General features: G+C 40.3%; 1 protein-coding gene across 5 annotated transcripts; it reads right to left on the reverse strand.

The window, feature by feature from the left end:
- Positions 1-6,541: 6,541 nt before the first annotated feature.
- On the reverse strand, positions 6,542-54,931 carry LOC143028357 (solute carrier family 35 member F5). 5 transcript variants are annotated; one of them, XM_076190311.1, is made up of 15 exons: positions 54,406-54,931; positions 41,668-41,828; positions 41,351-41,514; positions 40,884-40,983; positions 40,630-40,773; positions 40,335-40,382; positions 36,014-36,286; positions 34,730-34,837; positions 30,931-31,083; positions 30,008-30,190; positions 29,737-29,893; positions 29,209-29,368; positions 28,061-28,306; positions 18,726-18,861; positions 6,542-7,373 (listed from the first exon to the last, which is right to left on the reverse strand). In XM_076190311.1, exons 4-14 carry the CDS (start codon positions 40,968-40,970, stop codon positions 18,741-18,743), a joined length of 1,680 nt encoding a protein of 559 aa, XP_076046426.1. In that variant the 5' UTR covers positions 40,971-40,983; positions 41,351-41,514; positions 41,668-41,828; positions 54,406-54,931; the 3' UTR covers positions 6,542-7,373; positions 18,726-18,740. The 5 variants fall into 5 exon arrangements, with proteins under 5 accessions (XP_076046426.1, XP_076046425.1, XP_076046423.1 ...); XM_076190310.1 differs by lacking the exons at positions 41,351-41,514; positions 41,668-41,828 and having other exon boundaries at positions 54,417-54,930; XM_076190308.1 differs by lacking the exons at positions 41,351-41,514; positions 41,668-41,828 and having other exon boundaries at positions 54,406-54,930.
- Between the last annotated feature and the right edge of the window lie 13,474 nt (positions 54,932-68,405).

Genomic DNA, 68,405 nt, shown 5'->3' on the forward strand with positions numbered 1-68,405 from the left:
CTGCCGAGATGTCGCCGGTCTTCTTGTTAAACTCGGCGCTCCTCAATATGATCCGAGAGATTGGCGACTCTTCATAGACAGTAGCAAGCGCTCTTTGAAGAGTGTGCTCATCCACAACGGGAACGAGTTCGCCTCAATTTCTCTTGCGCACTCCACAACTCTCAAAGAGAAATATGAAGCAGTCAAGTACGTGCTCGACAAAATCCAATATGAGCAGCACCAATGGCTCATCTGCGTCGACCTTAAGATGGTGAACTTTCTACTTGGTCAGCAGTCCGGGTACACAAAGTGCCCATGCTTTATATGTAAGTGGGACAGTCGAGACAGAGCCCAGCACTATGTGAAGAAAGAGTGGCCGGCGCGAGAGCAGTTAGTACCTGGGGCGAGCAACATCATAAACGAACCTCTTGTTGACCGGGAAAAGATTTTGTTCCCACCGCTTCACATCAAGCTTGGGTTAATGAAACAGTTCACGCGCGCTCTGGACAAGGATGGGAGGTGCTTCAACTACCTGTGGCGAGCCTTCCCTGGAGTGACCATTGAGAAGCTGAAGGCCGGCATTTTCGATGGCCCACAGATACGGCAGCTCATCAAGGACACAGAGTTCGAAAACTCCATGAACACGCTAGAGTGCGCCACCTGGAGGTCGTTTGTGCAGGTGGTGAACAACTTCCTGGGGAACAAGAAGGCAGCAAACCACGCCACACTCATCAACAGCATGATAAAGAACTTCCAAAACCTCGGGTGTTTGATGAGTATAAAGATGCATTTCCTGTTCTCACACATGGAGAAGTTTCCTGAAAACCTTGGTGCGGTCAGCGACGAGCGAGAAAGGTTCCATCAGGACATGCATCAAATGGAGGAGAGGTACCAGGGGAGGTGGGACGCAGTCATGCTCGCGGACTACTGCTGGTCGCTGAAGAGAGACAACCCAGCAGCTGCTCACACACGGAATTCGAGGAAACGGCGATTTACGCCGTGAACTCCGAACTTTTGTGTCACGTAACGCTCATGTACATGTATTAAGCTTATCAAATGTAATCGAGTATATAAAAAAATGAATGAATTTGGATACGTTGACTTTTATTTCCCCAGGAAAACGGAAAAACCGAATTTTTATGATCCGCAGAAATTGGGTTTTTGGATGAAAAATCGTTTTTTTCTTAAATGTCTGTAGCGAACAATCCTGACCTGATTGAGAAAAACCAAGGGCATTTTCGGACTCAGAGCATCACAATTAGTTTAATTCCGCTGGAAAACCCTGGACGATTTTTCAAAAAACAAATTTTTGTTACCCAGTGTTATAGGTCTATTTTTTTTCTTTCTTTAGAGTATAGTTCCATTCTATGCACTTCTATTTCCATCTCTTGCCCCTCCTTTTGTATCTTTTTCAGAATTTCTTTGGCTATTTCTCTCTCCTCTTTTTCTCTTAAGTTATATAGCTACATTGTGTTTTTCATTTATACACTTTTTTTTATCAACTGTGTCCCTGATCCAGTTTTCTTTCTCTTTAATTACTTTAATAACTGTTTCCTCTGCATTTTCTTCCACTTGTACAATTTCTTTATAAGCTATTTTTTTGTTTTCCTGATATACTTTCCATCGATTTCTTGAAGATCTGTCTCTTTTATGGTATCTCCAACTTTCTCAGTCACTGCTTGTATTTGTTCTTTTACTCTCTTTTTAAAGCCTCATTTTTGTTCCTTTTCATCCTCTCATTTTCATTTTTAACTAACTTTAATTCTTTTTTTAGGTCATTAAGCTCTCTGTTGGTCTCAGCATTCTATTCAACTCATTCATTTCTCTATACATTGCCCTGTATTCTGCTTTTAAATCTATTTCTTTTATTAGTTCTGTAATCTCTTGATTTCGTAGAATATTTTTATACCTTATCTCCCTTTCTAAATCTATACCTTTACCTAGTATTCTACCTTCTCTTGCAAACCCAGAAAAAGCAATATTCTCATCATACCTTTGGTTACATTGAGGCATTTCCATATTACAATTTTTTTTTGGGGTGACACCTAACAGCAATTCAACCCTACTCACATTTAGTGTTCTTTTAGTTGGTTCACCATATTTTTGTCTGGCTTCACCATCCTCCATTTTAAATTATTTTTCATTCAGTGGATTTACTCTAATAAATCATTTTGGTCACTCGATAAGCAAAGCTTCCCCTTTCCCATACAATACCAGACTAAGTGTTTCCTCCAACTTAGCGAAAAAGCACTGTACTCCAGATCTCATTCTAGACGTCTGTTGCAGATGGTGGTTCGTCAGTGTGTGACTTATCTTCACTACACTATAGAGTGGACTACCATAAAGCATCACTACAAAATACAGAATCATTTAATTTATTGAAAGAGATGAAGGGAAGGAAGGAATGATGGCAAGAGGGTGAGTTAGAGAATGTGGGTAATAGGGAGAAAGGGAAGGAGAGAGAAAAGAATCAGTTTATTTACTGAAAGAGTGGGAGGGACAGAAGCAGTGAGGATAAGGTGGAGAAAGGGAGGGAGGGGAGAGAGAAAGACAGAGGAGTGGGAGATAGAGAGGAATACTAGAAAAAAAAAAGAGTAAAAAGCATATGAATATATCACATTCATATTAAATATACATCTACACATGACTATCATAGATGTGTACATTTTTTGCATTCAATTCATTCAAAAAATGTTTTATGGAATAGTATTCAATTATTGAAAGGTTTGTGGAGAAAATATATATACATTCTTCTGGCCCTATCCATATGGGTTCTCCTTGACCCTGAATAAGATTCTAAAAATTTCAGCATCCAAATATAATCACAAAGAAGATGAAGAATGACCCCGATTATGATCTGTCAAATTACAAAATTTCCACGACCACAGCTCTTCTCAATCTCAACTGTACTATGAAATTATGTCACTTCTAAATGAAGATATAAAACTATAGTTCACTTCAGCTTCCATCAAAGACTTTTAGTTCAATGTTTTAATAACGTCATCCAAATACTGCCATATCAAACATTACATATTCATTACAAAGAGGTTTGTCTATTTCACATCCAATAGATGCAGAGGTTAGTTATAATAAAGGGAATATAAATGATGGAATGAAAAGTGTTATAGTATGTGGGATGAATCCAAGAAGAAGGTTGTATGACGAAGCGATTGTACCCAAGAGGCTGGATAACCGCATCAAAGATAACTGCCCAGGATGTAACACTTCACCACATACTATACAACACATTATGGAAGACTGCATTGTACACAATCATGCATGCCAACAACACAATATACACCCTATAAGGGGTTTATAGGAAAACCCCGTTCCATATGTGGCGGGACTGCTTGACCAGACAGTCTAGGAAACAATAACTCAGCAAAGACTCAGAATACAAATGAAGCAGAAAGGAAGAGAACAATTCTTTGTCCCAGGACTCTTGCAGAAGACCTATAGCTCCTGGGTAACCAGATTGGCCTAGAGGTCATTCAAGGAGGAAATATTGTTTATCTTCTGTCTGGTGATTTCACGTGGCAATTCAATTCTGTGGCCAGGCCTACTCTATGTTAGTTCTGGGTAGTAGCTTGAATACACTCATGGCAGTGTGGTTCTTACTTATTTTGGGGAGTGATTTTTTTTTGTGGTTGTTGTTCCATAGACTCTCTGGCCAAGCAGTTCCATCTCCCAGAGGAATGGAATGGCTGGAATGGGTTTTCCCACAAATTCCTTATAGAGTATATATTGTGTTGTTAGTGTGTGGTCTTCCACAATGTGCTGTATAGTGTGGGGTGAAGTGTTGCATCATAGACATATATATGTGATGCAGTCATCCAGCCTCTTCTGGTAGCTTAGAAAGGCTGAATGGTGGCTGCATCGCAGTCTGGCCAGGTGGACTGTCCTTTTGGGGAAAGAGAGGATTCCGAGGGATGGATATCAGGAGATCTGGCATACAGCAATGTATTGTCTTTCAGTTTGTTATATAATTATGGATATGCTTCTGGAGGCTAGTGTCTGGTGGTTGTGGAGGAAGAGAGTATTTGCATGTTGTTTTGATGTTTCTTGGTGATGATTTTTTGGTTGGGCTCATGTCTGGGGGAATTAGGTGGAATATGGAATTTAGGGGTTGATATTGGAGTGCTTATTAAATACTGTATGTGTATGTAGTGAAGGTGTTCTTCCCTATCTTAGGGGTGACCAAGTCAAAAGTTACATGAAAATTAATAAAGCATGACAATTAGAAGTTCCACATTGTTTCATTACATCTTATGTGAGAATATTTTCATTACAAGTTCCATCGCATTCTAATATCTACACTTTTTTTTTAAAGACCTAAATATATAGACCAACCCAATTCTAATATTGAAGGAACCATCTCATTTATAAAGGACATATTGCAAAAAATTTACCTCAACAAAATACAACCCCAAATCAATAAACTGAAAGACCCTAATGTATTGGAGGGAAAAAAAAAAAAAAAAAAAAAAATGTGTAAAACTTGTATCTCAGAGAAAGATAAGAGATAGAGAGAAAAAATATTCTTATTTTATTTATCTATTTATTTTTTCTTTATGGATATCCAACATATTTAATCTAAGAACCCTTCTTGGATCACTAAATTACATACATCAACTATCCTATAGCAACTAGGTATTCAAAAATGGTACTTAAACTATTGATATAGTTGCTACACAGCTGTGAAAAAGCACATAATCCATTTCCCACAGAAATCCACATTATAAAAGTTGCTCTGGCAAACACTAAAAGAAGTTTATTCAACTAAAGATTAGATCTTAGTTATAACAAAATCTCTCGACCAAGCCCCGCACCTATTAGAGCCATAACCTTTGCTGAATAAAACTGCCATATGTTTGGTACAGCAACATCTATAAAGTGGATCACTGCACTGAAGCACTTAATATGGTTTGGCAACATGGAAGAAGACACTAATGAGTACAAAGATATACAAGCCCTACAAGGCACTGTGGGTCCATTGGCTTTACAAAACATGTGCCTAAGAAGACGTACCATTGCAAAGGAATTGACACATTTGGTGATAACAAGGGCTGTACAGGTGCTTTACATACAACCTTGCTATGTTGGAATACAGCAGTGTGATTACCTTTTTTTTTTTTTTTTTTTTTTTTTTACTCACTGACGAAATGAGACTGTTCATGCCCTTTTTCTGATGAGAACACTAGATTATGTTTATTTTTCACAGATTTCTTAAAGAGATCAATCTATTAACTGCCTCTGTTCTCTAGTGGAGGAGACTCATGGCCCCAATATATGTAGAAAAAGCCCCCCAGGTTGAATGAGGAAACCACTTAAGAAATTCTGTATAGATGCCTGTTCTGCATTATGTGTTGGGAAATAAAAGATTAGAGCAGTGATTCTCAACTGGACCCCCCAGGGTTCATAGTTTCATAATTGCAGCCACAACCCATAAACTAGATATAGTTACTTTAGTTAGTCAATGCCTGATGACTATATTCAGTGTTGGTGTGGTCTCCCGGAGGTTAAAGAAAAGCAATACATAAGTACATGTTACATGAGAAAATAGGATGAGAACCCCTGGATTAGAGGTTGTGCCTTTTGTATAGTTTGTGGCTCTTGGGCAGATGGTGTCCATTACCAGTCTAATTCTTTGATGATACTGTTTCAGTGCTTGGTGGTGACCTGATCAATCATTCAGCCACCCAATCAGTCTGTTGCCTCAGGTTTCTCTTGGAGGAGATTCATGGCTGCCAGATAACTGTGACCTGAACAGATATGACCTAAGAAGATAATAAAATAGAAGGGATTCTCTCTGAGCCACACTCTGGATGGAGGTAAAGGTGCTGGTGGATGTTTGACAGAAAGATGCATGAGCTTCATCCTTCTAGTGATATCCTACTCATCTCCAAGTGAAACTGTTCACATACAAGCCAATCCTTAGTTCCAAGTCTGTAACTACATTGTCAACCATATGTAACTCGTATTTGACGAACAAAATTCCTGCAATCTGTAAAAATGTACATACAATCTCTGTTATGAAACTTGACCAACAAATAAACCAAGTGACTGAAAAAAACCCCACAAACATAAACTAGGAAGAAAAGACAACAAGACACCCCACAAGTCCCACTGCAAAACTAGGATGATGATGATGATGATGAAGAGAGAGAAAAAAAAAAAAAAAAAAAAAAAAAATTAATACCCACTCTCTCCCATTCCAGTCACCATCAACACTAAAACAGTACCAGTGGGAAATTAATATGGTTCAAAATGCCACATAAGTTAAAGTTCACACCACCACGAAGACACTGTTCTACAGGCACACAATAACCAGCAATATAATACTTCTCTAAGAGATTTATGAGCAAACTTGGGCCATTGCTAAATATTTTGTGGCGGTTGATTTCCTACATGAGAAAACCTGAGGCTACAGATTGTAACATGGAAGCCTATTCATTATTTCTTTTGTGCTAAAAACATTTTCTTCTTAATTAAATAATTTCTGCTTTGTGCCCTACAGATATAAGAGAAAGAGCATTGGTCAAAAAGATAAACAAATAAAAAATATCATAACTCATCACTGCTGCATGACTTTAATAAAAACCTCAGCAACTAGTACTAGTGCACTGCTGAAATAACATCATATTCAGGGTCAAAAAGAATCATAAAAATAACAACATTAAAAACTAATTAGGTGCAGTCTTCTTCATTACAATACTTGCCCTAGTGTTTGGGTACTTGTGTATCTTTAACATGATTTTCCTACTCCATTCACTACTGAATAACTTGTGTTTCTTTATCGGCACAAGTTTTTGAGATGAAAATATTTTACAAATCACTTAATTGGAATTTCAGGAAATCACATACAAGAACAAATCAATCAACCCAATTACATAATAAGTAAGAATGTAAGAGCATATCACAAACAATAGTTTAAGCTAGTAAACTTGGATTACATCCTAGTTCTCTCTATTTTGCAGTTCATCTTAAGTAGCAGGAATACCTAGAATATTCGTAAGTAACATTTCATTCATCTCCACACACGTGACAGCTACAGTATGGTTTTGATGCTATTAAGGCTGTATGTATATACCTGCATATTTTGTGTAAAGGCAGGATGAGAAAGTATCACTGCAAGAATAAGTATTCTATGCTACATTAACTAAATCACCTTAGTGTTAAATAAATATCTCCAAAGAATAACATCAATGACTAGATATTTGTTCTGTAAATAAAGGTAACAGAGAAAATCACTTGGCAAAAATGGAGCTTGTCCAGTCATAAACTGCTGTAACCTGATGGTGATTGGCTCACTAGAATAGCTATCCATCTTGCTTTGCCCCAGTGTCAGCTGGGTTTCACTTGTGCTTTCCTTTTGCATCTCTCATTCCAGTAACCTATGAGAAAAAGAAAACAGTATGTCAACTAACAGGATTTCTAATGTACGAGCAAACACAATTTCCTACATGACCAATACACGTATTAAAGAATCAGAAGTCAGGATGGAGTAGCTGGTAGTGTGTCAGTAGTGACACCTGTTGTGTTCTTCTATTTATATAACAAGAGGCTTCTTTCTCCTTATGAGGGAGGTAGCCAGCTCAACCTACCCTACTCCTATCTATCACCCATTTTCTTTTATCTTAGCTTCTTGTGGATGAAGATCCCTGTACTTTACCCATTGCCTGGGTCAGAACCAATGCAGCTAGACACAGCACACCTACAGTAGGGCCTGTGCTTCATTTCCATGGTGACCCTCCCTCCTTGTCCCCTTATGTTATATTCTTGATTCATTTAACAGCTAATAAAACTGAATTACTGTGAGAGCAGCATGAATTAAATTCATACATTTATATACCATAAATCCACCCTACATCCATCCAATAACCCATTCACTGTCCCTCCCATCTTAGAACCTCGTGGATGAAGGGTCATCCCTGTCCCCCCACCACAATGTACAGGTCAAAGGCATACATACATATACCAAAGGCTTTTCCCCCTTACAATGGGGGGGTGGAGGTAGCCAAAAAGAAAAAGGCATGGAAACCACTCCCACCCATTCCATTCCCTACATATTCCAATCCCGTCCACCCTCCTCCTTTCCTTTTATCTTGGCACCTCCTAGATGATGGGTCATCCCTGCATCCTGTCCACTGCCCTGAGTCAAAAGCAGAGTTGTATGACACAGCACATCCACAGCAAGGCCGCTTCATAAATTTGGCGACCCCCTCTCCGTCCCCTCATGCAGAAAAGGAGAAGACAGGGAGAATTCCCTTCGGGCTGTGTCAATTTTTTTCCCATACATACTTCCTCACACCCCCCACCCACTCCCCCTCATGCATCACAGCATCATCCATACACAACCCTTCTCCATTCACCCCTATCTTCTGTCCTCTCCTGTCCTTCCTCAACAGACATTCCTCTCTTTTGTAATGCCTCTTTCACCCCCATCCATCCATCTCATCCTAGGACGCCCCCTCATATTCACTCCTTCCACACCTCTTTTAGTAATCTTTCTTCACTCATTCTTTCCATGTGTCCAAACCATCCTAATACTATTTCATCAACCCTATCTTCCAGCTCCCTTTCCACCCCTGTTCTCCTCCTCACCTTCTCATTTCTCACTCTATCTACCCTAGTAACCCCTATCATACTTCACAGACATTTCATCTCAAACACATTCAAACTCCTTCTCTCTTCCTCTCTTATGTTCCATGTTTCTGCTCCATACAGTGCTGTTGGCACAATCACTCCTTCATATAATCTCTTAGCACCCATTCCCAGATGTCTATTTCTCATTACATTTTTTAATCCACCACGGCATTCACTCTTCTCTCAATCTATATTCTACCTCCACCACAATTCCACCCTTTCCTGCTACATTTGCACCCAAGTATCTAAAACTATCCACTTCTTCCAGTCTCTCACCCTTAACCCCTTCCATACGGTGCCGCACACGTAGGCGTCATGGGGAGCGAGTGTATTCGCGAGGCTGCCATATCGGCGTCTTGATTATATTTATTGTAGTCGCCCCTCCATAATGACATTCTTTCTAATTCTTTTGTAATCGCATTTTCTATGGTTATCAAAATTCACAGGTGAAGAGAGAACGATCGATATAAGCGGTGACTATATTTTATGATGCGAGTATTATTACGACACGTCGTACGGCTGGCATCGGCTGCTGCCACTGAGATCTAAGTCCATGACGCCTACGTGTGCGGCACCATATGGAAGGGGTTAATGCTCACTTTCATCCTGCTGTCACTCTCTCCCCTTGTAGATCTCATCACCTTACTTTGGCCCACATTTATCTTCAGCTTCCTTCTTTCACATACCTTCTCAAACTCTGTCACTAACTTCCTCAGTCCCTCCTCTGATCCTGCTACAAGTGCAGTGTCGTCAGCAAACAACAACTGGCTTATTTCCCACTTTCCTCCATTTTCTTTAACTACCTCCAACCCCTGACCCACTACCCTTGCATTCACCTCTCGCACCACCCCATCCATGTATAGATTGAACAGTCAGGGTGACATAACACATACCTGACGAAGTCTCACCTTTACCTCAAACAATTCACTCTCTCCATTTCTGATCCTAAAACAAACTCTATTACTCTCATGAAAACTCTTGACTGCTCTTAAAAGCTTTCCTCCTATCCCATATATCTGCAGTACCTTCCACAGTGCCTTCCTGTCTACCCTGTCATAAGCCTTTTCCAGATCCATAAAAGCCTATAAAACATCCTTACCTTTTCCTATAGCTTTCTCACATATCTGTCTTACCACAAAAATCTGATCTACACAACCCCTACCTGTCCTAAAACCACACTGTTCCTCACCAATTACTCCCTCTGTTCCTCTCCTAATCCTCCCAATTAAGACCCTCCCATAAGCCTTTCCATCTACACTCAGCAAGCTGATCCCTCTGAAACTACTACACTCACACTTGTCCCCCTTTCCCTCGTAAAGCGAAACTATATAGGCACTCCTCCAGCACTCTATCCTCTCTTAACCATTTCCATACGGTGACGCCTACGTAGGCGTCATGAGGAGCAAGTGGGTACACGATGATGCTGACGTCAGCGTCTTGATTATATTTATTCTAGTCGTCCCTACGTAACCTCCATTCTCTCTAAACTGGCTTCATCATATTTTCAATGGTTTTCAAAATTCATGGGTGAAAGAGAACGAACGATTGAGCACTGACTATTTTTTATAATGCGATTATTATGACGCAACATTGCACGTAGGGCAGCTAATGCTGCCAGACGTGCGATATGCCCCAGAGTGAAGAGGTTAAACAAACATTCAATAACCTCACCAGCCAGTCCACCATCACTGTACCTCCTTTCTTCAGACATTCTTCATGGCATCCATCCAACCCAGGTGCCTTACCTGCTCTCATCATTTTAAAAGCTGCTTTCACTTCATCTTTCCCTATTTCTCCATTTTTCTCACTCATCTCTCTCATTTTCTTAGCACTTCCCACTGCAACTACCTTTCCCTCCCTATCCTCATTCACATTTAGCAACTCCCAAAAATACTCTGCCTACCTTCCTCTTACTGCCTTCTTATACTCATTCTCCTTTTCTTTCTAATTCAAGCAGTTCACTCTAAGTACCTCCCTACCTTCTGCCCTTTTCCTCTTTCTCCACCTATTCTCCACTCTCAATTTACCTTCCACCAGAAAATGATCTGATATTCCCCCACTCTCTCCCCTTAGAACATGTATATCCTTAACTCTTCCTACCATACTCCTGGTCACCACTATATAATCCATTAATGCTAAAGGTCAAAGGCAATACAGTTAAATTCAAGAGATTAATTTTAAGAAGATGGCATTAGAAAATACATAGGTATGTCTAGGAAGTCCAGAGAAAACTGAATTACTTGCTCCACTAACATCATAATTTAGAATATAATAATGGCAAGACATATCTACACATACACACATGTGATTGCTTTGACAGAAGAGATCTGATTAAAGATAGGACTTTAAGAAGTCATGGAAGGAAATCAAGACCACGTGTCTAAAGGATGTGAAGAAATAGTTATCCATATAAAGGCATAAATACTTGGAATATGATAATTGGAAATCAAGGATATAGATTAAGTTAGAGCTACATGAATTTAAGGCTTAACCCTGTGGTAGGGGAGACAGAAGACTCCCAAGTGTTCCCACTTGAATTGTAAAAGGTGACAAAAACGGGACAGGGAGCGGGCTAGGTATCCTTCTTTCTGTTGCTCAAAAAAAAAAAAAAAAAAAAAAAAAAAAAAAAAAAAAAAAAAAAAAAAAAAAAAAAAAAAAAAAAAAAAAAAAAAAAAAAAAAAAGGAGCACTGGCATAAGAGGGTCTGGGAGGAGTTTTCCAACCAGCATCCTAAGATTTGGATCTTTTAATGTGCATGGATGTGGTACAGATGAGTGTGAAAGGGAAGAGATAGGCAGTATGTTCGCAAGAAGAAGGATGTATTGGCACTGAGTGAAACTAAGTTGAAAGGGAGGGGTGAGTTTGAGTTTGGGAGGGAGGACCTCAGGAGTGAAGAGAGGACAAGGGAAAGAAGGGATGGCTATACTAGTAAGTGAAGAGATAGGTAAGCATGTGGGGTGGAAGGAGGTTTCTTCACGGTTAATGTGGATGAAGGTGAAACTGGAAAGGGAGATATGGATTTTTGTAAGTGCATATGGGCCTGGTAGTGAGAAGAGTGTGGAGGAAAGGGAGGCTTTTTGGATTGATTTAAATAAGTGTATAGAGGGTTTAGGGAGAAATGTCAATGTAGTGGTATTGGAAGATCTCAATGCTTGGGTAGGAGATGAACCAATAGATGGAGTGGTTGGGAAATGTGGAGTTCCAGGAAAAAAATGGAGAGGTGCTGATGGAGATGTGTCTAGAGAACTGATTAGTAAATACAGTGTTTAGGAAGACAGTCAAGCATGAGTACACATGGGAGAGGGTGGTGGATGGAAGGGTGGTAGACAGGGCTTTAATGGACTATATAGAGGTATCCAGAAGAGTAGGAAGAGTTAAGGATGTACATGTTCAAAGGGGAGAGAGTGGGGGAATATCAGTTCACTTTTTGTGGAAGGTGAGTGGAGGATAGATGGAGGAAGAGGAAAAGGACAGAAGGTAGGGAGGTGCTTAAAGTGAACTGCTTAAATGAGAAATAAAAATGAGTACAAGAAGCTGAGAGAAGAGTGGGAGGGAGTGAAGGATAGAGTAGAACTGGGAGTCGAGGAATAGGAATGTTTCAAGGAGGAAGTCACAAGGTGTGCAAAGATGGTGTGGGGAACAAGGAGAATGGGAAGAAATAGAAGGATGGGTAATGAGTAGTGGTACATACATATGCGAAAGGTTTTTTCCTCCTTACAAGGGAGGGAGGGGAAAAAAAAAAAAAAAAAAAAAAAAAAAAAAAAAAAAAAAAAAAAAAAAAAAAAAAAAAACCACTCCCACCCTTTCCATCCCCAATATACTCCACGCTCTTATCTTGGGAACTCCTAGATGACAGGTCATCCCTGCATCTTTCCCACTGCCCGGGGTTAGAAGCTATGCCACAAGACACAACAAGGCCACTTCGTTAAATTGGTGACCCCCCTCTCCATCCCCTAATGCAGAAAAGGAGAAGACGGGGAGAAATCCCTTTGGGCAGCTTCAATTTATTTCTCACCCATACTCCTTCACCCCCCACCCACTCACCCTCATGCATCACAGCATTGTCCATACACAACCATTCTCCATTCACCCCTATCTTCTATCACCCCTTTCCCAATGCCCCTTTTGCTCCATCCATCCATCTTATCCTAGGTCAACCCCTCGTGTTCACTCCTTCCACATCTGCTTTCCATACCTCTTTTACTAATCTTTCTTCACTCATTCTTTCCACGTGTCTAAACCATTCCAATATTCTTTCATCAACCTTATCTCCCAGCTCCCTTTCCACCCCCGTTCTCCTCCTCACCTTCTCATTTCTCACTCTATCCAGCCTAGTAACCCCTATCATACTTCTCAGACACTTCATCTCAAACACATTCAAACTCCTCCTCTCTTCCTTTTTTATGTTCCATGTTTCTGCCCTGTACAGTGCTGTTGGCACAAGCAATTCTTCATACAATCTACTCTTAGCATCCATTCCCAAATGTCTATTTATTACACTTTTTAATCCCCCAAGGCATTTACTTGCTTCTCTCAATCTACATTCTCCACTTCTCGCTTTCCCGCCACATTCATACCCAAGTATCTAAAGCTATCCACTTCCTTCTGTATCTCTTGCTTAATGCTCACTTCCAGTCTGCTGCCACTTTCTCCCCTTGTACATCTCATCACCTTACTTTTACCAACATTTATCTTCAACTTCCTTGTTTCGAATACCTTCCCAAACTCTGTCACTAACTTCCTTAATCCCTCCTCTGATCCTGCTACAAGTGTAGTGTCGTCAACAAAAAACAACTGGCTCATCTCCCACTTTTCTCCATTTTCTTTAACTATCTCCAATCCCTGACCCATTATCCTTGCATTTACCTCTTGCACCACCCCACCACCCATGTATAAATTGAACAGCCAGGGTGACATAACACATACCTGAAATCCCTTTACTTCAAACCACTCGTTCTCTCTATTTCTAATCCTAACACAAGCTCTACTACTCTTGTAAAAACTCGATTGCTCTTAACAGCTTTCCTCCTATCCCATATATCTGCAATACCACCTACAGGGCCTTCCTGTCTACCCTGTCATAAGCCTTTTCCAGATCCTTAAAAGCCCAAAAAACATCCTTACCTTTTCTACAGCTTTCTCACGTATCTGTCTTACCACAAAAATCTGATCTAAGCAACCCCTACCTGTCCTAAACCCACACTGTTCCTCACCAATTACTCCCTCTGTTCCTCTCCTAATCCTCTCAATTAAGACCCTCCCATAAGGCTTCCCAACTACACTTAACAAACTGATTCCTCTGAAACTACTACATTCACACTAGTCCCCTTTTCCTTTGTAAAGTGGAACTATACAGGCACTCCTCCAGTCCTCCGGCACTCTACCCTCTCTTAAACACACATCAAATAACTGTACCTCCTTTTTTTCAGACATTGTGCATGACATCCATCCAACCCAGGTCCCTTACCTACTCTCATCATCTTAACAGCTGCCTTCACTTCATCTTTCCTTATTTCTCCTCCATTTTCCTCGCTCATCATGGTAATTTTCTTAGCACTTCTCACTGTATACCTTTCCCTCCCTATCCTCCTTGACGTTTAACAACTCCCTAAAATACTCTGCCCATCTTCCTCTTACTGCCTTCTCTTCCATTATCATCTCTCCATCTGCCACCTTTTACCTTTTCTTCTCTACTTGATTTGCCTTCTATTCCTTTCTTAATTTCTTTCCAAAACATCTTTTTATTACTTTCAAAATTTTCTGTCATACTCTTACCCCACTTCACATCTGATCTCCTCTGTCTCCTTTATCTTATGCTTTACTTATCTTTTATTTTCCTTGTATCTCCCATATGATTCCCTTGTCCTATTTTGTAACCAATCTGTGAAAGCTTGCTTCTTCTCTACTACACCCTTCTTTGTTTCCTCATCCCACCACTCACTACCCTTCCTTCTATTTCCTCCCATCCTTCTTGTTCCACACACCATCTTTGCACACCTTATGACTCCCTCCTTGAACCATCCCCATTCCTTCTCCACTCCTAGTTCTAATTTATCCTTCACTCCCTCCCACTCCTCCCTCAGCTTCTTGTACTCCTCCTTTTCTTTCTCATTTAAGCAGTTCACTCTAAGCACCTCCCTACCTTCTGTCCTTTTCATCTTTCTCCATCTATCCTCCACTCTCAATTTACTTTCCACCAAAAAATTATCTGATATTCCCCCACTCTCTCCCCTTAGAACATGTACATCCTTAACTCTTCCTACTATACTCCTGGTTACCACTATATAGTCCAATAATGCTCTATCTACCACCCTTCCATCCACCACCCTCTCCCATGTGTACTTATGCTTGACTTTCTTCCTAAACACTATTTGATTTCATCAACTCTCTTTCAAGACACATCACCACCATTAACTCTCTATTATGATTTTTTCTGGAACTCCACTCTTCCCAACCACTCCATCTATTGGTTCATTTTCTACCCTAGCATTAAGGTCTTCCAATACAACTACATTGACATTTCTCCCTAATCCCTCTATGCACCCATTTAAATCCATCCAAAAAGCCTCCCTTTCCTCCACACTCTTCTTACTACCAGGCCCATATGCACTTACAAAACCCACATCTCCCTTCCCAGTTTTGTCTTCATCCACATTAACTATCTCTTCACTTACTAGTGTAGCCACCCCTTCTCTCCCTTGTCCTCTCTTCACTCCTGAGAACCTCCCAACTACACTCCCAAACTCACACTCACCCCTCCCCCCTCCCTCTCAACTTAGTTTCACTCAATGCCAACATATCAATCTTTCTTCTCACTAACATACTTCCTATCTCTTCCCTTTTACTCTCATCTGTACCACATCCATGCACATTAAAAGATCCAAATCTTAGGGTTGGAAAACTCCTAGACCCTCTTATGCCTTTACTTTTTTTAGGAATGTCCCCTTTGGGGTTACAGGGAGAAGAGTGCCTAATCCTAATCCCTGTCCTGTTTTTTGTCACCTTGTACGACTCAAGTGGGAAGACATGGTGGCAGTATTCTCCTCCCCCACCAGAGGGCTAGGCAAAAAAAGGAATTGAATATTCAGAGAAATGGTACAGGACAGTAACAAGTGGTGGGGGGGACAGCATAATGGAGGAACAGTCGCAATATAGTAAAGTATCATCATTTCTATATGAACAGAGGTTTCCTCTGTCACGGACAAAATGATGTGTGACTCTGGTCCATAGGAGCATCCCATATAGACCCTAAAGTATCAACTGCATGCTACTTAGCCACAATAACATGTAGCCAATACCCCAGATGGTGGTGGGATGAGGAAATAAAGAAGGCTGTAGAACAGAAGAAACAAGCATTCACATATTGGTTACAAATAGGACAAGAGAATCATACGAGTGGTTAAAAAAAAAAAAAAAAAAAAAAAGTGAAGCATAAGATAAAGGAGGCAAAGAGAACTGATGTGAAATGGGGTAAGAAGAGTATGACAGAAAATTTTGAAAGTAATAAACAAGATGTTTTGGAAGGAAATAGCGAGGAAGGGAAGATGCATCAAGTAGAGAAGAAAAGGTAAAAGGTGCACAAGGAGAGAAGGCTGTAAGAGGAAGAAGAACAGAGTATTTTGGGGAGTTGAAAAATGTGAAGGAGAATGGGGAGGGAAATGTAGTTGCGAAGGGAAGCGCTAAGAAAATGACAGTGATGAATGAGGAAAATGAAGGAGAAATATGGAAAGATGAAGTGAAAGTTATCAAAATGATGAAAGCAGGAAAAGCACCCGGGTTAGATGGGTGTCATACAGTGTCTAAAAAAGGGAGGTACAGTGATGGTGGACTGGTTGATGATGTTGTTTAATGCTTGTCTTTTTAAAAGAGGGTACAGTGCTGGAGGACTGAAGGAGTGCCTGTATAGCTCCACTTTACAAGGGAAAAGAGGACAAGTGTGAGTGTAGTAGTTTCAGAGGGATGAGTTTGTTGAATGTAGTTAGGAAGGCTTATGGGAGGGTTTTGATTGAGCAGATTAGGAGAGGAACAGAGGGAGTAATTGGTGAGGAACAGTTTAGGTTTAGGACAGGTAGGGGTTGCATGGATTAGATTTTTGTGGTAAGGCAGGAGGTGCTAAGATGAGAGGGAGGGTGGAGGGGTGTGGAGTGTATTCAGGGATGGAATGGGTGGGAATGATTTTATGCCTTTTCCTTTTTGGCTACCTCCCTTGTAAGGGGGAAAAAGCCTTGGTATATGTATGTATGGTTAAGGCTTATGACAGGGTAGACAGGAAGGCCCTGTGGGAGGTATTGCAGATATATGGAGTAGGAGGAAAGCTGGTAAGAGTAGTCATAAGTTTTTATGAGAGTAGCAGAGCCTGTGTTAGAATTAGAAATAGAGAGATTGAGTGGTCTGAGGTTAAGGTGGGACTTCATCAGGGATGCGTCATGTTACCTTGGCTTTTCAATTTATACATGGATGGGGTGTTGTGAGAGGTAAACACAAGGGAAGTGGGCCAGGGATTGGAGATAGTTAAAGAAAATGGAGAAAAGTGGGAGATAGGCCAGTTGTTGTTTGCTGACAAAACTGCACTTGTGACAGGACCAGAGGAGGGATTAAGGAAGTCAGTAATGGAGTTTGGGAACATGTATGATAGAAGGAAGTTGAAGGTAAATGTTGGTAAAAGTAAGGTGATGAGATGTACAAGGGGAGTGGATGGCAGCAAATTAGAAGCGAGTATTAAAGGAGAGAGACTGGAGGAAGTGGATAGCTATAGATATTTGAGTGTGAGTGGCAGGGAAGGGAGGAGTGGAGGTGGAGATAGAATGTAGATTGCGTGAAGCACGTATATGGCTTGGGGGATTAACCCCTTCGATACGATGACGCCTACATAGGCGTCATGAGGAGCAAGTGGGTACGCGAGGATGCCGATGTAGGCGTCTTGATTATATATATTGTAGTTGTACCTGCGTGACCCCCATACTCTGTAAATTGGCTTCATCATATTTTCTATGGTTATCAAAATTCACGGGTGAAAGAGAACGAGCAATATAGCACTAACTTTATTTTTTATAATGCGAGTATTATGACGCAACATCGCATGTCTGGCAGCTAATGCTGCCTGCGAGATTTTGGCCCGTATTGAAGGGGTTAAAAAGTGTAATGAGAAAAAGACACTTGGTAATGGTTAAGAGGAGATTGTATGAAGGAGTTATTTTGCTGACAGCATTGTATGGGGCAGAAACATAGAACATAAAAGAGGAAGAGTTTACATGTGTTTGAGATGAAATGCCTGAGAAGTATGGTAGGGGTAACTAGGCTGGATAGAGTGAGAAATGAGAAGGTGAGGCGGAGAATGGGGATGGAAAGGGAGTTGGGAGATAGGGTTGATGAAAGAATATTGTGATGGTTTGGACACATGGAAAGAATGAGTGAAGAAAGATTAGTGAAAGAGGTGTGGGAGGCAAAGGTGGAGGCAGTGAACATGAGGGGGTGACCTAGGATGAGATGGATTGGGTAAAAGGGGCATTGGGAAAGAGAGAAATGTCTATTGAAGAAGGGAGAAGACAGAAGATAAGGTGAGTGGAGAATGGTTATGTATGGATGATACTGTGATGCATGGAAGGGAGAGGGTACGGGATTGGGGGGTATGTGTGAATGATATTTTGATGCAGCTTGAAGGGATCAATTAAATGAAGTGGCCTTGCTGTGGATATGCTGTATTTTGCTACATTGCTTCTGACCCAGGGCAGTCAGTGAGATGCAGGGATGACCTGTCATCCATGAGGACCAAAGAAAAGAGGGAGGGAGGGAGGGGTGGTGAATGGGAGTGGAAATACGTGGGGATGAAATGGGTGGGAATGGATATATGACTGGCTACCTCCCTTGTAAGGAGGAAAAAGCTGTTGGTATATGTATGTATGCATGCTTGATAAAAAATTAGAGAATAAGAAATGGGACCCAACGAGTGTTGCTCCTTTCCTACAATTAGGTATATACACACACACACAAACACAAATATATATATATATATATATATATATACATATATACACACATATATATATATATATATATATATATATATATGATACAATATGTGCAAGTGTAAGACTGACTAACCTTGTAACATGTCATTCACACATGGTTGGTACTAGTGATGTTATTTATATCGAGTTCATCTTCATCTTCACAAAGCCCATGACTGGAGTCGCTCACAATTAAACTTTCTCTCTCAATACCATCTGTTGACACCAAGCTGAAAGATATTGCTTAATTAGTAATTCCTCTTATGTCCATGGGGAAGAAAAGAAAAAAGGAAAAAAAATACACACACACACATATATATATATACATATGATGCTTTGATTTAATGTCCCAAACTCCCACCTATCGAGAGGCTAGGACAGTGCCCCTTATAGTGTACTTTACAACAAGGAGCAATCCAACTCCATCAACAACACCATCAAGCTGAAATTGATCAGGAGACCATCGTCAATAATACCAGGGTAGTTACACAATGCAACAAATTAAAGGAATTGAAAATGGTGGAAGCTATCCTCATAAAGGAACAAGCCCCTACCATCAATATTCAATCCAATATGATTTCCAGTATACCTTTTTTTCAATGGTTGTTCTACGATAAAATCCCATCTTCCTTCCCCTCTGCATGTCACCAATGAGGTGACCCGAATTGTACCCATACCCCCTCTCTCTCCTTCCTCCTGAACACCCTCCTCCCTTTCCGTGGTCAACCAGTATATAATCCCCCTCTCTCTCCTTCCTCCTGAACACCCTCCTCCCTTTCCGTGGTCAACCAGTATATAATCCCAAGCTCTCTGTACTTTTCTGCAATTTTTTAGCATGTAACTGTGTAAACTGTGTTAGACTTATTTGTAACTTTCTGAAGATGACTCCAAGTAGTCAAAACATCAATTAAAATGGAAGACTATGGCTGGCTTGTATTTGCCCATCCTCTGGAAACGAGACAAATTATTAGAAAATTCAAAACATTAGAAAGAAAATTAAAAACTGTGAGAATGCTGTTGTATTTAACAAAGTGTGTATCAGTGAAAACCTGCATCCTAATTATACAAATATATATATATATATATATATATATATATATATATATATACCCTGTATATATACAAATATATACATATATATATATATATATATATATATACATACATATACCAAGGCTTTTTCCCCCTTACAAGGGAGGTAGCCAAAAAGGAAAAGGCATAAAATCACTCCCACCCATTCCATCCCTGAATACACTCCACACCCCTCCACCCTCCCTCTTATCTTAGCACCTCCTGGATGACAGGTCATCCCTGCACCTTGTCCACTGCCCTGGGTCAGAAGCAGTGTCGCAAGATGCAGCACATCCACAGCAAGGCCACTTCATTAAATCGGCGACCCCCCCTCTCCGTCCCCCCATGCATAAAAGGAGAAGACGGGGAGAAATCCCTTCAGGCTGCGTCAAATTTTTCTCACACATGCTACCTCACCCCCCATCCATTCCACCTCATGGAATCACAACATCATCCATATACAACCATTCTCCATTCACCCGTCTTCTGTCCTCTCCCGTCCTTCCTCAACAGACATTCCCCTCTTCCCCAAAGCCCCCTTCACCCCATCCATCCACCTCATCCTAGGACGTCCCCTCATGTTCACTCCCTCCACATCTGCCTTCCATACCTCTTTTACTAGTCTTTCTTCACTCATTCTTTCCATGTGTCCAAACCATCCTAATACTCTCTCATCAACCCTATCTCCCAACTCCCTTTCCACCCCGTTCTTCTCCTCACCTCCTCATTTCTCACTCTATCTAGCCTAGTAACCCCCATCATACTTCTCAGACACCTCATCTCAAACACATTCAAACTCCTCTCTTCCTCTCTTATGTTCCATGTTTCTGCCCCATACAGTGCTGTTGGCACAATCACTTCTTCATACAGTCTCCTCTTAGCATCCATTCCCAAATGTCTATTCTTCATTACACTCTTCAATCCACCAAGGCATTTACTCGCTTCTCTCAATCTACATTCTACCTCCACCTTCACTCCACCTTTTCCTCCCACATTTGCATCCAAGTATCTAAAACTATCCACTTCCTCCAGTCACTCTCCCTTAATGCTCACTTCCAGTCTACTGCCACTTTCACCCCTTGTACATCTCATCACCTTACTTTTACCCACATTTATCTTCAGCTTTCTTCTATCACACACTACCCCCAAACTCTGTCACCAACTTCCTCAATCCCTCCTCCGATCCTGCCACAAGCGCAGTGTCGTCCGCAAACAGCAGCTGGCTCACCTCCCACTTTTCTCAATTTTCTTTAACCATATATATATATATATATATATATATATATATATATATATATATGTATATATATCAACAACCACAATGCACTTTAATTCTAAGCCATCAAAGGCCGACATACAGAAATTGAAATGTGGTACTGCCAAGGACTCGAACCCGGCATCCTCATGACAAGTGTGGCAGTGACCTACCAACTAGGCTATGTTGATAGCCTAGTTGGTAAGTCACATCCTCATGACAAGTGCGGCAGTGACTTACTAACTAGGCTACCTTGATAGCCTAGTCGGTAAGTCATTGCCGCACTTGTCATGAGGATGCCGGGTTCGAGTCCTTGGCAGTACCACATTTCAATTTCTGCATGTCGGCCTTTGATGGCTTAGAATTTAAGTGCATTGTGGTTGTTAAAATGTATCTCTAATCACTGGGACCCATTCCGTGTTGTACACACACACACACACATATATATATATATATATACATATATATATGTATCTATATACATATATATGTATACATGTATATACATACCAAAAATTGGCAGTTTACCTAGATGTAAACAGATCAAAGGGGGGCAATGACGAGTGGAACTGTGATGTAGCAAAGTGATTTAAGTTTAACAAGAATAAAAAAATAAAAAATAAAAAGATGGGAAATGGATAAAATGGATGACAAACCGACATACGAAGACAAAAGAAGATTAGATATGAGCAAGTATGAAATGCCTTTAGGATTAGAAAAAATTGTAATATTGACATATGAAGACGAGTCATTCCAATTCAGAACAGAAAGAGGTATCAACCTCAAAAGCATACTAATAAACCAAGAAATATTTGAAATGAAAAGGGATATTGTTGAATGGAAAAGGGAACATAACCAATTATACAAAGAAGTGAGTGAATTGAGGAAGGAAAATGCACTATTAATTAGGGAAATGGAAGAAATGAAAAAGGAACTGGCTAAAGTAAAAAATGATAATGAAAAGATGAAAAGTGAAGACACAAATATAAATGAAACTTTGTTGAGGGAAGTTAATGAAAAGATACTAATAGAGGCAGGCAAAGTTAGTGAGAATATAAAAAAAATCAAACATGATGGAAATTAAAAACCAAATGAAAGACAAAGAAAACAAAAAAATACTATTTACAGAAATAGTCAAAGAACAAATGAACGAAAGTACAAAGGCCACGGTGATAGAAGTAATAAAAGAAAAAAGATATTGGGTAAGAGAGACAATATAAAAAAAAAAAAAAAAAGATATTGTAATCTATGGTATCAAAGAGAAACATGGACTAATAAGGCTCCAAAGGGAAAAAGAGAAGAATATATTGACAGAAATACTAAAAGAAATACAGGAGGAGCCACAAGGACTTGACATGGGAATAGAAGAAATCTACAGAATGGGGAAATATGCTGAAGAGAAGAATAAACCTCTCAAAGTAAAACTTAATTCACAGAGGATAGCAGAAGAACTATTAACAAATGTAGGAAAACTAGCAAAAAGTAAAAACTACAAAAATTTATGGATAAAAAAGGAATTGAGTGATGAGAAAAAACATACATACATATACCAAGGCTTTTTCCCCCTTACAAGGGAGGTAGCCAAAAAGGGAAAGGCATAAAATCATTTCCACCCATTCCATCCCAGAATACACTCCACACCCCTCCACCCTCCTTCATATCTTAGCACCTCCTGGATGACGGGTCTTCCCTGCACCTTGTCCACTGCCCTGGGTCAGAAGCAGTATTGCAAGACACAGCACATCCACATCAAGGCCACTTCATTAAATGGCGACCACCCTCTCCGTCCCCCCAATGCATAAAAGGAGAAGACAGGGAGAAATCCCTTCGGGCTGTGTCAAATTTTGCTCACACATACTACCTCACCCCCCATTCCACCTCATGGAATCACAACATCATCCATATACAACCATTCTCTATTCACCCCTGTCTTCTGTCCTCTCCCGTCCTTCCTCAACAGACATTCCCCTCTTCCCCAAAGCCCCCTTCACTCCATCCATCCACCTCATCCTAGGACGTCCCCTCATGTTCACTCCCTCCACATCTGCCTTCCATACCTCTTTTACTAGTCTTTCTTCACTCATTCTTTCCATGTGTCCAAACCATCCTAATATTCTTTCATCAACCCTATCTCCCAGCTCCCTTTCCACCCCCGTTCTTCTCCTCACCTCCTCATTTCTCACTCTATCTAGCCTAGTAACCCCCATCATACTTCTCAGACACCTCATCTCAAACACATTCAAACTCCTTCTCTCTTCCTCTCTTATGTTCCATGTTTCCGACCCATACAGTGCTGTTGGCACAATCACTCCTTCATAGTCTCCTCTTAGCATCCATTCTCAAATGTCTATTCCTCATTACACTTTTTAATTCACCAAGGTATTTACTTGCTTCTCTCAATCTACATTTTACCTCCACCTTCACTCCACCTTTTCCTGCCACATTTGCACCAAGTATCTAAAACTATCCACTTCCTCCAGTCGCTCTCCCTTAACCACTTCACTACGGGCCAAAATCTCGCGGGCAGCATTAGCTACAAGACGTACGATGTTTCGTCATAATACTCGCATCATAAAAAATAGTCACCGCTTATATCGATCGTTCTCTCTTTAACCCGTGAATTTTGATAACCATAGAAAATGTGATGAATACAGTTTAGAGAGTATGTCATTATGCAGGGGCAACTATAATAAATATAATAAAGACGCCGATATGGCAGCCTCGCGTATCCACTTGCTCCTCATGCCGCCTACGTAGGCGGCACCGTATGGAAGGGGTTAATGCTCACTTCCAGTCTACTGCCACTTTCACCCCTTGTACATCTCATCACCTTATTTTTACCCACATTTATCTTTAGCTTTCTTCTATCACATACTCTCCCAAACTCTGTCACCAACTTCTTCAGTCCCTCCTCCGATCCTGCCACAAGCGCAGTGTCGTCAGCAAACAACAGCTGGCTCACCTCCCACTTTTCTCCATTTTCTTTAACCATCTCCAATCCCTGACCCACTACCCTTGCATTTACCTCTCGCACTACCCCATCCATGTATAAGTTGAACAGCCAGGGCGACATAACGCATCCTTGACGAAGTCCCACCTTTACCTCGAACCACTCACTCTCTCCATTTCTAATCCTGACACAAGCTCTACTACTCTCATGAAAACATGGTACATAAAAAAAAAATGGAAACTTTAACCAAAAAAGAAAAGAAAATAAGAAACTAAAAGTGGCATATACAAATATCGATGGCATGATCTATGGAATCAATGAACTAAATGACTTTCTAGAAACAGAAAAACCTGATATTATGGGAATAGTTGAGACAATATTGAAAGGACCTCTATCAACAAGCATAGTGGGACATGGTCTGTACAACCACTGGGGGAATAATAGAACAGAAAAGCAGTGAGGTGTCATGATATTCACCAAAAAGGGTCTAAATGTGACAAAGATTATTGAAGGCAATGTAGAATTAATTATGATCAAAATTGCTAACAAAAAGATGAAAAGTAGAAAATTTATAGCAGTGTACGTACCACCAAAAACACATGTGGTCGGACAGGGAATATTCCAAATTATTGGAAGACACAATGATTGTGCTAAATGAGTTACTGAAAGAGGGTGGAAACATAGTAATCATGGGTGATTTTAATGCAAAAGACATAATCTGGGAAGAAATGATAGTTAAAGGGGGAGATGAACTTTGGAGCAACATTCTACTAGATATGACCATCGAATACACCCTAACACAATGGGTTAAGAAAAATACTAGATACAGAAACAATGAGGAACTGTCAAAACTAGACTTAATATTAACTTCTGAACCAGATATTGTGAACAAAATAGAGTATAAAACACCAACTGGAAAGAGTGACCATATACTAATAGAGTTTGAATTAAAAGAACAGAACAATGTAGACAGGAATGACAAACACAGAGAGGGAAGATTAATGTACAACAAAACAGATTTTGTTAAACTAAGAAAAAAATTCAAATACACAAACTGGGATAAATTCTCTAAAGAGGAAACAAAGAAGGAAGACAAATGGAACATATTCAAAGAAAAGTGCAAGGAAGGAATTAACAATTATGTACCAAAAAAGAAACAAAAAGAGATTTACATAAAGTGTTGGTTTAACGAAAGGTGTAGTGAGGTTGAGACAGGAGGGACAAAGCCTGGAAAAAATGGAAAAAAGATAAAAAAAAAAACCATCCAAATGGAAAACTTATATATAACTTAGGAACGAATATGTGAATATATGCAGGAAAGAAAAAAGAAATTATGAAAAAGATATTATAGACAAATGTAATGACCAACCTACACTCTTTTACGGATATATAAATGAAAAACTAAAGGATAAACATGAAATAGTGAAACTACATGAAGGAGATAAAGAATATATAGATGACACAGAGATGGCAGAAGTTATGATCAGACATTTTAGATCTGTTTTTACAATCGAGAGCTCACAACCTTGGGAAGATGGACAACAAGAAAGATCACCCAAGATGAAAGAAATAAAGGCAACACAAAAAGAAATAAGAGACCAGATAAAAAACCTAGATGTCAGGAAATCACATGGACCAGATGGAATTGCAAATTGGATACTGAAAGAGTGTATAGATGAACTGACAGATAAACTGAACAGGATATTTGACTTCTCACTCAAAGAGGGAAAGGTGCTACAAGATTGGAAAGATGCAAGCATAGTACATACATATACCAAGGCTTTTTCCCCCTTACTAGGGAGGTAGCCAAAAAGAAAAAGGCATAAAATCATTCCCACCCATACCATCCCTAAATACACTCCACTACCCTCCACCCTCCCTCTCATCTTAGCACCTCCTGGATGACGGGTCATCCCTGCACCTTGTCCACTGCCCTGGGTCAGAAGCAGTGTTGCAAGACACAGCACATCCACAGCAAGGCCGCTTCATTAAATCAGCGACCCCCCCTCTCCATCCCCCCATGCATAAAAGGAGAAGATGGGGAGAAATCCCTTTGGGCTGCATCAAATTTTGCTCACACATACTATCTCACCCCCATCCCCCCACCCATTCCACTTCATGCATCACATCATCATCCATATACAACCATTCTCTATTCACCCCTGTCTTCTATCCTCTCCCGTCCTTCCTCTTCCCCAACCAAAGCCCCCTTCACCCCATCCATCCACCTCATTCTAGGACGTTCCCTCAAACATAGAACTAATACATAAAGGAGGAAATAGGGACAATCCCACAAACTTACAAGCACAGTAGCAAAAATATGCGAAAAGGTCATTAGAAACAAATGGACCAAACACTTGGAAGAAAATAAAAAAAATAAACCCCAAACAATTTGGCTTTAGAAGTGGAAGATCATGCACCACAAACCTAATCTGCTTATACTCAAGATTAATTGAGATAATACAAGAAAGAGATGGCTGGGCAGATTGCATATTTTTGGATTTGCAAAAGGCATTCAGCGAAGTACCACATAAAAAATTAATAAGAAAAATTTAAATAATAGGAGGAATACAAGGTAAACTGCTGGAATGGATGAAGGATTACTTATCTGGAAGAAAAATGAGTGTGGTACTTAAGAGACAAAAATTCGAACAGGGAAGATGTGAAAAGTGGCATCCCACAAGGCTCTGTACTGGCTCCTTTAATGTTTACCATATATATAAATGATATGGATGAGGGAGTAAACTGTTATATGAACTTCTTTGCTGACGATGCCAAATTACTTAAGAGAGTAAGAACAGAAGAAGATTGCATGTTGCTACAAGAAGACCTAGACAAAATATGGGAATGGAGTTGGAAAAGCGAGATGAATTTCAACATTAAAAAATGTAGCATAATGGAATTTGGAAAAAGTAGAAATAGAGTATCGGGACAGTACAAAATTGGAAACAAAGAAGTCAAAAAAGTTGATTCAGAAAGGGACCCGGGAGTAATCATCTCAAGTGACTTGATACCTGATAAACATGTCAATAAATTATTTGGAGAGACTTATAACTTATTGAGGTCGATGAAAGTGGCCTTCGACTAAATAGATGAAGAGATGGTTAAAAAATAGTTGTTACACTGATAAGACCTAAACTAGAATATGCTGCAACACTATGGGCACCTAGCACAAAGAAGAACATAAGAAAGTTAGAAAGAGTATAAAGAGCATCGACAAAGATGGTGCCTACACTGACAAACCTGACATACGAACAAAGATTGGAAAAATTACATCTGTCATCACTGGAACAGAGAAGAGAAAGAGGCGATTTGTTGACCATTTTCAGAATTATAAAAGTGATGGAAATTCTCGACAGAGACAACTTATCAAAGTGGAACTGAAGAGAAATAAGAGGACACGAAAAGAAACTAAAGAAAGACAGCTACAGAAGAGAACTGAAAAAGAATAGCTTCCCACATAGAGTGATTGATGTGTGGAACAAACTGAACGGAGAAACAGTGAATGCCAAAACTATACACGATTTTAAAAATAAACTAGACATGGAGAGATACAAAAACGGGTCACTACGAGCATAGCTCTCGTCCCGTAAAATACAACTAGGTAAATACCAAGGGCTTCTTCCCCTTTATAAGGGAGATAGTCATGTCAAGGCACAAACTCACTCCCATCCAGAATCCTTGTTTTCCTGTTATCTTAACTCGTTGTAGATGAAGGATTATCCCTATCTCTTGCCCATTGTCCTGGTTCAGAGGCAATGGAGCAAAACACAGCACAACCACATCAGGGCTGCTTCACTTACATGGTGACCCTCCCTCCTTGTCCCCTCATGCAAACTAAAACTAGTTTAGGGTGGATAAAGAAGACATGGGTTGAGGTAGAAGTTTAATCAGGACTAGTTCTGTACTAAGCATATTGTAGGAAAAAACTTAGATGAAGACCCATGTCTTTTTTATCAACCTTCCTCAACTAGTCACAAGGTCTCAATAAAGCATAATACTACTTGATGTACAGTCTTTTCTGAATCCAATATTGTGCACATAAAAAACCTGACTCAAGAAATCATAATCATCCCTAATTTTCCTACCTTTATTGCACATGGAGTCGTATGCATAACATGGACATGTCCTTCTAAGCTCTACAACATCTTACCTGTATATCCTATTTCTCCTCCAGCATCGTTTGTAAACAGCCAACACAAGGGTTGCCAGAGGATCCCAATCCTCATAATGTGTTAGGAGGGTTACAACGATGAAAGAGAGCATCATTGGACCGACTCCTGCATAAAATGACCACGAGTACTGGACGCCTTTGACCCACGTGTCCACGACCATGGTTAGTGGAATTGTCAGACTCAGGGATAGTGTGGCCATCAATGAGGAGGTCAAAAAACATCCCCTGGGAAAGAGAGCAATCAGTCACTAAAATTTGAATTTTAAACTCAAAATAATGGTTCTATGAAGAAACACCGTAACGCATATTTCTATCTACATACCAAAAGGCTTCTTCCTCCTCACTATGGATGTAGCCAGCAAAGACATGCAACCACTCTCCACCCACTCAGCACCCATTTGTTTCCCTCTAAAAAATCTATTAGCTTCTTGTGGATGAAGGGTCATCCCTGTCACCCACCTGGGTCAGAAGCGATGAAACATACTTCACACATTTAAGATAGTTTCTCTTTCAATGCTGCTGGACAGCTGGCTTATATTTCTCAGATTTTGTTAAAAGTACAAATATTTATAATCTATTTTTCTCTTCATAACAATGTGTACACTTTTCTAAAGAACCTACTTTTATCTAAAGTGACTTTCTGTACCTACTAAATCTCCTTAATTACTGTCAACATGGTACTCACAGTGGGTACCTTCCAGCTTAGAAAGTCCTCCTATTCAGATTCAAACTATCTTTCCTTTGAACTGAGGTCTATTTCTATGTATGTCAACTTTGATTATAGGGAAACAAGTGAGCTTATACAGCATCTTCAGTTTTGCATTCATAATCCCTCTCTTACGTATGTGAACTTTGAACTTACTTGATGCTTAATGTATACAAATAATTCTTCAGTCAAATGCTGGCAGTATTTTAACTAAAATTTTCTATTTAACTTTTTGTCCTAAATTAATGCTAAAAAAGTAATATTTCATCAATTACATCTCAATAATATTACACTTCAACAAACCCCTGCTATGTATTTTCTATTAAAATTAACAACTATAAGACTATTCTCTGGAGGGTTATACACCCAAAGACTTATAAGTATATTGATAAAAACCTTCCTAAAGTACATTATTCCTTACCAGAGCCATAACAATTCAGAGAGCACAGTGCCAATTATTCCATTGACAGATAAGTAGAGAAACTGTTCTTGATTCGGTAACTCAAAGGGTTCAACTCCAGTCCAATGAAGTATAAGAAATCCAGGCCACAGGATAATGGTATTGAACAAGCCTACAAAACCTGGATGCCATGCAGGAGAGGAATGCTCATCTTAGCTAAGTCTTTGTTATATCAACAATGTCCAACTACTGCCATTTGTGAGATATCAATCACTTCATCACAACAAAATAAATCAAGTGAGTCTTACTGATTTATACTAACCTAACAGTTTAATTTATCTGATATAAAAAAGAACTTTATTACACTAATTTTTGTATACTTTGGGAGAAAAAAAGCAAATTTTAATATATACATTGCTACTAACAATAATACCATGAACTTGAGTACACTACAACTCATCTTGGCAATTCTTTTAAGTTACAACAGCAATTGCAAAAAGAATTCCTACTAACTCTTGATCACCAGATACCATATACCTGTGCACTTACCAAAGAACATGGTGAAATCCATTCTGTCTTCAGAGGGTACCTTCCTCCTTAAGAAAACCATATAGCACGCATATAAAAGTGAACTCAGAAGTGCCCACACTACACCTAGGGGTAACGAATCCCCTTCAATTTTTATATCCTCCAAACTAACCAAGGTCTGTAATGAGACAAAAGATAAATATATACATCCCAAAAGGGTCTTCTATAAACAGTATCCTAATTCTGGATGAATTACATGTATATGGATTCTCTTTATCCATTTTATACATACCACTCCACTCATCATGCTGATCACAGTAAACAATTTGGAGAGAGTGAATCTGTCACTTAGTGCAGAAGGAAAAACAGCAGCTAGGATAAGAGTAAACAATCCTGACGTGGATGACAAGACACTGACCACTCCAGCTTCTGTGTCACTCAAGGAAATCTGGTAGGTGTAGTTGCCAATGAACCACTGAAAAAAAAAAAAAAAAAAAAAAAAAAATAAATAAATAAAATAAAATGAAATAAGAATAAATAAAATAAAATAAATAAATAAAATGTGTATATATATATATATATATATATATGTAAAAAAAAAAAAAAAAAAAAATCTCTTATCTATATACCCAAAGCTTTCCCCCTTACAAGGGAAGTAGCCAAAAAAACAAAGGCATAAAAACCACTCTCACCCATTCCATCCCCAACTGACTCCACTCCCACTTATCTTGGTACCTCCTGGATGATGGGTCATCACTGCATCTTGCCTACTGCTCTTGTCTTGACCAGAAGCAGTGTTGCATGACACAGCACATCCACAGCAAAGCCACTTCATTAAATCAGCAACCCCCCCCTCCATCCCCAATGAATATAATAAATTCAAAATATTTACTACAATTACACAGCAGATTTACCAAGGATTGTGAAGATAGGTTTTTGATTTGTCACAATTGTGTAGTGGGGGACTCAGAAAATTTATTCTGAGTCATTGGTTTTTGTTTTTTGTCTCCAAAATCCATTAAATGGAGGCCTGTGTACATTCTTCTCTAACTTTCTAACACACACATTTTCACTTGTTTCACATCCTGACTATCAGCTTTTACAACTTCATTCACATCAACCACCCACATTTTCTTAGCTTCCCTTGCTCTCACTCCTGATAGCACTGATAAATGCATCCTCTGTGGGTACCTACCTCTATCCATATATACTTACCAAAATACAAAATATGAGGGCCACTTTCATGACTTCTCTAACAGATAGTTTATTGGCTGCTTCTTTTGCCAACTCTTCAGCCCTCACAGATGCTGAAAAGGAGAGCCTCGACAACATTGCTTCCACTGCTTCTGAATCAGACATCTGCCTAACCTGTAAATATATATATTAATGAATCAAGTACCGTAAATACTTAAGTGCTCAAACACATGATTAACAAGGATTTTTAGAACTGTTCTATAAATATATATAGATACATACAGTGAGACCTCTCATTAACGGACTTTAATTAGCTGCGTTTGCCGTGTTTTCACTGTGTTTTTGGTGTTTTGGAGTGGTTTTTGGGTGGCTTAGTGATTGCACGCACTAAACAACAGCACCAAAAGCACTGAAAAAACAGCAAAAACACTGCAAACACAGCTAATTAACGTCCGTTAATGAGAGGTTTCACTGTATACCAATGGCTATGTCCCCCTAACAAGGGAGGTAGCCAAAACACAAAGGTATAAAATCCACTCCTACCCATTCCATCCCCACATACTCCACTCCCATTCATCCCCTCCCTCCCTCTTATCTTGCCTCCTCCTGGATGATGGGTCATCCCTCCACCTCATCCACTGCCCTGGGTCAGAAGCAGTGAAGCAAGACACAGCACATCCACAGCAAGGCCACTTCACTTAATCAGCAACCCCCTCTCCACGTCCCCTTATGCAGAAAAAGAGAAGACGGGGAGAAATCCCTTCAGGGTGTGTCAAAATATTATTCACTCATACTCTCTCCACTCCCCATCCCCCACCCAGTCCCTTCCATGCACCACAGCATCATTTATACACAACCATTCTCCATTCACCCCATATCTTCTGTTTTCTCCCTTCCTTGACAGACATTCCCTTCTTTCCCAATGCCCCTTTTACCCCATCCATCCATCTCCTCCTTGGTCACCCCCTCATGTTCCCTCCTTCCACTTCTGCCTTCCACACACCTTTTACCATTCTTTCTTCACTTTTTAATCCCCCAAGGCATTTACTTGGTTCTCTCAATCTACATTTTACCTGCACTCTTCCCTTTCCCATCACATTCACACCCGAGTATCTAAAACTATCCACTTCTTCCAGTCTCTTTCCCTTAATACTCACTTCCAATTTGGTGCCATCCTCTCCCCTTGTACATCTCATCACCTTACTTTTACCCACATTTATCTTAAACTTCCTTCTTTTGCATGCCTTCCCAAACTTTGTCACACACTTCTTTAATCCTTCCTCTGATCCTACTACAAGTGCAGTTTCGTCAGCAAACAACAACTGGCTTATCTCCCATTTTTTTCCATTTTCTTTAAATATCTCCAATCCCTGGCCCATTACCCTTGTGTTTACCTCTCACACCAACCCCATCCATGTCTAATTTGAACAGCCAAAGCGACATAACACATCCCTGGCAAAGTCCCTCCCATACCTCAAACCACCCACTCTCTCCACTTCTGATTCTGACACAGGCTCTACTGCTCTCATAAAAACTCTTGACTGCTCTTAACAGCTTTCCTCTTATCCCATATATCTGCAATACCTCCCACAGTGCATACCTGTCTACCCTGCAATAAACCTTTTCCAAATCCATAAACAACCTCACCAGCTAGTCCACCATGAATGTACCTCCATTTTTCAGACATTCTGCATGACACCCATCCAACCCAGGTGCCTTACCTGCTCTCATCATTGTTACAACTGCCTTCACTTCATCTTTCCTTATTTCTCCTCCATTTTCCTCACTCATCATGGTAATTTTCTTAGTGCTTCTCACTGCAACTACCTTTCCCTCCCTGTTCTCCTTCACATTTAGCAACTCCCTAAAATACTCTGCCCATCTTCCTCTTACTGCCTTCTTTTCCATTATCATCTCTCCATCTGCACCTTTTACCTTATCTTCTCTAATTGATTCGCCTCCTTTTCCTCTTTTAATTTCTTTCCAATTTTTTTTTTTATTACTTCAAAATTTTCTGTCATACTCCTACCCCACTTCACATATGCTCTCCTCTTTGCCTCCCTTATCTTATGCTTTACTTCTCTTTTCTTTTCTTTGTACCTCTCATATCATTCCCTCATCCTATTTTGTACCCAATCTATGAAAGCTTGCTTCTTCTCTTGTACAACCTTCTTTGTTTCCTCATCCCACCACTCACTACCCTTCCTTCTATTTCCTCCCATCCTCCTTGTTCCACACAGATTCTTTGTACACCTTGTGACTTCCTCCTTGAACCATCCCCATTCCTAGTTGTTGTTGTTGTTGTTGTCGTTCCCTAGACTGTCTGTCCGAGCAGTCCCGTCTCCCCAAGGAAGGCCACAGCCGAAACTGGGTTTTCCCACAAATCCTTTATAGAGTGTATGTTGTGTTGTTTGCGTGCATGATTGTGTATAATGCAGTCTTCCATTATGTGTTGTATGGTATGGGGTGAAGTGTTACATCCTGGGCAGCTGTTCACAACACGGTCGTCCAGCCTCTACTTTATCCTTCACTCCCTCCCATTCCTCTCTCAGCTACTTCTTGGACTCCTCCTTTTCTTTCTCATTTAAGCAGTTCACTCTAAGCACCTCCTTACCTTCTGTCCTTTTCCTCTTTCTCCATCTATCCTTCACTCTCAACATACCTTCCACCAAAAAATTATCTGAATTCCCCCACTCTCTCCTCTTAGAACATGTACATTCTTAACTCTTCCTACTATACTCCTGGTTACCACTATATAGTCCATTAATGCTCTATCTACCACCCTTCCATCCACCACCCTCTCCCATGTGTACTTATGCTTGACTTTCTTCCTAAACACTGTATTTGCTACCATCAACTCTCTAGACACATCTCCACCATCAACTCTCCACTATGATTTTTTCCTGGAACTCCACACTTCCCAACCACTCCATCTATTGGTTCATTTCCTACCCTAGCATTAAGGTCTCCCAATACAACTACATTGACATTTTTCCCTAATCTCTCTATGCACTCATTTAAATCCGTCCAAAAAAGCTTCCCTTTCCTCTACACTCATCTCACTACCAGGCCCATATGCACTTACAAAAACCCACATCTCCCTTCCCAGTTTCACCTTCATCCACATTAACCTTGAAGAAACCTCTTCTCCTTCCACTCCACTACACACTTACCTATATTTTCTCATTTGTCCTCTCTTCACTCCTGAGAACCTTCCAACTACATTCCCATACTCACACTCGGCCCTCCCTCTCAACTTGGTTTCACTCAGTGCCAACATCCATCTTATTTCTCACAAACATACTGCCTATCTCTTCCCTTTTACTCTGATCTGTACCACCTCCATGCACATTAAAAGACCCAAACCTTAGGGTATTGGTTGGTAAACTCCTAGACCTTCCTATGCCTTTACTTTTTTAGGAATGTCCCCTTTGGGGCTACAAGGAGAAGGATGCCTAGTCCTAATCTCTGTCCCGTTTTTTTTTTTTTTTTTGCCTTGTATGACTCAAGTGGGAAGACTTGGTGGCAGTATTCTTTTCCCCCAGCACAGGGTTAGGTGAAAAAAGGAAATGAATATTCAGAGAAATGGTACAAGACAATAACAAGGGGTGGGGGACAGCATAATGGAGGGACAGTCGCAGTATAATAAAGTATGATAATTTCTCTATGAATAGAGATTTCTTTGACCACTGACAAAATGATGTGTGGCTCTAGTCTATAGGGGTGCCCCATATAGACCCTAAAGTATCAGCTGCATGCTACTGAGCCACTTTAACATGCAGCCAATATGAAACATGTAATACTCATACAAAAAAAGTACCTCAGTTAGCGAGCTGAAGCGTACTGAGCGGATAGAGCTGTCATCGGATTCTGCATCAGAACTCTTCTCATGATCTGGAGACTTAAGGGGCACATACCGTGGCTCACTCTGTATCAAATAAGTAAAATGATCCACCTAAAAGTACCACATATTAAGAAACACAAGAACTTATAAAATAATATAGTAAAAGAAAATGCTACAAGAACTTTGTGGAATGATAATAATAATTGTTGCCTCTAGTTCCACCAACTGGATACCTGTAGCCCCACAACAGCATGCAATGGTCTTGTGACTCTACCTCAGATCTATTTGGAAAGAAATGCTGGACTGTTGCCTGTGCTGCATTAGTCTGGGTTTGTTTTTATCTTAACAACTGATGTACAGAAGATGAGGGGAGCAGTTGCTGGTTGTCAGCTCTCCTTGGGCACAAAAAATGGGGGAAAATAATCAAAGTACAAAAGAGATGTTGGAGCTGGTCTATTGACTGAGAACTAGCTTTTCAGGGCTGCACCTCCAGATGGAGGTATAGGCATTGATGGGACTTGAAGACGAGTGGTGGGAAGACAATTCTCTTTCATATTCATCTCGTAGGACCACTACTTGTAAGCACCTATCACTAATCTCATCAATGTGGAAGTAAATAGTGAATATAATCTTAATCACTTATTTCAGCTTACAATGTTCCTATGACAGACCAAACCATTGCCATTATTCATTTCATGTATGACAAATCTAACTTTCTCCATTGCTTACTTCAGGTAGAAAATTTGCATAGAGGTCATCCACAAAAAAATTAAGTCAACCAATTAGTTGTTATATGACCAGCAAGTGGTGGACCTGCAAGATGGATGTCAGAGAGAACTATCTCCATGGTGCCCATCTTTAAAACTTGTCTACACCTCTATCTGGAGGTGCAGTCCAAGGGGGGGGGGAGGTTGACCCTTGGTCTCTGAACTAAACTGAAGATCTCTATACCAACTTTGATTACATTTCCTTCAGTTTTCATGTTCAGACAGCTGACAGCTGATCACTGCTCCTCAGCTCCTATACACCAGTGACAGACAAGCAGTCCTACAATTGCACAACATAGACAACAGTCCAAAGTTTCTTCCCAGAGAGATCTATGAGAAGGTCCATGGGCAATCACCAGCCTGTGAGGCTATAGGTTTTCAGTCAGTGAAACTTGAGCCAACAATTCTCATTATTATCCACTACCTAAAAAGCAAAGTGGCGAAGCATGAGAAAGGAAACAAATTTGTGATAATAAAACTAAATATAATAAACCTCAGCAGGATAAGACGTTGCTGTGGCTCCCTCAGGTGGATTTATTGAGGACCTCAGGGAAGAACTATTGTCCTGAGCTGTGTCTGTAACCTTCCTGCTACATTCCTCCACCACCACCACCATGCCTGTCCTACTTTGGTTGTGAACTGGCAAAATGTGCCACTGCACTGAGCGAGTAAGGACAATTCCTGGTGAGGAGTCAAAAGCCAGATGATTGGAAACTTGATCAATTGTGAAGATGGGATGACCCGCAACACTGCTACCTTCCCCATCCTGAAACACCCAAGGCAGTGTTCAAAAGTTTACACTTCTTTCCACTATTTTTTCATTTATATTCAATAAGTGAATACAACAATTTTCTAATAAAGTTTAAACATTCATTTGTCTAGTATCACATAACTCACTATCGAGATTATATATGAAGACTAAAACAATGGTTACATACAGTCAAGTAAAAACAAGTAAGTGTTCAGGATGTCCCACATGGTAGTACAGTCAAACACATAAGTGAATCCCCATTTTTTGTCTGATGTTATATAATCTGGCTGTTCAAAGTGAATTTACTTTTGATTTCTTCAACCTAGTGATGTAATAAAGATTTTGTTCTCATGCTAGACAATTTTACTCAACTGAGTAACACCGAGTCTTAATCAATCAAGGTTCAATTTTGTCAAATCTTTTAGATAAACAAATTTGTCTAGTGTTGACCAACACAAAACCTACAGAGACATCTACAAAGCTAAAAGGATTAAAGTTCTGGAAACTGCTTGAACAACTGCCATTTCAAGTGATTCATGTTGAAGAAGCAGTTTTATGTATCTGGGGTCACAAGATGCAGTGAATTACAGAGTAAAGAAAATGAGTAAATGTCTGGGTGGAATGAAAAGGATGAGGATAGTAGATGTTTGGGAATGAAAACAATAAGAAAGCTATACAAAGGAGTGACTGTACTCATGGTGCTATGGAGCTGATAATTGGAATGTATGAGAGGCCAAAATGAGGAGACAGGATGCTTTAGCAATGAAAGGTTTGAGAAGTATGACAAATGTTTTGAGAATGGTTTGAGACAGAAATGTGGCAGAGGCAGAGAACAGGTGTTGGAAGAAAACTTTTTCATGGGATGGGCCAAAGTGTTGGTCCAGTCTATGTGCTCCAGCAGGCCGCTGTCCGACTTCGAAACTGAAGTGCTCAGCTTGGGACTTAAATTCGCATCCCGAAACCTAACCAGAACATCGACCTCGTCACGAAGAACTACAGGTACAAAGACAGCGAATTCCAGCAGGGCTACATACAAGGACTACTAACCTCGGCACTTTGCGACCCTCCCAATCCTACTTTACCCAAGAGATACTTTCGAGCGTTGGAGGCACTCGCCAAGGACCCCGCCGTCAGGATCACCACCGCGGACAAAGGTGGAGGAGTGGTGGTGATGGACGCATCGTCCTACCTACATAAGATGACTGACCTCCTCAGCGATGAAAATACTTACACCAAAGTCACCCAGGCGAAAGTGGACGTCGAGACAAGTAACTTCCTTAAGGCAGCCAGGAGGATTCTTAGGAAATCAGAAACGCCCAATATACCCATGAGACCAATTATCAGGGATCGGGAGTGCGCCACACAAACTGGCAGGTGCGCTGGCCAAACATTTGTCTCGGACCCTTAAAGCGATTGACCTCCTTAGGGCTAAAATCACTAGTTCCCACACTGACCTCCCTATTCCCCCCAATGACTTTGTGGATTTAGTACAGCTTTGTGTCCAATTTAATTACTTCAAATTCCAGGACCAGTATTTTCACCAAAGTTTTGGCATGGCCATGGGCTCTCCTTTGAGCGCTGTCCTTGCCAACCTGTTCATGGAATTTTTAGAAGCAGGGCCTTTCTCAGATATCGTTCCTGGCAACGTAGTATGGCTTCGCTATGTGGATGACATACTATTAATTTCCCCCAGACGGTTTGACATCCCCAAACTCCAAGCGGCCCTGAACGAGGTTGAGTCATCCATCCAGTTCACCTTGGAGGAAGAAATTAACGATTCCCTTCCATTTTTGGATACCCTTATTATCAAACATGATAATTTTTTAAAATTTACAGTCTACAGGAAACCAACCAATAAGGACGATTTGACTCACTTCCTATCCCACCATGACCTCAGTATTAAAAAAGGTGTAGTCATAGGTTTCTACCTCAGAGCTCTCAGAATTTGTAGCCCTGAATTCTTAGAGGACGAGTTTAGGCACATAAAGGAGGTTTTTCATAAATTAAAATATATGGATTGGGATAACGCAGAACTTCTTCGAAGCGGCCGCCATTCAAAGCTTCAAAACCATTGAGCAGAACAGAGGCATGTTTAACATCGCCCCTCCTATAATCCATCTGTTACCCGCATTAAATAAATGTATGAAATGTCCCCCTTAGTCCACTTCAACAAACTGTCCTCCCTGATAACCTCTCCCAGTTCCTTCCCTGTTGGCTTATATGTGCTCAGAGTGTGTGTCATGTCTGTACTTGAAAAAGCTGTAACAAGCGAAACGTAGTACTAATAAAGGTTTCGATCTCACAAGGTGTTTATTCTCACAATCTTGAAGATGAATAAAGAACGACTTCCAAAGACAGTGGACAACAGAACTAAATGAAGTGAGCCTGAGAGGATCTGGAATAAGGTGGATGAATGGGGTGACAAGAACATGCACATGATATGTCAATAGATCAGGGAAGAGAAAGCATAAGATAAGATGTTAGAGAGAGAAAGAAAGAAAAAGAGAAATACAGAGAGAGAGGGGGGGAAAGAGAGGGAGAGAGAGAGAGGGAGGGAGAGGGAGAGAGAGAGAGAGGGGAGAGACAGAGAGAGGGAGGGAGGGAGAGGAGAGAGAGAGATAGAGAGAGATAGAGAGAGAGGGAGAGAGAATAAGAAATAGAGAGAAAAAGAGAAAGTCAGTGTGAGAAAACAAGAGGGAGAAAACAAGAGAAAGAGTAAGAAAGAGAAAGAGAGAGAGAGAGAAAGAGGAATTTTTTTTCTTTTTCTATATTAATGGTAAAGCACTGGATAAGAGCTATGTTGGAGATGTAAACTCAAAAGAGAGAGAGAGAGAAAAAAAGGTAGTACATTAATTGTAATGTACAAGATAGGAGTTACATTTGTGGGGTCCCATCTCTGTGTCTATCCACTTACCAAAGTTTGCTTTAAATTCATTTATCAGTAAATTATCTAATTGGGAATGTTTCTTCTAATCTATTCCACAAATATTGTATTTCTTAATGTCCTTCAAACATTTAATTTTCTTAGGTTCCTTGGTGTATTTTCTCCCATACTTATTGATCTTTGTCAATCTGTCCACATCATTCATAGTTCCAAGACTACAGTCACAATACCTCTTCTCTTCCAGTATGGATAATAATCTTTCCTTTTTTGATTTGTTGGCTAGGTTAAAATAATTTTAGTTGCCATCCTTTGTATTCCATTTTCTATATCTTCCCTGTCTTCTTTCCACAAAACAACTACTTCAAGACCAGTCACTAAACTTCCTACTCCACTAAAGTCCTCCAGACAGCAGCATTACAGAAAAATCCCTTACACATTAAGCAAAAACCACACTGGCTATATTTCTTGACATCCTTTAGACATGTATTATGTATTTGTGTGCATGTTAAGAATCTGACGCTGTTTTGATATCTGTACAAAAATCTATATTTCTGGAAAACATTTGGATAAAAATATGTTGTCAAGAGAGATCACAGGGTATATGAAATTCTTTGGGTAGTAAAGATCACTATTCTAGCCATTTACAAAAATTCATTCATGTCAATAACCAAGTACAATTATGTCATTCAAAATATGGATAAGTTTAGTTTCTTTTGTTAATAAATACTAGTGTAGATATCATGCAATAAAATGACAATTTCAAAGATTGAATCTTATATACTTGTAATAAGAGTGTTTAAGAATCTTTAGAATGAATATGCACTATACATACTCCTGAGATATTGAAGATTTATAATTTTATTAAGAAAAATATCCAAGTGAGAAATAAATGACTTAGGCCCCACAATCTTCAAAATAAAGACATGTTTACTAGCACATCACATAAAACACAAGTCCACACTACAGAACAAATTGCCAGTGGACAACAAATAGCAATGATCATATTCATATATGCTTACCAATTTTCTATCTCTTTTCTAAAACATAAGCAACATTACAGAAGTGATGGCTGATAAAATTACACTATTTGAAACATGCAAGGATTAAATCACAAACAGAAAACCCAAGCCACAGTTAATACATCTTTAAAACAGAAAACTTGGCTTCTATTTGGCTTACCAATCTTCTTTCCCCTTGTTCACCCTCTTCAGGACCAATATTAACAGCCTGACAAAACAAAGAATAAATTAATAGTAAAATTACATAACTTCCTAGAAAGATCACTGAAAGTAGTTTTGATACTATGAAAAAGTAAGATACTTTATTCAATAATTCTCTAGCTTTTATGCATAGTACTATGTACAAATCTTCACTTTTTAAGCTAAAGATACTGCACTATGATAAGTGTACAGCATTATTTCTATTCAAAATAGTTATATAAGCGCAAATATAAATTTCTGTTGATTGTACATACCTGATATAAATTTGGGGGAGAGTGAATACACTGCCGCCTCCATGGTGCCCAAAATAAAAACCTCAAAAGATATAGGGAGAACATACTTGTCTTTAAATATGTACTGAAGAAAGGCTTGTCAAATCCACAATTTTCAAAGATGTACTGCAATACAGAATAAAATAATACGAATAAAAAACATGCAGTGACCAGTGATTATCATGTTGCCAATAACTTTAACACCATAATACCATACAAAATGTTATACACCTTACTTTTGTGAGTTCTGAAGAGGCAACCCATATCACATCCACCAACAAGAGCACAATGACTCCTATGGCAAGGCGCCTAGAGTCACCCATTGCCAATCATCACCTGTGCAATGTAAACACCAATCAATAACATAAACAGTGATACTCCAAGACCAGCTTCTAGAGCTTCGCTTACACGTATATACACAATGCTTAGTACTCAAGTGTTTATGGGAGTCTTTAAAGAGTACTACTGATTAGCATTCCTTATCAGCAAACGAAGATATACAAGATAATCATGGGGATACAGGAATTGTTTCGGAATGGTAACATGCAATTATTTCAAACCGACCGACTTCTAATACATTTACAGGGCATTTCATTTCCTACATCTTATTCTAAACAGAAAATCTACAGTATCAGTGAGTCCAGAAAAAAAATCACAGAACATCATGCTCATTTGTGTTCCACAACAATTGGTATCAACTTGCCTCCTTATGCATCTCTTTTTTAAATGCTGCAAAACTATCAGGAAAATCTTGTAGCTCTTTATAAAGCTAATGCATATATTACACTTTCCCATTCTTTTCTAAGATATTTCATACACTAAACCTTCCTGTTCTGAACTCTTTGAAGAGTGCAAAAGCAATCAATTCTGAAAGGGAGACATGCGACTTAAGGTATCTTGAAACAAGTCAGTGTATTTATTTGAATATCCCCTTTAATCTAAAGCAAATTGCTGTAGATCCCACGTAAAATATATATGCCACAAATTTTCAGTGAAATTAAGAAATCAAATATTACTTACACATTTTCCCTTCCAATGCATGGAATTATCCTAATCTTTCATAAATAAAAGCTGTCTGAATAGTAATTAGCCTATTCATAGTTAAGAAGGCTGCTACCATATTTAATGTAAATACTGACAACTGTTCTACCGTCTTTATACAAGGGCTTCCCACTAACATGCTGGAAATAAAATTAAGTCACTTATATGAATTAGAATAAATCCTAATTTATGAATAAAAATAATATATTTTATACATTTCTTTTTTAGCTGTATATACAGAATTTAAAATGGTATTTGTCTACACATAAAAAACAGAATTATGCATTGGGAAAAGGCATTATGCACTAACTCAGCATACCTATTAAGATCTACACAGGCTACCAACATTTATTGAAACTAAAAGAAAATATTATAACATTAGCAACCTAACTAAATAACTCCTTTCTAACTTGCTATTACAACTAGGAATATCAATATTACAACAAATATCACAAATCTGAGCACAATTTTTGTTTAAATTACAACAATTCCATTACATGAATTTACCTACTATTCCTTGGACCACTGACTATTATTACATAAAGCACCTTTCTCAAGTTTTCCCACTTGGATCGTAAGAGGCGAGAAGAAAGGGACGGGGAGAGGGACTAGGCATCCTTCTCCCTGTAGCCCCACGGGGCACACATCCTAAAGACAAAAGTGAAGACATAAGGGGTGCTGGCGGGCCTCGGGCCAGCACCCTAAGGTTTGGGTCTTTTAATGTGCGTGGATGTGGTACAGATGAGAGTAAAAGGGAAGAGATAGGTAGTATGTTTGTGAGAAGAAAGTTGGATGTGTTGGCTTTGAGTGAAACTAAGTTGAAAGGGAAGGGTGAGTGTATGTTTGGGAGTGTAAGTGGGAGGTTATCAGGAGTGAAGAGAGGGCGAGGGAGGGAAGGGGTGGCTATTCTTGTAAGTGAGGAGATAGGTAAAGGGGTAGTGGAGTGGAAGGAGGTTTCCTCAAGGATAATGTGGATGAAGGTGAAACTGGGAAAGGAGATGTGGGTCTTTGTAAGTGCATATGGGCCGGGCAGTGAGAAGAGCATGGAAGAAAGGGAGGCCTTTTGGATAGATTTAAATGAGTGCATAGAGGGTTTAGGAAGAAATGTCAATGTAATAGTACTGGGAGACCTTAATGCTAGAGTGGGAAATGGTCCAATCGATGGAGTGGTTGGGAAGTGTGGAGTTCCAGGAAAGAATCGTAGTGGAGAGTTGATGGTGGAAATGTGTCTAGAAAGAGAGTTGATGATAGCAAATACAGTGTTTCGGAAGAAAGTCAAGCATAAGTACACATGGGAGAGGGTGGTGGAGGGAAGGGTGGTAGATAGAGCGCTAATGGATTATGTAGTGGTAAATAGGATTATGATAGGAAGAGTTAAGGATGTACATGTGCTAAGGGGAGAAGGTGGGGGAATATCAGATCATTTTTTGGTGGAAGGTAAGTTGAGAGTGGAGGATAGATGGAGAAGGAGGAAAGGGACAAAAGGTAGGGAGGTTCTTAGAGTGAACTCCTTGAATGAAAAGGAAAAGGAGAAGGAGTACGAAAAGAAGCTGAAGGAGGAGTGGGAGGGAGTAAAGGATGGAGCAGAGATGGGTGTGGAGGAGGAATGGGGATGGTTCAAGGAGGGAGTCTTAAAGTGTGCAAGGATGGTGTGTGGAACAAGAAGGACAGGGGGAAATAGAAGAAAGGGTAGTGAATGGTGGGATGAGGAAACAAAGAAGGTTGTAGAAGAGAAGAAGCGAGCATTCACAGATTGGTTACAAAAGAGGACAGGGGAGTCATATGAGACGTACAAAGAAAAGAAAAGAGAAGTAAAGCAAAAGGTAAAGGAGGCAAAGAGGAGAGCAGATGTGAAATGGGGTAGGAGTATGACAGAAAATTTTGAAAGTAATAAAAAGATGTTTTGGAAAGAAATTAAGAGAGGAAGAGGAGGCGAATCAAGTAGGGAAGAAAAGGTAAAAGGTACAGATGGAGAGTTGATAATGGAAGAGATGGCAGTGAGGGGAAGATGGGCAGAATATTTTAGGGAGTTGCTAAATGTGAAGGAGGATAGGGAAGGAAAGATAGCTGCAGTGGGAAATACGAAGAAAATGAGAGTGATGAGTGAGGAGAACGGAGGAGAAATAAGGAAGGATGAGGTGAAGGCAGTTGTAAAGATGATGAAAGCAGGTAAGGCACCTGGTCTGGATGGATGTCATGCAGAATGTCTGAAAAAGGGAGGTTCAGTGATGGTGGACTGGTTGGTGAGATTATTTAATGTTTGCTGGAGAGAGGGTAAAGTACCGGAGGACTGGAGTAGTGCCTGTATAGTTCCTCTTTACAAGGGAAAAGGGGACAAGTGTGAATGTAGTAATTTCAGAGGGATTAGCCTGTTGAGTGTAGTAGGGAAGGCTTATGGGAGAATCATAATTGAGAGGATTAGGAGAGGAACAGAAGGAGTAATTGGTGAGGAACAGTGTGGATTTAGGACGGGTAGAGGTTGTGTAGATCAGATCTTTGTGGTAAGACAGATATGTGAGAAAGCTATAGGAAAGGGGAAGGATGTTTTTTGGGCTTTTATGGATCTGGAAAAGGCTTATGATAGGGTAGACAGAAAGGCACTGTGGGAGGTTTTGCAGATTTATGGGATAGGAGGAAAGCTTTTGGGAGCTGTCAAGAGTTTTTATGTGAGTAGTAGAGCATGTGTTAGGATTGGAAATGGAGAGAGTGAGTGGTTTGAAGTAAAGGTGGGACTTCGTCAAGGATGCGTTATGTCGCCCTGGCTGTTCAACTTATACATGGATGGGGTGGTGCGAGAGGTGAATGCTAGGGTAGTGAGTCAGGGATTGGAGATGGTTAAAGAAAATGGAGAAAAGTGGGAGGTGAGCCAGCTGTTGTTTGCGGACGACACTGCGCTTGTGGCAGGGTCAGAGGAGGGATTGAGGAAGCTGGTGGCAGAGTTTGGGAGAGTATGTGATAGAAGAAAGCTAAAGATAAATGTGGGTAAAAGTAAGGTGATGAGATGTACAAGGGGTGAAAGTGGCAGTAGACTGGAAGTGAACATTAAGGGAGAGCGACTGGAGGAAGTGGATAGTTTTAGATACTTGGGTGCAAGTGTAGCAGGAAAAGGTGGAGTGAAGGTGGAGGTAGAATGTAGATTGAGAGAAGCGAGTAAATGCCTTGGTGGTTTAAAGAGTGTAATGAGAAATAGACATTTGGGAATGGATGCGAAGAGGAGACTGTATGAAGGAGTGATTGTGCCAACAGCACTGTATGGGGCAGAAACGTGGAACATAAGAGAAGAAGAGAGAAGGAGTTTGAATGTGTTTGAGATGAGGTGTCTGAGAAGTATGATGGGGGTTACTAGGCTAGATAGAGTGAGAAATGAGGAGGTGAGGAGGAGAACAGGGGTGAAAAAGGATTTGGGAGAGAGGGTTGATGAAAGAATATTAGGATGGTTTGGACACATGGAAAGAATGAGTGAAGAAAGACTAGTAAAAGAGGTATGGAAGGCAGATGTGGAGGGAGTGAACATGAGGGGACGTCCTAGGATGAGGTGGATGGATGGGGTGAAGGGGGCTTTGGGGAAGAGGGGAATGTCTGTTGAGGAAGGAAGGGAGAGGACGGAAGACAGAGGTGAGTGGAGAATGGTTGTATATGGATGATGTTGTGACTGCATGAGGAGGAATAGGCGGGGGGGTGGGGGACGGGATAGTATGTGTGAGTAAATTTTGACGCAGCCCGAAGGGATTTCTCCCCGTCCTCTCCTTATATGCAAAGGGGGACGGAGAGGGGGGGTCGCCGATTAAATGAAGCGGCCTTGCTGTGGATGTACTGTGTCTTGCAACACTGCTTCTGACCCAGGGCGGTGGGCAGGGTGCAGGGATGACCCGTCATCCAGGAGGTGCTCAGATGAGAGGAAGGGTGGGAGGGGTGTGGAGTGTATTTAGGGATGAAATGGGTGGGAGTGTTTTTATGCCTTTCCTTTTGTGGCTACCTCCCTTGGAAGGGGGAAAAAGCCTTGGTATTTGTATGTATGTATACCTTTCTTCATCCTTCAGAAGCTATACAAAACCAAAGTTCTCACTTCATGCTAGCTCCAGACAGAACAGATTTTTCCCACATAAAAAAAATCTGCCAAAATTTATTTTTGTGAAAAATCTTGAGGATTATGGGGAGGTAAAGGAAGATGCAGACATTTAAACAACTGGGAATCTTATTCAAATAAATGTGTGCTGTAATGCATCATGTGATAAACCAATGTTGTTAGCACTAATGCCCATTCAACAAAGTTGAGAGCTACAGATTTCATTATACACCTTGCATTTTTGTCCCACTTTTAATGTTCAGCTGAATAAAATTGTCTGGTGTCACACCAACATCAACACTTCCTTGCCTCAGTCCTAGGCCAACCACTGACCCATGCAGACTACATGTCTCTCACTGTTGATTTCTCAATGTAAGGTCTGGAAGTTTGTCCCTTCTTTGAAGCCATTATTAATGCCATTTCAGTCCAAACAGAAATTCCTATCATTATCAACTTTATTTACATGTACATGTTCTACCTCAAGTGTTTTCTCTCATCCTCTTTCCCATGCTCTTCTTCACTATATTTTCACATAATGAAAGGTGCTGGTATTCCAAAGTTTTACTAGAGCTACTCAACCTGCAGTTCCTCACATTGACTTCATGTTTCTATATTCTTTTCATTATATCACAACCTGTTTCTCCTACTTGTTGCATTATTGACATGGTATGCTGTACATAATGCTACCCTCATTCATGATCTCCTTTATTTTCTCTTCTGTTATGTCCAAATCTTTATTTACCTAAAGAGATAATCTTGAATCAGGAGCAGTTAAATATTTCTTGTCTGTCCTGTTACCTTCCTCCTCATTAACTGAATAGTTTTTCTTACTAATTTCATCAGTAGGTACATACATACATATACCAAGGCTTTTTCCCCCTTACTAGGGAGGTAGCCAAAAAGGGAAAGGCATAAAATCATTTCCACCCATTCCATCCCTCAATACACTCCACACCCCTCCCCCTCCCTCTTATCTGAGCACCTCCTGGATGACGGGTCATCCCTGCACCTTGTCCACTGCCCTGGGTCAGAAGCAGTGTCGCAAGACACAGCACATCCACAGCAAGACCACTTCATTAAATCGGCGACCCCCCCCCTCTCTGTCCCCCCATTGCATAAAAGGAGAGGACGGGGAGAAATCCCTTCGGGCTGCGTCAAATTTTGCTCACACATACTACCTCACCCCCCATCCCCCCACCCATTCTGCCTCATGCAATCACAACATCATCCATATACAACCATTCTCCATTCACCCCTGTCTTCTGTCCTCTCCCGTCCTTCCTCACCAGACATTCCCCTCTTCCCCAAATCCCCCTTCACCCCATCCTTCCACCTCATCCTAGGACGTCCCCTCATGTTCACTCCCTCCACATCTGCCTTCCATACCTCTTTTACTAGTCTTTCTTCACTCATTCTTTCCATGTGTCCAAACCATCCCAATACTCTTTCATCAACCCTATCTCCCAGCTCCTTTTCCACCCCTGTTCTCCTCCTCATTTCTCACTCTATCTAGCCTAGTAACCCCCCATCATACTTCTCAGACACCTCATCTCCAACACATTCAAACTCCTTCTCTCTTCTTCTCTTATGTTCCATGTTTCTGCCCCATACAGTGCTGTTGGCACAATCACTCCTTCATACAGTCTCCTCTTAGCATCCATTCCCAAATGTCTATTCCTCATTACACTTTTTAATCCACCAAGGCATTTACTCGTTTCTCTCAATCTACATTCTACCTCCACCTTCACTCCACCTTTTCCTCCTACATTTGCGCCCAAGTATCTAAAACTATCCACTTCCTCCAGTCGCTCTCCCTTAATGCTCACTTCCAGTCTACTGCCACTTTCACCCCTTGTACATCTCATCACCTTACTTTTACCCACATTTATCTTTAGCTTTCTTCTATCACATACTCTCCCAAACTCTGCCACCAACTTCCTCAATCCCTCCTCCGATCCTGCCACAAGCGCAGTGTCATCTGCAAACAACAGCTGGCTCACCTACCACTTTTCTCCATTTTCTTTAACCATCTCCAATCCCTGACCCACTACCCTTGCATTTACCTCTCGCACCACCCCATCCATGTATAAGTTGAACAGCCAGGGCGACATAACGCATCCTTGACAAAGTCCCACCTTTACCTCGAACCACTCACTCTCTCCATTTCCAATCCTGACACAAGCTCTACTACTCTCATAAAAACTCTTGACAGCTCCCAGAAGCTTTTCTCCTATCCCATATATCTGCATAACCTCCCACAGTGCCTTTCTGTCTACCCTATTGTAAGCCTTTTCCAGATCCATAAAAGCCCAAAAAACATCCTTCCCCTTTCCTATAGCTTTCTCACATATCTGTCTTACCACAAAGATCTGATCTACACAACCTTTACCTGTTAAAATCCACACTGTTCCTCACCAATTCTCCCTCTGTTCCTCTCCTAATCCTCTCAATCAAGAACCTCCCATAAGTCTTCCCAACTACACTTAACAAGCTAATCCCTCTGAAACTACTACATTCACACTTGTCCCCCTTTCCCTTGTAAAGAGGAATTATACAGGCACTCCTCCAGTCCTCCAGCACTCTACCCTCTCTCCAGCAAACATTAAATAACCTCACCAGCCAGTCCACCATCACTGTACCTCCCTTTTTCAGACATTCTGCATGGCATCCATCCAGACCAGGTGCCTTACCTGCTTTCATCATCTTAACAACTGCCTTCACTTCATCCTTCCTTATTTCTCCTCCATTCTCCTCACTCATCACTCTCATTTTCTTCGCATTTCCCACTGCAATTATCTTTCCCTCCCTATACTCCTTCACATTTAGCAACTCCCTAAAATATTCCGCCCATCTTCCTCTTACTGCCTTCTCTTCCATTATCATCTCTCCATCTGCATCTTTTACCTTTTCTTCTCTTCTCTACTTGATTTGCCTCCTCTTCCTCTCTTAATTTCTTTCCAAAACATCTTTTTATTACTTTCAAAATTTTCTGTCCTACTCTTACCCCATTTCACATCTGCTCTCCTCTTTGCCTCCTTTACCTTTTGCTTTACTTCTCTTTTCTTTTCTTTGTACCTCTCATATGACTCCCTCATCCTATTTTGTAACCAATCTGTGAAATCTCGCTTCTTCTCTTCTACAACCTTCTTTGTTTCCTCATCCCACCATTCACTACCCTTTCTTCTATTTCCCCCTGTCCTTCTTGTTCCACACACCATCCTTGCACACTTTATGACTCCCTCCTTGAACCATCCCCATTCCTCCTCCACACCCAGCTCCACTCTATCCTTTACTCCCTCCCACTCCTCCTTCAGCTTCTTTTTGTACTCCTTCTCCTTTCCCTTTTCATTCAAAGAGTTCACTCTAAGAACCTCCCTAAATTTTGTCCCTTTCCTCTTTCTCCATCTATCCTCCACTCTCAACTTACCTTCCACCAAAAAATCATCTGATATTCCCCCACCCTCTCCCCTTAGCACATGTACATCCTTAACTCTTCCTATCATAATCCTATTTACCACTACATAATCCATTAGCGCTCTATCTACCACCCTTCCCTCCACCACCCTCTCCCATGTGTACTTATGCTTGACTCTCTTCCGAAACACTGTATTTGCTATCATCAACTCTCTTTCTAGACACATTTCCACCATCAATTCTCCACTATGATTCTTTCCTGGAACTCCACATTTCCCAACCACTCCATTGATTGGACCATTTCCTACCCTAGCATTAAGGTCTCCCAGTACTATTACATTTACATTTCTTCCTAAATCCTCTATGCACTCATTTAAATCTATCCAAATCTATCCAATGGGAAATATAGTCTACTGAATGTATTATGATACATTTGAATTTCTCTTCCATAAACTCCTTACTATAAATTCTAAAGGCTCTCATGAAAAAATTACCACTAACATGCTTTCAGTTTTTTGTTGTATGCTAACAAGTAATTGAGTCTTGTTTATTGTTTTCTTGTACAATGAAATATTTACCTTATTGTCTGATTTCCATACCAATACAAAAAAGAAAGGTAATTAATTATCCTATCCTTTCTCCTTTGTGAACTATAAGTCTGGACACATTACCCATGATGTTCAAATTTTTGGGGCAGTACTACTATCATTTTGTTATGTGTAGTGGGGAAAGCTTATGGGAGGGTTTTAGTTGAGAGGATTAGGAGAGAAACAGAGGGAGTGATTGGTGAGGAACAGTGTGGGTTTAGGAAAGGTAAAGAGTTGCGTGGATCATATTTCTGCAGTAATACAGATACATGAGAAAGCTTTAGCAAAAGGTAAGGATATTTTTGGGCCTTTATGGATTGGGGAAAGACTTATGATAGGGTGGACAGGAAGGCACTGAGGGAGGTTTTGTACATATATAGGATTGGGGGAAAGCTGATAAGGGCAGTCAAGAGTTTTTATGAGAATAATAAAGCCAGTGTTAGGATTAGAAATGGAGAAAGCAAACTGTCTCAGGTAAAGGGAGGACTGCATCAGGGATGTGTCATGTTGCCGTGGCTGTTCAATGTGTACATGGATGGGGTGGTGAGGAAGGTAAATGCAAGGGTAATGGGCAGGGGATTGGAGATGGTTAGAAAATGGAGAAAAGTTTGAGGTGAGTCAATTGTCGTTTGCTGAGGACATTGCACTTGTGGCTGGGTCAGAAGGGGGATTAAGGGAGTTTAGTGAAGGAGTTTGGGAAGGTATGTGACAAAAGAAAGTTGAAGGTAAATGTGGGTAAAAGTAAGGTGATGAGATGTACATGGGGAGAGGATGGCAGCAATGTGGAAGTAAGTTTTAAAGGAGAGAAGCTGGAGAAAGTAGATAGTTTTAGGTACTTGGGATCGCATGTGGCAGGAAAGGGGGGAGTGGAGGTAAATTGTAGATTGAGAGAAGCAATTAAATGCTTTGAGGGATTAAAAGTGTATTGAGAAACAGGCATTTGGGAATAGATGCAAAAAGGAGATTATATGAAGTGGTGATTGTACTAACAGCACTGTATGGGGCAGTGACATGGAATTTAAGAGAGACAGAGGAAAAATTTAAATGTGTTTGAGATGAAATGTCTGAGAAGTATGGTAGGGGTTACAAGGTTGGACAGAGTGAGAAATGAGGTGTGGAGGAGAGCAGGGGTGGAAAAGGAGATGGCAGATAGGGTTGATGAAACAGTACTGGGATGGTTTGGATATATGGGAAGAATGAGTGAAGAAAGATTAGTAAAAGAAGTGTGGAAGGCAAAGGTGGATGGAGTGAACATGAGAGGGTGATTGAGGACAAGTTGGATGGATGGGATGAAAGGAGATTTGAGCAGGATGGGGATGTTTGTTGATAAGGGAAGGAAGAAAGTAGGAGATAGGGGTGAGCATAGAATGGCTGTGATGCAAGGAAGGGAGTGGGTGGGGAATGAGGGGTTAGGGAGTGGTTATGTGTGAATGATATTTTGATGCAGCCCAAAGGGATTTCTCCCCACCTTCAATGTTTCTGTATGACAGGTGGGGGGTCACCAAATATGTGAAGCAGTCTTGTTGTGGATGTGCTGTGTCTTGCTTAATTGCTTCTGACCCAGGACAGTGGATGGGATACATGGATGACCTGTCATCCATGAGGAGCTAAGATGAGAGGGAAGAAAGGGTGGTGGATGGGAGTGGAATGGGTGGGGATGAAATGGTTGGGGGTGGGTATATGTCTTTTGACTTTGGCTACCTCCCTGGTAAGGGAAAAAAGCCCTTAGCATACAGATAGACTACTATCATGTCATCCATGTACTTGTATCAATCAATATCATTACCCACTATCTCAGGTTGAGGTATAATGAAAAGGATATGGAAACAGAAGGCTGATGTGAGGATTAACAGTGTGAGCAACTCTAATTACAGCTAGAACAATTTCAACGCCCTCCATGTTTATGCTGGGTGAATATACATATAGTCAAGAAAAGCATGGGAAAAACAAAGAGGAGAAAACCTTACAGGCAGCACACATGTATAAATGAACCTAATAATAATTTCTGTGTTAGGTTAAAATGGCATTAATGGCTGCTATAGAAGGAGGTACAAACATCTAGACTTTTAACTAAAAAGTCAATGGTATAACAATCACAGACATGAGATATGATGGAAGGGATATGATCTGAATGGAATGAAGATCTCCAAGATCTAAATAAGGAGTGTGGACACTTGTATGTTTATTCTAACTAATCTCTTAAGGACTTTGGTCTGCAATTTTACAAGAATAAACTCACACAAGCTCACTACTGTTTCTTCAACTTCTGTCAATACTTGTTATCATGTGTATGTGTGGTTTATAAATTTTATAACTGTAAGGATGTGGCTGTCAAGACATTTCAATATTCTATTCCTATTATCAAGCAACTTTCAATTCTTATCTTTCTGAAAAAAAAAAGTCTCAATATAATACATTTCTAAATTTGAAATAAATCTATCTATAATCCAAGGGTTCCCCCTCCTTACAAGGGAAGTAGCCAAGTCAAAAGGCATATACCCACTCCTACCCATTTCACTCCTATTCACAATCCATAAAAAAAAAAAGGCAGTGCTATTTTCATAATACAGTGATATCAAACACTGCTATTTCTTACTGTCAAGCAATCTAGACAGTGCCACTGACACCTATAGTATACTCGTTCTACCTGGAAACACAATTTGGTCCCCCACCCCTGCACTAAATACAGCAAACACCAACCATCCCTTGTATGTTCAATCTTCTGACAAAATTTATACTTTTGGTGATAAAATTAATCATTGATTTATTTTGTTGTCTATGGCACAGGAAGGATGGAGGACTGATTCATGTTACCATACGGGACCAGTTTACACCAAGAGTCATGTGGACAACTTTTTCTTTTTCTTGAAAAGATTGGGTGGATCAGAATTATATTGATTGATTTCAGACAGAACTGGAGGTGATGATCCACTTGGTAGGGACTGACTGTTCATGATGAGTACCAGCCACCTCACAGGGAATATAAATATTGATTGTTCTAGATATAAGTCACTTCACCATGGATCTAGCATGATCATCACACTTGCAATTGCCATTTTCATGTAGAGTGCTACTGGTATGCAAACTGTACCTATGACTGGTGCAATTCTTCCATGGAATATTGCATGAAGGGACTACTTTAATATTCTTACAGCATGCAAATGAAAAAATTTAACTCTGTCTTCCACTTCCTTTCATCTCTTCAGGATAAGGGCACACTAAAGTGCAACCTCATTTAAGTGCAGCAATGTTGCCATGGGTCTTCTGCACTGGGCTATAGCATCAAAACCTTTCATTCCCTCCCACAAGTGATTGGAGACCCACCCCAGACCCTCCTGGTTCTGCAGTCTTGTGGCCAATTTAAGCAGTGATTACATGTGAGCTCCAGGAAGGTTCCTTCCCAAAGACCTGGGAGTCCAATTAGTGGGTATGTGGGGGCAGTGTTCATCATCTATGCCTTAGTGCCCCTTGAGTTACACAACTACAGATGATATCGCTATGTAATTTCTGGTGGAAAACTTCATAATCACTAACCCAAGTTTTTTTTTTTTTTGCCAACATCATAGGACAGCACATATATTGGATATCAAAATGCTATACATAAAAATATATAAAACTGAATTCTAGCTAAATCTATGCCATTTCTAGTTTGAAAATCCTAACCATTATTTGACAACACTTATTCTACTCGCACTCCAACTTTAAATGACCAGTAAATTTCTACTTCCCAGCGTCCAAAGTATGCAAGTCCTGTATATTTCTACAGAGCCACAAATTGAAAATGTGTTTATAAATATGTCTGAAACTACAACATTCTTGGCAATTTCTTAATTATCAGGTAGGCATGACTTCATCTTCAAATCCAGCACCCTTTAAATGCCTTCACTCTACATCAAATGGTTTATCATACTGTAAATACCAAGATTTTATAAATTGCTTGTAACAACTTTCTATTAAAAGTAATATAGTATTATTAGCAAAAATAGATCTATGTAGAAAAAGGGGAAAAATTAAGATTATTTAATGAAAGATGTAAAAATAATTTCAAATGGTCTAACCTACCCTAAAATATTTGAAAACCTTGGGAAATTATGTCAGAATTGACATTGTTATCATACTTTGTCCCAAACAAGACATATTCATTATTTTACTGGTCAGGACATAACAGTATCCTCCAGCATATAGCTTATACCAGTGCTGTTATAGCTACCCAAGAAAGAAACTGGGTGAGCTTGTAAACATTATGATTATTTGAAGTTGTCTGATCATCTGATGCTGCAATGAGGATAAGTCATCTGTACATCTTACTTCCTTTCAAGATTATCAAGGAAACTGAACTGTCACTTACAAATACCTGTCTCCTCATAAGAAATACATGGTGCTCCTTGAAATTTACCATTCCTATACTAAGTTAATACTAGTACATAATCAAGATGCTTAAACATAAACACTTTTGCTACAGTACACCATGACTTAATGTATATGAGGATCACCTGCATTATATATTCCAAGTAAAGCCCAATATTTAACCTTAGTGCAAATATAAACCTATACCAAATATTCTAATTCATATTATTATCGAACTTGAGAAACATGGCTCATACTTATACTCCAGACTCTTCCTAATTATATTCATTCTATAAAACCAACCTTTTACTAGCCTTCAGTAAACAGCAGAGATGTTCAGTGTATGGATGATAACCAGAATTGATTTCATGTTTCAAGTGCTTTATACATATTTGGGCCTTCCAGGGATTGTTTTGACTTCTTCCAGCACTGATTACGTCTACGTCTGAATCTTGAAAATGACAGTACTGAACTGTTATTTTAACAATGTTATACAAACGTCTTTCATCTTGATTTATTTATGTTTATGGTGGCGAAATCTTTTAGAAGGAGGTCTGGTGCTCATTTTATATAATAAGAAATCATGTATTACTCAAATTTAGCGATATGAGTAGCTTAATTTCGTATCGATTGGACATGGTGACAATAATTGACAGTTCAATATATACACTTGTCTATTGTAACATAAATAATTTGTATTTGTGCCATATATCTAATAAATTCATTAAAGCTGTAAGATTATTTTTTCAGGTAATTGCTTTCGCAGTTAGGTGATAATCACTAATTTCAAACTGGTATGAATTTTATGTAAACAAATTTATAAGTTTGCATGTTCTCTACATGATAAGAGAGCGTAGGGCCAATGGAGAAGTTGCAATGTGTGTTTTTATAGATATTAGTATAACCGACAGTACTAGCGTGAAACTGATTTTATGTTAAAACATATTGCACATTAATGCATTCCGCTATGGCATCTGTAGTATGTTGTACATTATGTTTGTTCTGGAGTTTTGTGTTCACAAATGAGAACCGTGGCAGGTGACACTCAATTATTATACGTAAGTTCATGAAGTTAATATATTGCACAATAGAAATTGAATTGTACACAAAATTATATGGTCTGGTAGAAATGTCTGGAATTAATAATTTAATAATGTCTGGCATTAAACAATAAAGACATACAAATGTGAGGGTCACGAGAGAAAAAAAAATGAATAGAATGATGTCAGAAAACAGGCAATCTTTAAAGTAGCCGTAGAATAAGTTGTTTCGTTAGCCTACAGAATAATAGCTCATGATGGTGCCATGTCAATATTTGGTAACCCGTTTAGGGTAAAATATATCCCTAAAATACTTGACCTGTGTCACAACTTCGGCGCTGCGACGCACGACCTGGTGTTTTCCCATTTTCTTTTAGGCTTCAGCCTCTCCTTTATATGCAAACTAATAAGCACCCCTTTCTTTTCGGCCCCGGAAGGTGGTCCTTCAGCTATTACTTTTTCCTTCGCTCAGTAAAGACATTGAAAGTCTTAAAGCATCCAGTGATTACTTCTTTACATTTTTGCTACACCTTCTCAGGCAAGTTAAATTTACTCGAGTCCCATTTCCCCGCAGTATTTTGTTGTGAGAATTTGGCGCCGATTCCTTTTCTCACATTTTACGTATTATATCACTCCCTCTTTGAGAAGTATTACTTCTCTGGTCCTTCGAAACTACATGTTCGTATTGAAGGGGTGTTCACGGTCCCGGCTTGTTCCCGAAATTTCCTCGACTTCACCTCCCAACTGTAGCTATCTCCCTTCTCTAATTCTTCATGTGAGAATTTCTCAAACTGATTGACACCTTTTTTTCTTCCACTGTCTAGGGATTTTGGGATACCATGTCTTGAGTAACCAGTATTGAGGGCATTCCCAACATGTACTATTGTAAATAGCTGAACCTTACCTATGGGATATGAAATTTTTCAAGTACGTTTTCATTGGTAATTATTTAGTTCGTATGTCATTCCAATAAAATAAAATGGAGTGTAAATATTCCAGGTATGAAAAATATATTTGTCACATGTTGAATTTGATTATCCAACACGTGATCCAAAGACCATGTGAATACACACGCACGCACACACACACTCACAAACACACACACACATACACACACACACACACACACACACACACACACACACACACACACACACACACACACACACACACACACACACACATATTATATATATATATATATATATATATATATATATATATATATATATATATACATGTATATTATTCACTAAGGTGTACCCGTTGCCTATAATCCCACATATTGCAACAACAACCATGGAAAATTACATCGCAACATACATACGGCTATATTATGTACTAATATCCAAAACTAGTATCACCAGAATAAAATGTAAATTATTTGTGAGATTGCCAACTCCTCTCGCGAAAGGTAAACGCAAGGGTAGTGGGTCAGGGATTGGAGATGGTTAAAGAAAATGGCTTGTGGCAGGATCGGAGGAGGGATTGGAGGAAGTTGGTGACAGAGTCTGGGAGTGTATGTGATAGAAGAAAGCTAAAGATAAATGCGGGTAAAAGTAAGGTGATGAGATGTACAAGGGGTGAAAGTGGCAGTAGACTGGAAGTGAGCATTAAGGGAGAGCGACTGGAGGAAGTGGATAGGTTTAGATACTTGGGTGCAAATGTGGGAGGAAAAGGTGGAGGTAGAATGTAGATTGAGAGAAGCGAGTAAATGCCTTGGTGGATTAAAAAGTGTAATGAGGAATAGACATTTGGGAATGGATGCTAAGAGGAGACTGTATGAAGGAGTGATTGTGCCAACAGCACTGTATGTGGCAGAAACATGGAACATAAGAGAAGAAGAGAGAAGGAGTTTGAATGTGTTTGAGATGAGGTGTCTGAGAAGTATGATGGAGGTTACTAGGCTAGATAGAGTGAGAAATGAGGAGGTGAGGAGGAGAACAGGGGTGGAAAGGGAGTTGGAAGATAGGGTTGATGAAAAAGTATTAGGATGGTTTGGACACATGGAAAGAATGAGTGAAGAAAGACTAGTAAAAGAGGTATGGAAGGCAGATGTGGAGGGAGTGAACATGAGGGGACGACCTAGGATGAGGTGGATGGATGGGGTGAAGGGGGCTTTGGGGAAGAGGGGAATGTCTGTTGAGGAAGGACGGGAGAGGACAGAAGACAGGGGTGAATGGAGAATGGTTGTATATGGATGATGTGATGCATGAGGTGGAATGGGCAGGGGATGGGGGTTGTGGTAAATTGAGATTAATTGTATTGTTGCATTATTCTTATTTTGCATTAGACTTTGTGTTGATGTATAAGAATTGTGTACTTGTGCTGTAGGTTCCTTACATACCATGTGATTCTTATATGTTTAATACCCTGAAATATGTTTCGATGCTATATAGCATCTGTTGGTATTGTTTATATGTTTAGATCCTATGTAGACGTCTTTTGTTTTTGTTCAGGTACTTATACTATGACGTCAATCTTGGCTTGTTTACGTTCTCGCTTGAGGCTCTCAATAAAAGAGCAAACTTGGTTCCTGTTTTTATCTCAGCCATCCCAGCCAAACGGTAACAGGGGTGAGGTAGTATGTGTGAGAAAAATTTGACGCAGCCCGAAGGGATTTCTCCCCATCCTCTCCTTTTATGCAATGGGGGGGACGGAGAGGGGGGTCGCCGATTTAATGAAGCGGCCTTGCTGTGGATGTGCTGTGTCTTGCGACACTGCTTCTGACCCAGGGCAGTGGACAAGGTGCAGGGATGACCCGTCATCCAGGAGGTGCTAAGATAAGAGGGAGGGTGGAGGGGAGTGATGTGTATTCAGGGATGGAATGGGTGGGAATGATTTTATGCCTTTTCCTCTTTGGCTACCTCCCTTGTAAGGGGGAAAAAGCCTTGGTATATGTATGTATGTATGGCAACTCCTCAAAATGCCCTGTCAGCATTTTTATCATACAAAAACAGGGAACACCAGGGAGTTGGTAGTCATTAAATGGAATGCAGACCGGGAAGGTCTACTGCTGTAATCAAAGGTTAATAGACTTTATTAAGAGGTCCTCACTCTTTGATTTCACCCACCTTAACAAGAGACATATGATGGCAGCGGTACGCCACCCACCTTCGAAATAATTGACACTTATAAAATGAATCCCAGTGCTCAGTGAGAGTAAACCTAAAGTTACTACGTATAGCCATACTGCTTAGTGGGCAACACGCAGAATACTACAAGACCACTCGAGTGCTTGGGAGTTGAAGGAACGAGTGACTTTGTGTACTCGAATGCATTGTGTGGACATAACATCCCCCCCCCAAAAAAAAAAAAAAAATCTTTCGTTCAGCCAAGTGTACCAGTTCTTTCAATTCAGCCACCTCAGCAAAATTCCGAGAGCTGTCATAATCAACCCCGCTACTACGAACATTTTTGAATCCCGGTGTGTGTAACCGGCTCTTCACAATTTTATTTCCCCTTGTGCAACCAAGACAATTACTATTCCTCAACAACAACGATACCCGCTGTGTATCCAAGAGCCTCCCCCACTCCTCCCAGAAAAGGAACCCACGGTGGTGTCGGATTTACTGAGCTGCAAACAAATCCTGACAGTGGATTTGCATCGACTCAGGGTCACCCGCTTAGGTGACACATCGTTTACTCTTACGACGCCCTGCTCCTAAAACCCCGGCGGCCCCTCAGCTAACGTGACTAGCTAGTCACCTGGCCCTCTACAACATCCCAAGATCACCCACCAAAGAAGACATATGGTCTGCAGCTCAAATAGACCCCCACCAATAGCAGCCATCAACAGTCTGCCCCTTTGCCCTATAGGAACCACCATCGCAGCGATGAATAAGTTATACAATTCCCTTTTTCACTTTTTGTGCATATTTGTCTTTATAATTATATATATATATATATATATATATATATATATATATATATATATATATATATATATATATATATATATATATATATATATATTTAGCAGTGACTCATATTTGTTATTTGCAATGTCACAAAATACCTGATCACGTTCTGCGGCTAGGAACCTAGTCGAATCAGTTGATCATAGCTTTATGAACATCAGAAACACAAATGGAGCACAGGACGACGTAACTCATCCCCCCTCCCCCGATACCCCCCCCAAACTACCAACACCGTTCCATCTTCAAATCAAATCCATATAAACCCAACCACAACCCAGTTCACTAGCCAACCCAGTACCCCACAGGCGCCCCTCGTCCTCCAAGACCAACACCCCTTCCAAAACCCCTACCCAAATCCATAACCACTATACCCTCTCAACCACAAATCCTGATATTCCCACTTTTTCAAAAGCAAATTGCATTACCATCACAGACTACATCGCAGCATGTAATGTCCACTTCGCTAACAATAATATAACCCAGGACAAACACAAAATGACAATCATAAATAACTGTTTTGAGCCAAAGGATGATTATAAGCTGCTCGCGCGTCTCTTAGAATCAAAACTAGAATCTGGTCTCTCATACACAGAATATTGTTCAGAACTTAAGAAACTATTCAGTGACAGACCTCAGAATAATTTTCATTTCCTATTCAAATTCCTGGAGTTCATGCGCAACCCCCCTCCTCCTCCTTCCACTCCATCGTGGCACAGGTAGCCGAAGTCTCAAAAACAATCAGAGCTTCACTCAATGGTCCCTCCCAATGGGTCTCACAGAATAACCACGGTGTGAACTATGTCAAGGGAGAAGACGTAGCAAATCTCTTTGAGCTTGCCATGTTTTTCATGGCCCTCCCCATCAAGTGTGAGAGAAAGGCCCAGCGAGTTGACATTGACATGACACCTCCCCATCTAAATACATCCTCGACATAACAGACAGATGTGGAATTGATAGAGTCAGCAATGCTCAACCAGCCAGAATAAACACACTATCTTCCATAAACAACACCTATAATAATTTAAATAGAGACTGTAATGCGTCTTTTTATTTCATTATCATGATCTTTCGTCACTTTCACCATCTGCTCTAAATAATTATATTCTTCAACTTCTTCAAGACTCTCACAATCAATTACAATTTCTTTACTTTGAACTTTCGTGTTGAAAATGACTTTGGATTTACTCTTATTCATTTTTAAACCTACTTTGAGACTTTCCTTGTTTAGATCACTCAGCATATCTTGCAAGTCTTCTGCTCTTTCTGAAATAAGAATAATGTCATCCTCAAATCTTAGGTGGTTCAAATATTCGCCATTAATATTTAAACCTTCCTTTTCCCAAATCAATCCTCTGAAAATATCTTCCAAGCAAGCTTTAAATAGTTTTAATGAAATTGTATCACCTTACCGTACTCCTTTCTCGATCTTGATGTTTTCTGTATCTTTATGTAGTACATCAGTGAATAGGCCAGTGTCAAGGGCCCCGAATCGTGATAGTGTACTTATGTTTTGTAGTGGTAACCCCACTATCAGTGGATTCGCTTCTACCTACTCTCTCATTGGGCTAAGACCGTTTTTCGACGGTCAGCGGCAACAAATGTGCTGCTACCATCTCTTCTACGGCAGTCGAGCTAAGTCGTGTAAAAGTTGTTGTGTGTTGTTTTCCACTTGCAGTAATATCTTGCCTGATTCACGCCCCAATTCACGTCCCTCGTCTCCAGGCCCTATGCTTAAGACGTCGGGGAACTCGATGGGCAGTCTGTAGAAGTAGCTCTTGCAACCGCCAGAGTGCCACTTATCATAAGTGCCTCAGTAAGTTGCAAGAACTACAAATTCCTCATCGATACCGGTTCACAAGTATCCCTGTTATCTTATGACTCAAATTTGTCTCCTCATCTCAGACCGACGGTAGTTTTTCTTACAAACACTTCAGGGGCACGCATACGTACGTACGGCGAGGTCGACGTGGAACTTGGAATTCAACGTATCAGACGTTCTTTTCCATGGTCCTTTGTCGTTGCTGATGTCGTACGTCCTATCCTTGGAACAGATTTCTTCACTGCTCAATCATTGATTATAGATTGTAAGAACCGGTATCTACTTGATCAGTCCACCGGATGTGCCTTTCCCCTAAAGACTTCTGATGTCCCTACCTCTTCACACGCGGTGCGTTATGGGGATATTGATTCAAGAGCCATTGCTCTTCTTTCGGAATTCCCTGTACTCACCGCACCAATGGAAGGAACTATATACCATCGTATAGATACGGGTGATTCAGCTCCAGTTTAATTTGAGGCGAGACCATTGACGGGTGAGAAGCTCAAGGCTGCTAAAGATGAATTCCAATTTTTGCTTAATGCTGGGACTATTCGACGTTCCAACTCACCTTGGGCGTCTCCAGTTCATTTGGTTCCTGGAGACCTTGCGGAGATTATCGAGGTTTAAATAACGTAACTGTCAATGACAAATATCCCATACCGCACTCTCACCATGCCACTTAACAATAAACATATTTTTACTACGTTAGACTTACAACGCGCATATCTGGAAATTCTTGTCGCTGAACAGGATATTCATAAGACTGCGATATGCACACCATTTAGATTATTTGTTCATATACATGCCATTTTGTTTAAAGAATGCCGGCGTTACCGTTCAGCGGTTCATTGACACAATACTGGTTAATGTGAACAACATCTTTACGTACCTCGATGACGTATTGGTTGCTAGTGAGTCTTGAGGAGCATATTTCCGATGTTCAAACTGTTCTTTCAATTTTGGCTAAGAACGACAAATGTAAATTCTTCAAGTCAGAACTTACTTTTCTTGGTTATGAGATTAGTTCAAAAGGGATTAGGCCACCTAAAGAGGGTGTCACAACCATTTCAAACTTCCCTTTGCCCCAGACTTCACATGCTTTGCGTCGTTGCATGGGCATAATTAATTTCTTTCGGTCCATGATCTCAGACTTTGCAACCGTGGCCTATTCCTTAAATGAGCTTCTTAAGCAGTATACATCTTCAAAGTGTCTCACTTGGACAGACGCAGCAAAGGACTCCTTCAATAATTTGAAGCAAGCCTTACTGGACTGTCCAACCTTAGCTTACCCCTCACTCAAACTGATAGGCTATCAACTCATGACTAACCTAGCCATTGGTATCGCCCTCTATCAAGTCATAGACAGCGAGCCAACGCCCCTGGGTTTTTACTCAAAGACAAGCCCACCGGCTGCGCCGGCCCGGCTACGCCGGGGGCCTTGGCCTGCGGCGCTGCGCGCCCTGGGCTACGCCCCTTTTTTGGAAAATAAAATATCAAAATCATATTGCTTTTTATTTCTTGTCAACATCTAGCTGTTCTCGCAAGTCCTTCGAGTTCTTCTTCTTCGAGTTCTTCTTCTTCTTCTTCTTCTTCTTCTTCTTCTTCTTCGAGTTCTTCTTCGAGTTCTTCGAGTTCTTCTTCGAGTTCTTCGAGTTCTTCTTCGAGTTCTTCGAGTTCTTCTTCGAGTTCTTCGAGTTCTTTTTTGAGTTCTTCGAGTTCTTCTTCGAGTTCTTCGAGTTCTTCTTCGAGTTCTTCTTCGAGTTCTTCTTCGAGTTCTTCGAGTTCTTCTTCGAGTTCTTCGAGTTCTTCTTCGAGTTCTTCTTCTTCGAGTTCTCCTTCTTCTTCGAGTTCTTCTTCTTCGAGTTCTTCTTCGAGTTCTTCTTTTTCGAGTTCTTCGAGTTCTTCTTTTTCGAGTTCTTCGAGTTCTTCTTTTTCGAGTTCTTCGAGTTCTTCTTTTTCGAGTTCTTCGAGTTCTTCGAGTTCTTCTTCGAGTTTTTCGATTTCTTCTTCGAGTTCTACTTCTTCTTCTTCTTCTTCTTCTTCGAGTTCTTCTTCTTCCTCTTCTTCGAGTTCTTCGAGTTCTTCTTCTTCGAGTTCTTCTTCTTCTTCGAGTTCTTCTTCTTCTTCTTCTCTTCGAGTTCTTCCTCTTCTTCTTCTTCGATTTCCTTCGAGTTCTTCTTCTTCTTCTTCGAGTTCTTCTTCTTCACCGTAGTTGGCGGTGTTACCGATTTACCACCAAACGCGAAGGGTCAGTTTATTTTTTACTTATATAGAAACTCTCGGACACACAACGTACTTACTCTACATACGACCGCGAACTATTGGCTGCTTATCTCGCAGTTTTGCATTTTAAGTCCTTCATTGATGGCCATTCAGCTACCCTATTCCTTGACCATAAACCACTAGTGGCAGCTTTTCACTCCAAGTCTCTTGCTAAATCTGATAGACAACAATGACAACTCGCTGTCATCTCTGAATATATTTCCTCAACTGAGTACATCCGCAGTGACAACAATGTCGTTGCCGATTGCGTATCGCGCCCAACATGCGCTGTGTCATTCGATGTTTTTGACTTGAGTGGTATCGCTCAAAGATAGGAAACAGATGGAGAATTGGAGACTTTCAAGCCTAGATTCTCGAAGTTCACCTTACAATCTAACTTGATATTTTGGTGTGATACCTCTACTAAGACTTCTCGACCTTTTGTTCCGTTATCCTTACGAGATAACGTAGTCTCTTCTTTGCATAACCTTTCCAATGCTGGTGTTCAGTCCACCTCTAATTGAAACAACGCTACTTCTGGCCATGCATTGACAAAGATGTGAAAAAAATTGTCAGAGAATGTCTTAAATGTCAACAGATTAAGGCTACGCGCCACACCTCCTCACCTGTTTCACCTATATCTACTCCTACTGACTGTTTCCAATCAGTGCACATTGATATCGTTGGACCACTGCCTTCTGCTACCTTTCCTAACTATCCTTATCTTCTTCCATACAAATACTTGTTGACTTGCATTGATCCCCCTCATCGACACCACTGCCACTTCAGTAGTAATTTCTTCCATGAATGGATGGATATATCGTTTCGGTATCCCACTTCATGTCATCATAGATAGAGCTTCCCAGTTCGAAAGCGAACTATTCTCTGAGCTTTCATCTATCATTGGTTTCCACCATATGTGTACTACTTGTTATCACCCTCAAGCTAACGGAATGATTGAACGTTTTCACCTCTCTCTGAAATCTACTCTCCCTACTTGGCAGGATAACTGGTTCTATTCCTTACCCATAGTCTTCCTTGGCCAACGCTTGGCGCCTCACGTCACTAAAAAATTCCCATTTATCTCGGTTACCGGCACTCATATGTTGTGTAAGAACATAAGAACATAAGAATGAAGGAGACTACAAGAGACCATAAGGCCTACACTAGGCAGCTCCGTATCCATCACCACCTGTCATCCTCATCCATAAAGTTGTCTAATCGTTTCTTAAAACAACTGATAGTTTCGGCGCTTACTACATGGTTACTAAGTCTATTCCATTCATCGACCACCCTATTAGTAAACCAATTCTTGCCTATTTCCTTTTTAAATATAAAATTGTCCAGTTTATAACCATTACTGCGAGTCCTGCCCTGTTGTTTTAATATGATCCCATCGTCTAAGTCGTTTATGTACATAATTAACAACAAGGGACCCAAAACCGAGCCCTTAGGGACCCCACTAATAACATTGTCCCACCTAGATTTTACTCCATTATTGGTGACCCGCTGTTTTCTGTTACTAATCGAAGCTCTAATCAATTCTAACACTTTATTTAATAGTCTCTGGTGTGGCACCTTGTCGAACGCTTTGCTAAAGTCAAGGTAAATAACATTGTAATTATCATTGTTATCTGACGCCTTTTATGCTATAGTGTAAAAAGATAGAATTTTAGTCACACATGACTTACCCTTGGAGAAACCATGCTGTGAATCACGAGTTAAATTATGTCTTTCGAAGTGTTCATTGAGTTTATTTACTATTACTGATTCAAACATTATTCCTATAACCGATGTCAAACTGATTGGCCTGTAGTTGCATGTAGACGATCTATCTCCCTTCTTAAAAATAGGAACAACGTTTGCTTCCCTCCAAGCAATAGGCACAAAACCAGCGTCTACTGATTTATTCAATATTTCAGTTAACTGGTGGCAAAATTTAAATTTACACTCCTTAAGCATTCTCGGAAAAAATTCGTCAGTACCCGGGGATTTTGTAGCTTTAAGTCTTTCAATCTGCTTGACTACTTCTACTTTACTAATGCTGATATTAGATAGACTACTTTCTTCATCCCCTCAGAAAATCGGATCGCAGTCAAGTACTTTATCTAACCTCTTATTAGTAAACACCGATAGAAAATAATTATTAAACTCTTCTCTCGTTTTTCCTCCGATTCTATCATGACATTTTCATCGTTTTTAATTGGTCCTATTCTTCCTTTATTTTTTGTTCTATAGAGATGAAAGAAACCATTTGGGTTGGATCTTACTTGACTAGCAACCTTAATTTCATAATTACGTTTCGCTCTACGTGTATTCTTTTTAACCAACTTTGCCATTTTGTTATATCTTGATCTAAGGTGTGTTTCCCGGTTTTTATTTCTTATTTCTACGTAAAGTCCTCTTTTCACTCCGATCTCATGTTTCAATCTGTCCGTCATCCATTTAGGAGTATTACTATTTTTCCGTATTGACTTCAGGGGGATAAATGTATTTTGTGCATTAACAATTAAATCAGTTGAGCCCTCGCCCCCAAATGACCTGACCTAAAGTATGCATATTACCCTCCGTGACCCGACACCTGGTCATGACCTGACCACTGGTCACGCACCGAGACTCGACAATGTCCGAAACGTCCGCAACGTCCGCATGACATTTCATATTGAAATTCATATAGGTTTTTTATTGTCAAAGTTTGCTCTCCTGAAGTCTGGTACTTGGACGTTATTCGTACTTTTTAATTCTTCCCAAATAACATTAAATCTTATTTCTTGATGATCGCTAGAGCTATCACTAAGGAACACACCGCCAAGTCAAATGACGCAACCATCCTCCACCTTGTCAAGGAGATGCAGTCCATCAATGTTCATGACCTTGCGTCCAGTGACTGTCACACACTACCTCAACCATTCGGGCCTCATGACCTTCACTCTTGTTCTAAAATTTAGGTGAGAGTTGACAGAATTCGTAAGAGTTTGGAGGCTCCGTATTCTGGCCTTTATGACGTTCTCCGCCGTGAACCTAAGTACTTCATCCTTAGTCTCCCTCAGGGCGAAACCTCGGTTTCCATGGATTGATTAAAACCGGCTTTTCTTCCTATCACTAGTTGGTCTCAGTCTCGCATAAATGACGTCCCAGTATCCAGCTCACCTCCCATGACCGACGTCACTGACTTAGCCCCTTCGAGCACGAATGACCCTCCTTTCCTTCCTTCTCCCGTCCTTCCCTGCGCGACCCGTTAGGGCAGGACCGTCCACTTTTGTGATCATTCTGACTTTTTCTACTAATGAGCCTTTTCCTTTTCCATACGCTCCGCTCTTACCAGACTTTGATAATTGGTTGTCCACAATATTTAAGAAATATGTTACAAGTGCTGCAACCAGTGGAGAATATAAATATTTGTCAAACTATTAACGGTGGAACGTTGTCTGAACCAAAATGTTCTTCGAGTGTTGGATATATAACAGTTTGCCATTGCACATAGCAGAAGATAGATATGTCAAAGTTTAAAAATATATATTTTTTGAAGTGTTATACTTGTAATCTCAATTATTTAATTGTTAACGAAGAATATGCGCTATCATTTGCTGTAATATGTCGTCTTTTTCGGCTGTCCTGTTTTTGGGGGTAGGGTATTTTTTCTGTCAATTTTGGCTGGTTGTTTTTAAAGGCGATTTTTTTTTTTGTAATTTCTTCGTTAATTCTTATACATTTTATATACTTTATATGATGTGTTTATAATATAAACTTTGTACTATGTATGTATTATGGGTGCTACTATGGCGTGAGGTCTACCACACTACAGCGTGAGGTCTACCTCCCGTTAGCACTATAGCGTGAAGTCTACCATTTCCATACATTTATTTTAGCGATAAACACATATTTTGTACATACCCTAAGAATGACTTTGATAGATAATTGGATTTATTATTACATTAATATTAAAGGAAGAAGTGTAAAAATAAACATGTTATTGTACATCTTCTAAGAATGACACATATAGGTTAGGTTAGGTCAGGTCACGTGGACAGGTCACATTTTTTATGTATTTGGGCAGGACACATGTTTGATGGGCAGGTGCGGGGAGCGTCCCGGGGGAACGTGGGTCACGCGGTAGACTTCAGGCTGCACCATGGTAAGCGACATATGGCAGTAGACCTCACGCTATAGTAGCACCGTATTATGTATCAGGTTAGAAGAATATTGTCGGTCCTATAGAGCGCTTTGGCGGACTAGGATCAGGTAAACAATAAGAACAATAAATATGTCAACGGCATTCCTAGAGGCTTCTGAGAGCAAGCTCCCATGCAGCCATCCTTCTCATTCCAAGCAGCTCTCAGTGGGTTTTATCGACTTGCCCCAGGCATGAGTTCTGTTGATCCTTTTGTCTCATCCATCGAGTGTTATCTCTTAAAGAGATAACCTTGAGATTAAGGTCAACATCGGAGAAGCGTGCCGTGTATCCATATAGTCGGAGTTGACGTTCACGAATTATGCTGATGACAGGCCTTGACTGAGTCTCGTTTCAGTCTCTGGTTTGATACAGTCATTATAGTGATACCTCATGATTCTCCGAAGGTATTTCATGCCAAAAATATAGAAATTTTCTTTAAGTCGGCATTCAGCGTACATGCCTCTCACAACTGTACAAGACAAGGAGCACAAGCGACTTGAATATTTGGATTTTATTCCTTCTGCATATACAATGACAACACCATATACTGTGGTTGAGCGAGTCCACAGTGCTATGGTCCATGCAAATCCTTCGAGAGACTCCCTGACTTGACTCACTATTGTTATGTACTACGCGCCCAAGAAAACGTGAAGCTTTCCAGGACTTCATTGTCTTCGCCATATACACGAACAGACTAAACTGTGCCATTCACTAATTCCTCGAACTCCTGGACCATGTTTTTGATCTAGGAGACCAGGAAATCCATCGGTCTCGCCTCCATGTGTAGTAACTCAATGGCTCCAACCTGAACTCCCAACAACTCCACGAGAAGTCAGCAAAAATAAGGTCAATGATCTTCGTGGATGGTTTGTAATGACTTCAACAACAAAAGAGACGACCATCCTTTTTTCCAGTCAGATGGAATGGTGCCAGGCTGCCAAACGGAGGACAGCGTCTCATAAAACCACTGTTCTTGATCTCATGCTTTCAGAAAGTACGCGTTGACGGTGCAGATGCCAGTCGTCATTTCACCCTTCAATCTCTTTAAACTCACTCAGAGAGGGCGAAATTCCATCTGTCTGGCCACT

Source organism: Oratosquilla oratoria, chromosome 9 (genome assembly GCF_046742065.1).
Source record: "Oratosquilla oratoria isolate Oo_2021 chromosome 9, ASM4674206v1, whole genome shotgun sequence".
Lineage (NCBI taxonomy): Eukaryota > Metazoa > Arthropoda > Malacostraca > Stomatopoda > Squillidae > Oratosquilla > Oratosquilla oratoria.

Excerpts from the sequence above, each read along its gene's own strand:
- LOC143028357 (XM_076190311.1), bottom strand. The coding sequence starts at position 40,970 with ATGGGTGACTCTAGGCGCCTTGCCATAGGAGTCATTGTGCTCTTGTTG. Across the intron at positions 40,383-40,629 it reads CTCCCCCAAATTTATATCAG|GCTGTTAATATTGGTCCTGA; the intron begins GTATGTACAATC and ends TTGTTTTGTCAG. Across the intron at positions 34,838-36,013 it reads CAACGTCTTATCCTGCTGAG|AGTGAGCCACGGTATGTGCC; the intron begins GTTTATTATATT and ends TATTTGATACAG.